The 60,948-nt window shown below is 46.1% G+C and overlaps 2 protein-coding genes across 4 annotated transcripts; one reads left to right on the top strand and one right to left on the bottom strand.

Annotated features, from left to right (window-relative positions):
- Window positions 1–3,453: 3,453 nt before the first annotated feature.
- SGPP2 (sphingosine-1-phosphate phosphatase 2) lies at window positions 3,454–38,229 on the bottom strand. 3 transcript variants are annotated; one of them, XM_066326247.1, is made up of 5 exons: window positions 38,011–38,229; window positions 23,940–24,098; window positions 14,617–14,796; window positions 12,351–12,440; window positions 3,454–6,909 (listed from the first exon to the last, which is right to left on the bottom strand). In XM_066326247.1, the coding sequence occupies exons 1-5, from the start codon at window positions 38,227–38,229 to the stop codon at window positions 6,373–6,375; spliced, it is 1,185 nt and encodes a 394-aa protein (XP_066182344.1). In that variant the 3' UTR covers window positions 3,454–6,372. The 3 variants fall into 3 exon arrangements, with proteins under 3 accessions (XP_066182344.1, XP_066182346.1, XP_066182345.1); XM_066326249.1 differs by lacking the exon at window positions 38,011–38,229 and adding an exon at window positions 24,242–24,322; XM_066326248.1 differs by lacking the exons at window positions 23,940–24,098; window positions 38,011–38,229 and adding an exon at window positions 20,721–20,854.
- Window positions 38,230–54,854: 16,625 nt separating this feature from the next.
- On the top strand, window positions 54,855–55,802 carry RNF228 (ring finger protein 228). Its single transcript, XM_066326496.1, has one exon. The coding sequence runs from the start codon at window positions 54,855–54,857 to the stop codon at window positions 55,695–55,697; it is 843 nt and encodes a 280-aa protein (XP_066182593.1). The 3' UTR covers window positions 55,698–55,802.
- The last annotated feature ends 5,146 nt before the right edge of the window (window positions 55,803–60,948 follow it).

Here is a 60,948-nt window from a genome sequence, read left to right as displayed (position 1 = left end):
CACAGACCCCTCTCACTGGACCCACGAGGGCCTTTCAATGGCAGCCCCATCAGTAATCTCAACAGGTGGGAAGGCAACAGGCAAGGCTTTTTGGTGCAAGTGATAATCCAGTATGAAATATGCACTACAGTTACCCATCTGGAAACCCTACGGTTCCCCTCAGATGGAAGTGTAGATTTTAATTATCTCTGCATGACAGACGTGAAATGAGAATATAGCTCTTGCCATACATTGCACGACTGACTCCAGTGCCCACGGAGAGTGAGAAAACTGCAGCTCACATTTTTAAAGCTCCCAGGGGAGCAGGCAGCTTGGCGTTTGCAGGATCTCTCTCTCCACGATGCCTACACAACTGTAACCAGGCAGGCTCGCAGTGTGGGAAGCAATCTGTAACGCAGATGGAAGGTATTAACCCCCCCTTGTTTATTGGTGTGTCATGCACGGGGATTAGGACGACAATAAGGCAGATTTGCATTGCAGCAGAGTGGAGGCATATTTGCGTGCACTAAATATATTTCTCTACACGAGATTTTCTGACTCTTTGGGTGTCCCGATTCTCCTGTGAATTTAGCTGTCCTTTGAGTGTAAAGACTAGATTAAGCTGGGACTAAGGGCTTGAGCTGCAGTGGCATGTGTTATGAGGCTCTTAGGGATCACTTCTTTTTCATACCATTTTGTTCATGCATTGGCAGCTAAACGCTTCAAAACCAAAAGCTTTGTCCCAGGTGAGTACCATTACTTGTTTAAAGTAGAGGATGAGAATCGAGAGAAAGATTTAAAAAGCCTCTTCAGAGTCCCTGACCCTTCCAGTTCACTGTGGTGCCAACAGCCTTGCAATGAAATTCAAGCTCTGCTGTAGTGCTGTGCTCAGGATTAACTGTGATTCCTGATGAGTGGGACACTTCATATAAGTCTGGTGTATTTATTGCGAGGCTTTGTCTTTCATAGCTCCAAAGCAATTATCTGGTATTTACAGCCTGCTCATAGCTGGGTGCAGTACTCGAGGTAGTTATTACACAGCTTCGTGCTGGAGCCAGCCTCTGTGAGCACTGAAATTTGCTTTTCCCTTTGCTGTAGCCATGGGCTCTGGCAAAGGAAACCCTTGGTGGGGACTTCTGAGCAGTTTTTAAACGTATTTTGAACTAGGGTTTTCTTTTTAAGCAAGAGCTGGAAGTGGGATTTTTAACTACTGCTCCTCAATTATGGATTACTGTTGGCCGGCTCCTGTTCCCTGCGGGTACAGGGTCATCACTGGGGATCTGAACACAAGCAGATAAGGCTGAAGAGCTGCTGACAGAGAGCTCAGAGCTGGTTTGGTGTGCTGTCTGGGCGATTGCTGGGTTCCCTTCTGCTGGACACGAGCTCTGCGCTCTGGGTTTGTCCTTGCTGTGCTTTGGTGGTGATTTTCCAAAGAGCAGAAGGTGAGACAGGCCCCGCTGCCTGCAGGCACCGCCTTGCTATTGCACAAGGGTGTTTATGTAAAGGTGACGCTCGGGACTGTTGCCATCTCCAGGCTGGCACCGTGCTCGCTTGAAATTTAAATCAGCCTCGGCTTGGCAGGTGAGGATGGAGCAGGCTGGGCACAAGCGCTGCCAGGAGCTGCCAGGGGATCATGGCCTGGCACACGCGACACCTCTGACCGCCCAGTGACCTTGAAACCCGCCTGCCGCCAGGGCGGGGTGGCAGCAGGTGACAGCGGTGACAGCGGGGTGGCCGTGGGACAGTGGGCAGGCAGGAAGACAGGCAGAGTGCAGGGAAGCTCTGACAGGAGCAGGCAGCAAGCGGCCTCGCTTTACTCATGGCTCAGCAAACGGGATGGTCCCACCTACTGCCCAGCTGCACTTCTACCCTGTTCAGAGAGCTGCCTGTGTTTTCTAACTTCTCCTTGTAGCACAACTGAGAGGGGTCAAAACTGAAACTGAGACTTTTCTTCTGTTCCCTAAATTACATCAACTGCATCCAGAAAAGCAAGTCACGAGCTTGCTTGCGATTCTGCGTAGGAACTTGGATGGATTAGGAAACTGGGGTCACGACAAAGTTCCTGCTGGAAAATTAAAGCAGGGAAATTCAGTGCTTGTTGCTTTGGTTCTTAATCCCTGCCAAAAGGTGCAATATCCACTTGACTTCAGACCAGCTACTGGTTCTGACTTCTGAACCAGTAGCTGGTTCTGCACTGGGGCACCAGCACGCAGAGCTGCCCCAGACAGGAGGAAGCCTGGGTCAGCACTACGTGCCCAGAAAGCGATTTGCAAAGTAAGCAGGTCAGGAGAAGGCAGCCTCCAGGCAGGACAGAGTGGACTAAGCTATGGGTGAGGTGCCTGCTGCATCCCTCTTGCAGCATAACAAAGGCAACTTCGATTGTCTTGCATCACCCCTCCAGCTGTAGGCAGGCACAGGATGGAGCTGTAGCGCTGGACCAGAACACACAGCACAGACACTACTGAGAACACAACAGCCCGGCTGGGATACTCTGGAAGTTACCTCCCACTCCATTCGCATCAAAAGCAGTGTTTTACTCTAAAACACAAGTGTGCCCACTTGAGAGGATTCAGCCGGTGCCTTTGTCTTGCAGAGTAAAGGACATGGCCAGCAAACCCACTACAAAATCTCATTCTCTACAACTGCCCAGGAAATGCAGAGGCATCTGCACTGCAGGGATGAAGAGGTGGGGAGCATTTCCAGACTGCAAAGACACGGATTTGTGATGAGGAGCTAGCGCTTCACGTCAGTGAAATACAGAAAGGGTGATGTGTCCCACCTTGTCAGAAGACATGCCTCTCCAAGGCTGGCCCTGCAGGAGTGGCTCTGGTCCCCTGAGCATCCCAGGAGCACAGCCTCAGCACAGAGCCCAGCTGAACGCCCTGGCCGACCCAGCTGGCCCAGGGATGCTGAAACAATTGGGCTTATCCTGATCAGCCATGGGCACTTGGAGTGACACCACTTCCAGGCAGGATGTGCTGCTGAGAGGAGGATGAGGCCCTATCTGGTTTCAAATACACTTTTTGACCACAAAACCTTGTCAGGCTCCTCAACTAACGTAAAATATTCTGCAGTTCATGGGTTGTCATGCTGTCATTACATATGATAAACTGGCTTCCAGTTCACTGTTTCATCTATTAGAAGTAGATATTGCAGGTGAAGGAGATTCCAGTCCCTAAAAGTCTCTCAGCACTAATTAGATGCAACTCACTCGTTTACATTTGCAAATGTTGTAACGAATAGTCATCAGTAGACCAGTGATCTCTTTTTAAAATGTTTTTTTTAAAAAGCAGGATCCTTCTGGAGGAGCCAAAGCATGGAACTAGACTGAGCAGGAAACAAGAGGCAGGACAGCTTGGGAAGAGAGGTGGGTGCCTGCACTTGGGAAGCTCTTTTAGCTGGGACTCATTGCCTTTACATCAATCATTTACAAGTATCAATAGAGGATGCAAAACAAACAGGCAGACACCAAACTCTGCAAAATAGGTTTATTTTAAAATTCGAACCAAATAGAATTTGCCTTTGTTGCATGAATTACATGCAGGTGAATACTATAAAAATACCTGTGCAGCATTTATATATAATTTATAAAATCTTCATAGCATAAAATAGCTGTGAATCAGAACAGAAATTTTACACATAAAGCTGCATGAGTGTCCCTGTCAAACTATGCCCTTTCTTGGGAGCAATTCCAATCCCCAGCTCAGACACTCATCTTGCTGCCAAGTTTATTCCTAATTTTGTGTTGTGGCCCCTCCACAGGGCTCCAATTGTGCACTGCACCAGTGTGTCATGAAACACTCTTAACACAAGGGGGTTAAAGGTATTTTAAACCTGGTTGCAGTGCTGCTGAGGTGTATGGGAGGGAGAGGGGCTGAGGGTGGAACCCCACGGCTGTGGTGGCCTGTGGGCGAGCACTCACCCAGGGAGGGGCAGGTGTGAGTGGCCATGTGCCCTGCTGAAAGGCTCGCTGGAGCTGTGAGCATGCACGTGTAAAGTCCACACAACCTGATATAAAACAGCCTGAGCAAATCTAAAACTGGTTGAAATTGCTGCCTTCATTTCTTCTGGAGATTGGCAACCTGGGTTTAGAGTGGCACAGCTCTTTGATGTTATGCCTCTCACTCCTCAGACAGAACTCCCAGATACAGTTTTGGAATTTATTATGTTTATCCAGGCAGCCAATGGATGGCAAAGCACCTCCTTTACATTCTTCAGGTTCATTTTTCTCACAGCCAGGAAGACAAGTGGACACAGTTAGAAACCTGGCCCTCACTGTACATTGTGCCAGGCAAGGCACAGGGGCCATGCTTGAAGCTCCGCAGCAGTAGCACAGTACATTTTCCAAGCCAAGCAGACCACATTCAGTGCTGTATTTCTCAACAGCTCATTGGTCCAACAGATGAAATATATTGTTTTAAATAAGCATCCATTTTACAGGGATGACCTTTCTATGGACATGCCTCCCTGCTATTCTACAAGTGAACACACAGTGTTGCAGGATGCATGGAAGACCAACTGTGATGTTGTGCAGCAGCAGAAAATGATGGCATCTTATCATTGCCACACACTGTAGTCACCAGAGTCACTTCTCAGCTCCTTCCACAATGCAGTTTATAAACTCTACTTGTTATCCCTGCATGACAGGAAGGACTTTTTCCTTTCCCCAAGCCAAAGGAACTAAATCAGAGTTAAACAGTTCGAACTCAAGCCTCAGTGCTGTGACAATAACTCTGCTCAGTTGTTTGTAAGCAAAGGATCTTTTGGTGGAGGCTTTCTTATTAATATCCAAGGTAAATTTGTTGCAAATCACAATAAACATAGCTTTTCCTTCTCTTTTAAATTTTGAGTTTGGTTTTTTTTTTTAAGACTGTAATAGTGAATAAAACCATCCACACAGAACTAGCCTGCTCTGGCAGTGCCATCAGAAGACACTATGAGCTCTGCCCAATGATGGCACTTCGTTCTTGGCTGGTCACCTCTCCCCCCACCACTTTTTCCCTGTTGCCCCAAACCTGAGCCCTGCCTTTGTTTGCTCTGCTTCTTCAGCCCCACAGCCAGAGGCACAGCTCTGCTCTCCCAGCAACCCCAACCCCACACCAAAACAGCCATTGCTACTGCTCTGGCAGGGATTTTGGCTGTGTGCTTGTCATATTTAGTTGCATGGGCAAGGGGTGTCTAATTCTGGGACACAGTGGGGACACAGTGGGGTCAGTGATATCCAGCCCAAAGTTATCTGTGCACAGCAATTCCCAAGACTCCTCCAAGTCAGATATTTTAGGCCAGTTGCTTTGTCTTTGTGTGGCAAGGGCATGGTAGTGGTGGGGGGTGGCTTATAAGGGTGACTTCTCTCAGAAGGTGCCAGAAGCTCGTCCTGTATCCAACAGGACCGATGCCAGCTGGCTTCCAGACAGATCCAGTGCTGGCCAAGGCTGAGACCATCAGTAACAGCAGCAGCTCTTCTGGGATAACACAGTTGAGAAGGGAGGAAAAACTTGCACAACTGCAGGAAGACAGAGGAGTGAAAATATGGGAGAGAAACAACTCTGCAGACATCAAGATCACAAAAGGAAGAGGAAGAGGTGCTCTGGTGCCAGAGCAGAGACTCCTCTGCAGCCTGTGGTGCAGCTCATGGTGAGGCCCTGGAGCCCATGGAGGTCCATGGAGAGCAGAGATCCACCTGCAATGAGTCGAGGACCCCACTCTGGAGCAGGGTGATGCCCTAAGAAGGGTTTGAAGACCACACTGAAACAGGCTCCTGGCATGACTTTTGATCCCTCAGGGGAGCTGTGCTGGATGAAGAAGCGCAGCCCATGGAGAAATTCACACTGGGGAAGTTTCTGGTGAGCTGTCTTCTGTGGGAGGGACCCCATGCTGGAGCAGGGGAGGAGTGTGAGGGCTCATATCCCTGAGGAGGAAGGAGCAGCAGCAGCAACATGTGATGAACTGACTGACCTCCATTCCCATCTCCCTGTGATGGTGGGTAGGAGGAGGTAGAGACTTCAGGAGGGAAGCTGAGCCTAGAAAGGAGGGAGGGGTAGGTGGAAGGTGGTTGTAATGTTTGGTTTTATTTCTTATTATCCTACTCTAATTAGTTTGATAATAAATAAAACTTATTTCCCCAAGTCGAGTCTGTTTTGCCTGTGACAGTAAAACTGCTGAGTGATCTCTCCCTGCCTTTGTCTCCAGCCACGATCCTTTGGTTATATTTTCTCTCCCTGGAGAGAGGGGAGTGATAGAGCAGCTTTGCTGAGCACCTGGCATCCAGCCAGAGCCAGACCCACCACAGCTGTGCAGAAAGGCACAAAACATTTTTTGGTCAAGTCACCAGCTTGGATTACCAGGTCTCCGAAGCTGTGGTGCTGCGGGTGGTTTGGTGAGGGGGAGCTGTGCTCACATCAGTCCCAGCAGCTCGTGCAGCAGCGGCACAATCACAGTGGCCGTGAAGCCAACAGAGGAGTAGGTCACAAACTTGTAGGGCACCTCAACTTCCAGGCGTCTCCGGGCCTCCAGGTCACGGATGGGGAACTTGTAGTGATAGCCCAGCACACCAAGGACCACGCTCTTCATGAGCCAGCGTGTCAGCAGGACAACCAGGATCCCCACGAAGAACCTGGCCAGCACAGACACCACTGTGATCAGAGGAAACCCAGGCTGAACACTTCTGCTGGTGTAGGCTGAGGCAGCGTACTGGTTGTTTAACCAAAATCCCACAGATGCTCCAGCTGCTGCTCCTAAGATCGTAGTGGTGTCTCCCCTGGTAGGGCTGTAATAGTCTAGTTTGGGGTAGTTGTAACACAAGACAAGAGGCACAACTATGGAAAACAGTGGGCAGAAGGGGCTGGTTAGCAGCAAGTGATCTATTGTGTCCCACGCAGGATACAAGAGCACAAGCAACACAGCTGAAATCAGTGCACCTCCAATCACATCCTGTAAAGAAATCACATTTAGAAGGCTTTGTGACACATGGAAGGTAAACCAGGTGTTTGGGTGATGATAAAAGACCAGCATTTACATTGGTGGAGCCCAGCAGTGAAGGAACACCCTGAATCCAGTGATGCCATTATCCACGTGCAGGGACGACCTGAAGCCTGTGCTAAACAAAACATGACAACCCACGAACCCAACCTTAGCTTATGCATATGCATGTGTCTGTGGACACACATTCTCCTCCTCACCTGCTCTCATGTTTGGAGGGCATTCTCCACCTGTGACCTTGGAAAAGGCACATGCACAACTCCATGTCAGGGCCAACATTGCAGTGAGCTGCCTTCATACAACCCTTTCCCTCCTGTAATCCTACAAGCAATTTCATCACATCAGTGTGATTATCCCTTGCTTGCTTTGCATAAAGGGGGAGATGCTGTCCTTTGTCAGAGACAGGCTCCCATCCCAGAAACACAGGCTCCAGGGATGGAAAATGCAGAGCTGAGGGATGTGGTGGGTGTGCCATGGTTTCTGCCAGCAGTGTGAGGGAGGCACCTGCGGGCAGGGATACAGCAAGGAGAAATTTGTTGCCCAAGTCTCTGAAATCTGGCTTTCACTTTAGCGCCTGAAGCAAGCATATAGTTAAACCCTAATTTATTAACAGAGGCAAATAAGGTGCTTTCAGAACTTGATTGTTGTCAGCCACAAAGCTGAGAAAGGAAGCAGCCCCTAACAAAAGCCATCTGTATGAGAGCAGCCAGGTAAAAAGCAACAAAACAAGTTTCCCTGTGCTGCCCTTCCAGTGTCACAGAGAGGCAGCAGTGTTACTACAGCCACGAAATGCTCTGCAAGAGCTAAAGTTAGTCACAGACAGAAATGTCCTCTTCTAAGATTGTATCTTTTTCACGAGTCATGACAGCTGACTACTACCATGCTTTGTCACAGTCTGAAAATTATTTATGTAAGCTTCACTTCGAGTTAGGCAGGAATGAGGGGACTTCTTCGCTACAGAAATATTTAATGACATTTTGGTAAATGCATTACTCCTTATGGCTAAACTTCAGCTGTTTACAACTTCCATTATATTCACAGCACATTTGGTTTTAAACAACTCCTACAGCCATTCTGCCTATTCCTAATACAAATTTCCATTTATTCTCTCATCCAAAACATGAGGCTAGCCATGGAAATACACAAACTTGGTCACAGATGTCCAGTATGTAAAACACCATTCTACTATATACCCTTAATTCACAGTAATTCATGCTCTGATGCCAATTCTTAGATGATACCTTTACACACAAAGTAAGTTTTGGCCCAACACTAAGCAACTGCCTCAACACAAAAGAGCTGGAGGATGCTCAGAAATCCCATCCCCACTCTGTACATCCATTTCTCACATAGATGTTTGTCCACCTCATATTAGAAGAAAAAACCCTCAATACCCCTCTATGAGTGATCGAGGAGCAAAACTCAAAAGCTGTTCACATGCTTTTCTGTTCCAATTAAAGAAATGTAACCAAACATGAACATTTCCTCACAGAAGTTTTGTTCAGATTTACCCAGCCGACTCTAGCAGTTTCCAATTTGGTTGCAAACAGTCCCTATTTACAAACCTGATTAAAGTTTCCTGCCTTTTGTTATCCTCCCGTTTAGCCCCAGTGCAGTAATGTGGCTCTTGGAAGTTTCAAGCAGGACCCAGACCATCAGCTCTGCCCCTGGCCAGTGGCATTGTAGCCGTGGTCTCCAAACTGGGTGCACAAAGCAACCCATGGGGCTGGTGGGGGGAGAACATATTTTTTGCACTGCTCATAAGTAAAATAAAATGTGCATTTCTAAAAAGTAGCGCTTATTTCATCGTTACCTTATACTCGTTAATTTTGTGTGGTTTATAATGTATCAGTACAGTAGTACACATTTACAATTCGTAAGTGTATATATATATATATATATATATATATATATATAGGAGGCCAGTGGTTTATTCTGGTTTTTTCCCCCTATCCACCAATATCCTGGCTTCTCAATTTGAAAACTCCTCCCTAGAAGCTGCTGGAGAGCTCAGGACATGCCGTGGTGGCTCCCTTCAGTCCTGGTGTATATGGGCAGGTTTGATTTTTTGCACACCCAGCGGACGTAGGGCAAAATCCAGACCACCACTTCCATTTTGCAGCGCAGAATGAATGATTTCCCCTCTTGCCTGCTAAACTAAGGAGAAGATGGGAAGAGGAGGGATGGCTCCGACGTCTGCGAGAGCAGGTGCTTCGCGGGCTCTCCCTGCTGCGGCCCCGGAGCCACAGGAGTTTTCCCCGGGGGTGGAGCTGCTCTTAGCACGCCCAGGAAGCACATTCTTGTCTGTCTGCCTGTGTAAACAGATTAGGCTCTCGCCAAGCCCGCAATTATAAAGGAATTTTTAAATAAGGGCAGACAGGGATTTTGCTCAAAGTGCAGTACTACCTGCAAAATCTAAAACCTCCGGTTGCCCTGCTGGGATGCTCCAACTCCCTGGACAGAGACAAGTCCTCCCCAGGCTCCATCTACCTCCCCTCGTGCCCCTCCACTGCCATGCAGCTCAGCCCTGCTTCCACACAGTGCCAAAGGTCTGCCCTGCTTCCCTGATATTGCCAAGCCAAGCAAAAAGAACACTCTTCCTATTCTGGCTGGTGCATGGTCGCTTCTGCCCGAGTTCCCTTCCATTTCCATTTACTGTGAGACACTACTCACGCTCCTAAACTCCACTCCTAAGGACTGTACTACACAGTGTGTAAAGTACTGAGAATATGTTGTGTGTTTATCAGCTTTAAAATATTTAAGATAATTTCAGGGTTAATGGTAGTAAGAAAAAACCCAAAATACGGCCCAGCAAAGGGGCAGGGTGGGAGCTTCAGAACACCTCCCACCTTGGGAGGTGAAACCAGAAATAAATGCACCAGCACTAGATGGGTATATCTCAGGGGGGGAAAACCCTTCAGGGTTTTTTGGTTATAAAAAGTGACCATGCTGGTCAGCACAGCACATTATTGCCTGTAACTCAGGGCAGCTGCAGTGCCAGCAAGGTTCTCACCACATCAGCTGAGGCTCTGGAGGGAATGAATGGCTTCAGCAGATGTGAGACAGGAAAACTTGTTCGCTGCATTGAGGCAGGGACCAAAAATTGGGCCAGTGTTTTAAGATGAAAAGCAAAGTAATATTTTCTAAAATACCACTCTCTGGAGAAAAAAGGCAAACAACAACAATTACCAGTTATATAATCTCCAATTGCTTTTTGCTTCTCAAAAATAACTCCTAAAAACTTACAGATTCACTGCTTCAAAATGTGTCCAAATTTTTACTTTTTTTTTACTTTGCCTATTCCAGGTAACTCCAGATCCCCTCTTTTCCAGGTCCTTAGACTCCATAATTTAGGACCCACAAGAAAAGACCCTGCATTTCTCCTCTTTTACCACATACACAGGACACTCTGATGTTGAGGTGGTGGAGAGGGGTGGTTGTAACTAAATTACCACTCAGCAGTGCCAGTGCATTGCTGCCACCCCATTCTCTTGCTGGGTGATGCTCTCCTGGTAGCAGCCCAGGCCATGGGTGTTTGTTCCCTTTTCCCTGAGCATAGCAGTCATTCTGGTACAGCTGGAAGGGTGCAGATAGCTCCCATACCAGCTGACTGCCTCTCCAGGAGGGCTTTATTGGTCATATCTCTTCTAATGACATCACTGTGCTTTCTGATACCACTCCTCATTCAAAGGCAAAGCCAGCAGTGCTGAAACACAGAGATTTGTAGAGCGGAAACTACAGAAGATGAGATTCTGCATTGGAGCTGCAGCAAAGCACAATGCAACTGCCTTTGTCATTCCTCCTCTGGTTCCTCAAACAGGAAAAATTCACCTACACCAAATCCAAGGACATTTGTTACCCGTTCCATTGCTTTACTAAAATGCAATGTCCACTTAATCCATTATTACATCCCTTCTATTAAGGCCTCAGTTAAAAACCCAGAGGCTCTTTCAGCTGATGGCTTGGCTGGGCACTGCTGTGCCTCAGCCCTGTAAGATCACAGCTCAGGGCAGGAGCTGTCCCACCCAGGGTCAGAAACAGCTCTGAACTGCACTTCCCCAAAGAACCATCCCTGCAGGTGGGACAGCAGAGCCAGTCATTGTGGGTGACAAGCTGCTGAAAACAGGGGTTGCATGTGGGATCTGTGATCACTGGGCCTTTCCCCAGCTCCATCCCCACCATGACACACACAGGATAAAGACCCCAGCCAAGCACATTTGCCCTTTTGAAAGGCAGCATTGCTCACACTTCAGCTAAGAAGCTTTTTTTAAAACTTTATTTTACAGCCCTTTTCTATCATGTTAAAAGCACAAAGGGCTTTTTCTTCTTTACGCTAAAATCCATCTAAATTTAGAGGGGTCTTTCATTATGATGGGCCAACAAGAGAAGTATGCAAAGAATTTTTACTGATTGACTTAAGGTCAGTATCCCAGAAAGGGTGTCTGCAGCTTCGATGGGAGATATTGTTTTGATCCACTGGGCCTGAAAGGGAAGGTCAAGCTATATTTTATAGCTAATCTTGATCTCATGAGGGCTCCTTTTCTTACAGTCATCAAGTCTCATTGCAAACATAATTATTACTTGGTAAAAAAGATTCAATTACTTATGCATATGCAACCAACAGCGCCTAGCAAACTCCTGTGAGGAAATAGCCAGAAGTTCTTACCCACATTTTGGAAGCTGGACCTCCCCTCTGACCACTATATATAAGAGATCAACAGAGTTTCCTCTTGTCAGGAAAGAACCAGCTATCACAGGCACTCGGAAATTTGTTCCTAAAGCAGCACTGATGTCTCTAAGCAACTGTGCCCAGCAAGTCTGTCACGAATATTTCACAATTATTTTCAGACATAACATTTGGGCACCTCGGTCCCTTAAGAATCAATTTCCTTGAGGTGCAAACAGGAAGCCTGTCATTTTGGGGTGCCTTGTGCCTGTGTGCTGACAGGAGAGCTGCTGCTGTTGCCCTCCAGGGCAGCCGCCTTGCCTGGCTTTACCCCGGTGACTCAGCGAGCTGAATTCCTGCCCGGCACTCCCAGGCCGAACCAGCCCGGCTCTCTCCCGCTGAAAACACTGATACTATTGCAACAAAGGGCTCAGCCGAGGAGCCGCGGCTCTTGCCCAAGCGCATTCCTCGCAATTACGCTTTGGCAATGGGAGATGCCGCCCTGACCTCAGCCGGCTCCCGGACCCTCCCCGCGCTGTAAATACCGCCCGCGGAGCCAAACAGCAGTGGCCCCAGGCTTCCCTCACGGCTCCTGGGAATGCACAGCCCCGGGTTCATGCACAGCTCCCCCCGTCCCGTGGGGCACGGCCAAGGCAGGGCATACAGCCCGGGAAAGGTGGCAGATGGGAGCTGCCGCAGGACAGCAGAGCTGGAGGCGCATCCTTACCAGGACTGTGTGCATCCCTGTGTAGAGCCTGCTCAGACACACCAACGTGGAAAACACGAACGCTGCTGCCAGGCCCAGCTCAAAGGGATACTGTGAGAAGGGGAAAAAAAAGAATAAATACACCCGTTAAACCAAGCAGCTGGACTGACACAAGGATCTTGTGCTGGGAAGAGCTGTACCTTCTCATGTACCTTGATGTGACCCGAGGCAAGGGCCCTCCTCCATCAACACACAGCCCTGCTATATCATTTCATTACCTGTGCTGCCTGCTTCTGGAAGATCTGGTCTCACTGCAGACAGCTCTGAGAAATAGATGGTATTTGCAGAATTGTTCCCCACAATATCTATCTGCAGAAACCATGTTAGTGTTGAAGAGACTCAGAAAAAAGGCACAGAATGTTGTACAAGCCATGCCTGAGGTAGCACTGTAGTCTCAGCTCAGCCAAAGGGATTGTGACAGCTGCAGGGTCTGACCAGAAGTGTGATCAATAGTCCTCGAGCAGTGGGCTGAGTGGGGAGAATCAATGTCTGGGCTGAAACCACAATCCAGCTATCAGAGCAGTCAGGATCATTCCTCCCCATGACACTTACAGGTTTAATTATCTTCTTATGAAGCTGTTTTTGCTTAATACCCTCTCTGCATAGCCTAAAAACATGGAAAGTATTTAAATAAATCAACATCTTAAAATTAAAAACCCACATTTGGTAAAGAATAAGCTTAACATATTAGCCCTTAATCCACTCATTCAAACCTTGAAACTGAGTGGGCTGCTGGGCTCCTTTCAATCCATAAGCGAGATTTTTCTCTAAAAAAATAAACCAACTCAAAATAAAAATAAATGCAATTAATTCATACAATTTGACACAAAGTCTCCATCTTCTGCCAGAGGCTGACAACTGACCAGGGTGGTCGCAGGTCAGCACAAAAATGCTTCTGTGGAAATTCTAAGCATAACAGCTCTCTTCTGACCCTTTCCCCTGGCGTACTCCAGCCCCCTGAATATAGAGCTCAAACCCAGCTGCAGATGTCACTCCCAGTTCATAAAACACTATTTTTCCTCATTTCTCTAAGCCTTTGGAGCATTTACACCCACCTGACTCCTCCCTCAGCAGGCAGCCTGGGAGCTAGTCCAGACCAGTAACTGATGATTAGGGCATCTTGAGGAGATAGCAGCATAATGTACTGGGACATTTTCCCATCCTAATAGAGGCAATTAAACCATTTAATTATTTGACAGCAGCTTTATTGTTTCATGGCAGTTTCCAAGAAGCACAAGACAGCCTGTGAAGAGCTGCGTGTCCCACTGGCCACTTGTGAATTGAGGAGGAGGTGGTGCTGACCAGGTCTTTTTGGCAACTCTGACACATGGGATGGATCTGGCCTTCGAGGGCTGACAAATATTCCCTCTTATGGCTCCTTGTCCCCATCCCACTGTCTAGCTGCTCTGATCAAGTGCCACAGAGAGAGCAGGAGCCCTCTTGGTTACATGGGTTTATCCCCTGAGGGGGCTGAGAAACAGTCTTAAATACAATGCAGCCAGGAAGTCATTATTGCTAGAGTACAGGAAACACAGGCTTGGATTCCTTAAATGGAATGAAAATAATCATCATAGAGAAATGAGTTTCCAGGAAATAAACCTTTTAGGAAGATGATGAGGAAAAATGATGAGACTTCCCCAAGCAGCCCACAGCTCCAGTGCAGTGAAGTTGCTCTGAAAAGCAGGCTTTCCAATCATGTTGTGTGCTGTCAGTCTAACACAGGTTAGAGCCAGAGGATTTCCAAGGATGCTTTTCCTTTCATACACAGCCAACAGTGACACAGAGTTCCTATGTTTTCCCTGGGAGCCAGCATGTCCCTATGTGCAGCACTGACTGGGTGGACATGGGGTGAGCACAAAATGCTGGCACCAGGCACCTTCCCTCCGTGGGCACCCCACGTGCAAAAACCCAGTGAGCCCACCAAACCACAGTGTACCCACCAAACCACTCTAAGGCAGGGCAGCCTGCCAGCAGCTCTGAGAGGAATCCGTGAAAAAAAAAAAAAAAAAGACACTTCCACTAAATTTCTTCTTGTGTCTATTATTGACCAGCTACAGGTAAGCACAGGGAAGAATACACATCTATGAAAATAAATACAGAACTCCTCTGGAAGTAGCAACATCTTTGGCCTTGCAAGCTTTATGCGGCTTGCTGGAAGCAGACACAGGCTTTTCTTTTTTAAATGTATTTTCTTTTTCTTCTTCTGTTTTCTTTTTTCTACCCTTACCTTGTACAGGTTCATGGTTGCAATGAAAAAGGAGAAGGAGATGGCTGTAGCTGCCATGGCGTGGGTGGATGGCATCCCATACTCTGCATTTGTCCTCATCTCCAGCTTCACGACAGGTGGTGACAGGGGCCGAGGCCACTTCAGGATGTCCTTGGAGACCTGGCCTATGTACATCACTATCTGGGGACAGGAAAGGCCACAGGGCTGTCAGTCAGCACAGGCAATCCCCATGCAGCCCACCCAAGAACCACCTGTATTTCTGTGCTTTTTCCTGCAGAATCTAGCCCTCCAAGTGGAGAATTTATCCCCTGAATTATTAAAGGGGTTTCCATTAGCTCAGCCAGAGGGGGAAGTGGTGGTTTTGCTGCACTGTGCGGTAACCTGAGCAGAAGTGGGACCAAAAGGAGGGTTGGCTGAGGAGATTCAGCAATACGGGACGGTGTGAGACAGACAGCTGGCTCCCACCCCATGCCAGGGAAGTTTAAGTTTCCTCCCTCTCCCTTACAACCCCTCTCCTGCAAAGAAAACAGCCATAAGAGAATTTTTTCTGCCCCCACCTCTGAATCAGTGCCCTGCCCAGCCGTGTCCAGCACCAGCTCCCACCCCACCCAGGGCAGCTGGTGCTGCAGGAGCCCTGCTGGGATGGTACCTCTGTGAAGTACCAGTTCTCCTGCCTAACTCCCCAGTAAAAGGCTTTTATTCCCTACTTGGGGCAGCAGAGACTTGTGTGAGGGCTGCATTAATTAGCTCCCGAGCACAGCAACACAGTATTTTTAGGGGAAATGTCACATTCAGCAAGGGAAGCAGAGGCAAGGGGCAATGCTATCCAATATCCCTGAGAGGTGCTGCCCATCCAGCCATGCCCATGGCCCCTTAACACCCTCTTCCCAAAGGCAGCAGGTTCTCAGCACCCACAGTGAGGACATCTGAGAAAAATTAACCAGGCTGTCCCTGTAGGATGCATTTATCCTCCATTGTAGCCCTCCTCCCTTTAGAGAATTTAGCTACACATGGGCAGAGGAGGCTCTTTAAAACAAAGCCAGGCAAACCTTCTTTCTTTTTTTTAATTAAAAAATCAGGTTAACCGGTGTCTACTATAGAAGCTCAGTTGCTGTGTGAGACAGCTTGCTCTTCTGCTTCTCATGCTTCCACCACCAAAGGAGGGGGCTTAAAATAACATCCTTCCCTTGGTACTGGTGTTGGCCATATGCTGGAACACAATCACCCGCTGCCACATTTGTCACCAGGCACATTGCATCCCTCTCTCTCCCATCAGCCATTTAAAAAATGGTTTCACATTAAAAGAAAGATGGCAGGATTCACAAGTCAGGACCAGGTAAATCCAGTCACATTCCTTCATCCTTCTCTCTACAGTAAAGCGCACGCCAGAGAGTGCTAGACTTACAGCCAGCACCAGGGCCTGGAGAAGTGACTGCTGCTGCCTTGGCAGCCTTTATCCCTCATCATGTGAATCATGTTTCTGCTTTATTATCAGCAGCAGGTGGGACACACCTGGCTGCTCCTACAGGGAAGAGTGAATGCCCTGCCCCAGACTGTTCACAGTAAACAAAGGCTCAAGGAAGAAACGTCTTTTAAAAACCTACCGTGTGGGTTTATTTAGTTAATGCCATCAGTTTCCAAATGGATGCGGGCACATGTTTGGAAGTTAATTAAATTCCAGGGTTGAAAGAAAAATTACTCTCTTGGGCAGAACATAAAACACTGAGGCTGCCATTTGTGATAACATCTGAGAGGCAAGGTAGGATGAGCCAGTTTATCAGTAGTCCTCTATAATAATGATTTCCACTTGTGGAAGTATTATTAGCACTAGAACGTAAGAGCATTGCAGAAAAGGAAATGAGTCATCTCAAAAATGAAGGCTATGCTAGGACTCCTGTGATGGTGAAAAACAGACTGAATGCTGGAGGTGGAATGGGTAAGCGAAAATACCAGGCATCCTCACAACACCCTCCCCTTCCTGGCATCCCAGATTCAATTCTGACCCTTCTACTTTTTAGAAACGCATGGTATAGACGGTAAGGAGAGGTGAGACGACCTTCATAAAACATGCAGGGGACTCCAGAATATGCTCAGACTAAGCCTTGATCTCTGAAGCACCTGGCATTTGCCTTTGGCTTATCTGGATACCGTGCATGTGGCTTTACATTGTGCTGGATTATGTGGCAGAAGCAGCAGTTGTGGGTGGGGTAGAACACCTCCCAGCAGCTGAACTGGCAGGCTTCCCGACAGAATGACAGCAGGTGCACATTGCTAAAGGCCAGCCTGCACAGGTGCTGCGTCAGCTGTGTCACCTCTGTGTCACCTGCACTCCATGGGCTGCACACAGCAGCTGGAGGAGCACAGCAGTGCCCAGGCTGCAGGGGCTGGAGGGGCATGACACTGCCCAGGCACTGCCCAGGCTCTTTGCTCAGAGCATGCCTAAGCAAACAGAGCTCCTGCCAGACCTGCCTGCCCTGGGCAGTGGAGTGCCCTCCCTGTGGCACAGAGCAGGGCAGGAGCAGCACGAGTGGGACCTATCCAGCAGTGCCCACCCCTGCCCTTGTCTCATGCACATCCATGTTTTCCCGATGCAATGAAAATTACTTTGGGCTCTTCCAGGTTAAATCCTTGCAACAAATGTAAGCAGCAATAAAACAAATAACAAAAAAAACCAAAAAAACTCTAAGCAACTTAAACCCATGACCTTCCTCAAACTCTGGTGCTGTTTGGCTGGCCTGTGCTGAGGGCAATAGACAATAAGAACCCTTTACAGTAAGCCAGGGCTTCAGGTGAAGGAAAGGCAAGGCTTTATTGCCACTTTGGGTGAACAGCATTACATTTTACTACAACAAGGCAATTGGCAGTTGCTATAGCAGCGAGACAGCCTCTGTAATTTTTTTCTGAGAGCTTCCTCTGAATTTGCTCTGAGTCATATATCTGGTCTATCTCCAAAAATACTTCTTCACCTGAGCTTTTGCATTAGGATAAACAAGACAAATATGTCTTTGTATTTTAAAAGACCTTGCTTTAGTGAACAACTACAGAACCAAATTTGAGGCATTATCACCCACACAGGTGTGGATACCGATCCATTTGTTCCAATATCTGCAGGAGGTCCCTCTGGGATGAGAGGCTGCTCCTCTCCTTCTGAGCATCTGTGTGCCATGAAGTGACCTGTTTCCCTGACATTCCCATACCTCTGGTGTGTAAGTCAACCATCTAAGAGGAGGCTTTTTCTCACCTGCAGGTGTTGTCTGGCATTTGCACTCCTCACATGCATCACTCCCATGACAGGTACCAAGAGCTCTGGAAGCACATTTACCACCTCATGGAGCAGACAGACACAACTAAGCCAGTTCCCTGTGCAGAGGCATGGCAGCACTGCCACAGAGCTGGAACATTCCTGTGGCAGCTGCCCAGACCCTGAGCCTGGCAGGACTGAGGAAACATGCTCAGTGCTGCAGGTGTGCTGTGTGGGCACATCCTCCTTCATCCCTGCCCTGCTACCAGCTCTGCACAGGATGGACACACCTGCCCCTCCCACTGGCATATGAAGGTCAGGAGGAGCAATTCTTTTGGTATTCTGTAATTTTTCAGCTAACAAATGAGAACCAGGTCATATTTGTTTTTAACTTCTGATTTTGCAGCTGTCCTTATCTTCATTATTGATCTATTAAAAGGACAAGACAAAATTCTAGAGAAGACACACCATCAAATAGCATTGGCAACTTCTTCCCTGAGACTCAGTGTGGCAGCCTGACTTTGAATCTGCTGGTTTAGCTCCAAAATAGAAACTCTATAACCTGGCTTTAGAAACCCTGGCCTGCAGTAGTATATGTCATCTTCCCAGAAAAGCAATTCACCGTTTGAAAATGATGCTACTTTGTGTTTCTTTCACAAGCACTGATAGGAGTGACCAAGCATATTGAAGAAAGAAAAAGAAGGATGCACTATTAATAAACATTTGCAGATTAGTCAAGCAGAAGTAAAGGCTGTTGTGGTTGCTGAGGCAGGCGTGACTTTGATTTACCATACAGAAATTAAACCAAGCACCCAGCCTGCACTGATCTGTTCTCAGCATCCCTCGGGTAAGTGACCAGATAAACACTGCAGCAGATACCAGCTGTGACTGTGTCCCTGGAGCATCACTTGCTTCAGAGTGAAAGAGGAACAGGGCAGGGAAGAGCATGTTCTTGTGGAGGTACTCCTCCTGCCCCCAAGTCAATGCCAAGAACTAAGGCTTGGCTTCAGGAAGCACATCATGAAAGTCACGGTGCAGCACTGCTGGCCCCTTGCCCTGGCCCAGCCCAGGTGGAGGAAGCCCTGCAGAGCAGAGGAGCCCCAGACACTGCCTGCCTGGGGCCCTGAGCCACCCTCAGATTGTGCCCTGATCCCCATCCCCTCCTGAAGCACCGGGCTGCTCCCCTGTGCCAACACCAGCAGCAGGGCTGGGATCCTCCTCGGGGCACACACACCTGGTGGAAGGGGCACCTGGCTCTCCTAGAGCTCCAGGACCTGCCATTTCCAGCATGGGTATTGCTCCCCAGAAGAAACAGCAACCTTGTGCTGGCTGCACAGGAACTTTCCAGGTTTACCAAGGGTTTGGCCAGGGGTCAGTATGACATTCAAGGTTACATTCAGCTGGTGGGATGCTCAAACCCTGGAGGCTGTCCCAGCCACCATGGCAGGAGCAAAGCCAACAGGCAGGTCTCCAGCCCACCACATGCAGCACAGCATTCACATCACAGCAAAGGGCAGCAGGAGGCAGGGGAACAGGGAAGACACAGCTTGGGCAGCTTCCTAAAAATGTTTTTGTATATGTATGTGTGTGTGCATGTAAAAGGAAAGAGGACTTTATCTCAATTCAGGCTTCAAAAACACAAAACCAGAACAAGATTAGTAGAAACCCAAGCCTCCAGAAGCACAACCAGCCAACACCCTAACACATTCACTCCATCTTTAAAGAAGCCTTTGGACAAAATCTATAAGGTAGCTGACTATCTTATAATGGGCTTAGAGAAGGAAATTTGGCTCCTGGTAGCAGGGAAAAGTCCTGTCACATTGATCTGATTTGTCATCTAATATCTAAAACTGGCAAACTATTACATCTAGAAGTTCTATTGAAATACAAAAGGTTTCTAGTTTAAACTTCACCTTAAATGATTCACAGCCCATCTCAGTTATGAAAGCCTTACTGGCACTTTTTCTTCAAGGGTGGAGTACAGCTACCAGCTCTTTCAAAATTCCCTTTCAATCAACACTTTATCAACTTGCACACACCATTTATTTTTGTATTCTGACATGTACTTATGTGCCTGAATACAGTTTTACATGTTCTTGTGCAGTGCAACATTTGGTGCTTTAAAGAGCTTGGCTTTCAAGTGACTGTGTTTGTCAGCAGTTCCAGGCTTGTTTCAGTGAAGTGTTGCGAAGGCACTAAAACTAATAAGCACATAAGGATTGTTAAACCCAAAGTTTGCTTCCAAGTGTGTTTTTAATCACTGCACAGCAATATCAGTGGCATCACAACTGCAGGTAAACTCCTGCTCGTGAGGAAACTCCCGGTTACCCTGAGAGGGTGTTCAGAGCTCATCATTGCTGAGTAACTAAGGGCTGACAGCCTTTAGTAAACTATTCCTCTCAAATGCAAGATGGAAAACTAAGCTGCTACAGATTTGGACCGAGGACCTTCTCAGGCTTGCTAAAGATGTCCCCACCCAGTGCTGCTCAGGGAGCCCTGAGGGGCACACACAGCCTGGCATCACCAGACACCCAAACTCTGCCTTCCTTCAGAGGTGCCACCTACCCCTGAGTCAGCAGCTTATCACTGCCACATGCCAAAAGCTTCCACACCTGCCCCAACAAAGTCTGTGCTGGTCAGCTCTTATGTACATTGCATGAATTAAAGTTTATAGCCTATAAAGAGGTGTCGCCTGAGGAAAAAACCAGAAAAAGAGATTTTCGGGCATGCTGAATAGCAAATTGAAACAGTAAATATTTTTCTCCAGGTCTCTGCTTTTGAAATTCCACAACAAAATAAAGATTTCAAACCTGAAGCAGTGCAAAAGGTAAAAACCAAACAAACAGAAACAAAGAGCTCTCACCTCTCAAGCTGAGATGTGAAGTAAATTTAAAGTACATTTGGGGATTGTGTGAAGCTATTTTTCATCTCTGCACTTCCTGGCTGAAATTGCAAGAGTCGCAGGCATCAAAGCCTTGCCTGTGCAGTTTCAAGAGTGTTTACTTCAAATTGCTGGAGAAAAAGAAGCAAAGACACCAGGCTACCCTCATTACTGACTCGGCATCTTGCTCAGAGGTTTCATACAGTTATTTCCTCCACCTGTCCACAAAGGTAAAGGTAAAGCCTGCATATATACTCTGAATCCTCAGAGGGAAGGCCTCATGGAAGCACAACGTGCTGCGTTAAGCTGCCAAAGCATCTGGATACAACAACAGTCAGCATTTCACACAGCTGTCCATCTGAACAGAACAGCACAAGCAGCTGGCTCTGGGGACCCAGGGCTGGGGAAGACATTCCAGGGTTCCAAGTCCACTCCTCTGCTGCTGCTGAAATAAACTCTTTATAATTTTTCTTTCTGCCCTTCACCCTTCTAGAGCTATTTCACAACCTTTGGCTTCAACTGAAATTATTTATGACTGCCTTATGCATGTTTCTTCTTGTGACTGTAGTTTTATTTTAAGAAGCTCCTTCCTTCCCATGGTTTTTGCAGTCAGCCCCATTCTCTCTCCAACTTCATTTTGCTAGGGATTTATCTAAGCTCTCAGTCTCTGCTCAGAAAATAGCCTGTTCTTTAATCATCCCTGGCCCTGCTCCAGTTTGAAATTATCTTTCTCAAATGGGGGTGACTGGCTCTGCATAAACTATTACAGATAAGATGGCAGGAAGTCTTTGTAAACAGCATTAATGCCATTTTAATTTTTAAGGGAAGAAACTCCCCTGATTCATCCTGGGACACCAACATTGTCATTTCCAACCTGCAGCAGAAACTTTCAGGTTAAAGTGGAAAACAGCACAAAAAATGCCAGCCTCAGCACCACTTCTACTTCTCCAGAGCCACTTCTCCTGGCCAGTGGTGTCACCCTCTGTGTCACAAACATCCCTCCCAACCATGTTCCCAACAAATCCATGTGCTTTGCCCCAAACCCTTGAAAAAGTCATTGCTGGTCCACTCTCTCTTCCTGCTCAAGAGCTTCACTAACAATCTCTCCTCATCCTGGGCATCCCCTTTAAAGGGGGACTGCTCCTACCTTTTCCTTAGGGCTCTCCCTTTGACACCAGCTCCTTTCCCCAGATGGATAAGAGCCTTCTGCAGAACGTGCCTGGGTCCTGCAGTTATCCCTTCATGCTCTCCCCAGCCCTCCACTCACAGCTGTTGGCAGAGACTATCAGGCTGCCTGGACTTTTCCTGTCGCCTACCACAGTTCTTCTTAGCCTCACATCATCATCATGCATTGAGAAGCATTTCTTCAAAACTCCATCACCAAACCCCTCCAATGCAGTTAAAAGCTCTGTCCCACTGACACCTTGGTGTTTCCCCTGCAGGCAAGCCAAATGTCACATCCATGGCATGAGGCCAGGCTGGACAGGGCTTGGAGGAACCTGCTCTAGTGGAAGGTCCCTAACCACAGCAGGGGGGGATGGAAGTAGGGCATTTTTAAGGTCCCTTCCAACCCAAGCCATTGTATGATTTTATGACTCTGTTAGACAGACCAACACCAGCACCATGAGTGTCAGTCCCTGCTCACCAGCAAGAGACCCTGGCAGCTGAGCATGCCACAACATTAACACAGACATTGCCACAACATGGCCTGCACAGACATTTTTAGCCGTTTCATGATTACATATAATTAATGTTTTAAAAATAAAGATTGTCACAAGCTCATGCATTTAAAACAGTTTCCCCTTTTCAGTGTAAAGGGCAATTCCATAACTCAGTAAGTGAAAAATAGTATTTATTATCATAATATCAGATGCTTGAATACTCTAGTTAAGTCAGACTAGATCTGGCCAATACTCAGATGATCTCCTTGCAAGGAAAAGGCAAGGCAAGTCTACGGAAATGCATGTAAAGAACTCCAAAGGCTCATTTTTTTGAGCAATATGCAAACCCAGAAGGCAATGACTACCAATTTTCATCTTCTGTGGCACTTTTCCAGAAGCTGTAGGTGTACTCCTGGCCAAAACCCAGCTCTAGTTATACTGTGTCCACCTACTTCTAAATTTCATCTGCAAGTTATTTTTCATGTTGTCTTTAAAAATGTATTGACTAAGGTTACTGGCACAGAGCAACTAATGTCTTCTGTCCAAGACCAGGTATATTTGAAGTGTATGACCCAATACAAGTTGGTTTTATTCTTTCTTATCATATTATTTGGTCAAAAGACAAAATATTATAAACCAGAATTTACCAGATCATAGAGAAGCTTCACTGTACAGAAATAAACTTGGCTATCATATTAAAGTTTTTACCAAGCTTCAGTTTCTTAAATTAGTGTAGATTGATCACTAAACCTCCAGGCTCTGCCACCTGGCAGAGGTGTTCCCTACCTCCCATCTCTGTTCTAAAATGGTTTTATTTGGGCAGAAATATCTGACCAATACCAAGATGAGCAATGGCAGCGACAAAACAGCCAGTCCTGGCCTGGAGTCCTGCTTATCTCCTGTTTTTTCAGAGCTACAATGGAAATACATTATTCTGGATATCCCAAATCCATGGTGAAACAATGCTGAAAGTCAGTTAATTTCTGAATACTCTCATGTTAATAAAAATCAATGCTTTCAAGTTTTTGCCTTCAACAGACAATCTAATCTTCCCCCCTCAAGTGACTGCAGAAACACTCTGTTTATTCCACTGCAGCCTGCATATCCCCTTACTATGAGGTTTATAGTAATTTCAGCCAAGCCAGAACTACATGAAATTACATAGAAGAAATGAGAATAAGAGAAAGATTTCCTAAAGTGATGGAAAACCCTCCCTGAAATACTATGATGCGTTGGGAAGTAAGTGTTTTCCCAACTGCTCTGTGCAAACTGTATCAAAAACAGCTCAGTCAGCAATTGTGCTGAAAAAAAGTCAGTCCAAGATGTGGCAGAGATGAAGAAACCCTGAGTCAGATGATGCCTCTCGCCTCCTCCCTCAGTATTGCAATGCCTTTTCTTTCTAAACACAAGCTACACAACTCGTGTTGATGCTTCTTTTGTTTGAAGGGATTTCGTTTCTTTGAAGGGTTGTTCTTGTTCTTAAATATTAATTTGCTATGGATGCAGAATTAAAGTTTAAATTAATCATAGAAATACTTACAGACCAAACAATTATCATTCTTCTAGACACAGAGTGATCTATATTCCAGTAGGTAAATGGAAGAAAAGTGATATAAAAAATCTCTTCACCCAAAGCAGCTGAAAACTTGAACAAGTAGTAGTAGAAGTAGTTCTTCACAATATACTTCTGTGTGCAACCCTGGAAATGAGAGAATTTTATCATTTTAGTGAAGTAGAAAAATATAACAAACACTTAAAATATTATAAATGCTACAGTTCCCAGTCCTTAAACCCAAAAATTTGTTGTAAGAAGTGTCAAGAAATGAAGTTCAAATTTTATACTAGAATTAAGATTGTAGTGATAGCACAGCCACATTTCCTGCCGAGCAGAAATCTATTCAGACTAAGGTAGCAGTCACATGGACAAAGACTTTCAGGAGATGGGATCAGCCTTTCCTCCAGGGTAATCAGGTGTATTCCATTAAAGGTGTTGGTGTGCTATCTTTAAAATTTCTACATCAGTAGAGAAAGCCGCCATTGTCACTGGAAATGCATTTTGAACTGAAAAAACCTTAGACTGCAATTACTGAACTACTTCATTTAAAATTTGCCTCATTGTAGTCCCCAAAATTTGCTGCCAGGTGCTGCTGACAGCAGCCCTCAACACTGAGATCTTCCATGGGCATCCAGCCCCGAGCTCCTGGTGGCAGGATCTCTTGGGATCACCCCACACAGAGGTGCCACAGCTGGAGAATTCAGCTCCTGCGTGGGACTGAGCTCAGTAACCACAGCTGCACCAGCAGGTCCAGGGGAACACAAGGCTCTGAGTGGGCAGAGAAAAGAGCTGCACCTGTCACCATCAGATTTTCACTCCAGCATTTCTAAGTAACAACCATAAGGTTGTCTTTTTAAGCATTACCAGTAGATACATTGAAAACAGTGACTTTAGTCCGTTTTTAATTCATTTTACTTAGCATGAAATTTCATTCAGTCTCTGGATTTGGCAGCCAGATGATTTCATTAGATGGACCCCACCTAACATGCTTGTTTTCCCTCTTCCAAAAGGTGACACCCAGCCCTCCAGAGCTGGGAAGCCACACAGCAGCACACAATGCTTAGGCCATGACTTTGGGCACTTGTTCAGTGTGTCTAGAAAAGGTTTGTTGCTGCTGCTGCTGCTGCTGCCATTTGAGACTAGGACACCACTAAGAAGCCTCACTCTGTTTGCAGGAGCAACAGGCAAGTGAATCACATTTTGTAGGCACACCTATCACTTCAGGAAATAATGAGATAGAGAGAGAGACAGGGAGAGAGACAGAGAGAGAGAGGAGTTTGGATTCAGGGGAGCAGCAAAGGAGCCAATCTAGTCTCACACCATCTTCCCCCCAAAAAATTAAACCTATGTATGTTGCCTATGTAAATACAAGATGAAAGAACTTCCTAAAGATGAGAACTGAGAAGGGATCATGATGGTCTCAGCACAGACACACTAAGTTAAAATACAGCTTTGGCATAAGCTTGTAAAACGCTACAAAGAGGAAAACTGTTATGCTTGGAGCTGGCTGTGTAACTAGTTTACTAAAGAGAAACTCTCATCCTGCATGCTAGTGAGAAAGCAAAAATTGTCTAAGGAGTCTAGATATGCACTGTGATTCATTGCAAAAACCATTAGAAGTTTCAGTCTCTTCATCTGCTTTTAATGCAGAGATGAGGCAAACTGCATGGGGATGACAAAAACAAGATGGAAAGAACTTGCATCCATTCAACTATTATAAAAAACCCCACAACTTGAATTGATTTTTGCACCAAAACCAGAAAAGATGAGTCAACATTTTTTGAAATGCCAGGGTCAGAGGAGTGGTCCCCCATCTATCAGTCACAGAGGTCACAGATGAGTTCCTGGCATCCCTCTAGGACAACAGCTCTGTGCTGTGGCTGGCTGTGTGACAGAGCAATCAGTCTGAGTGCTTCAGGTCTCATCTGCCACTTAGAAAACACCCCCAGTGCAATTAGCAACTCCAATGCTTCTATCTGAGCTCCTGGAGCTGCATCTGGTGACACTTAACACGGCCCCACAGAAAGCCCTCTGCTGGCACCACTGACTCCTCACTTAAGAATTAATCTCCAAGGTATTGGGAATTATGTGCTTGTGTGCTTTAGCTCAGAGAGGATCAGACACATCCCTAATGCTTTTATACTTGCAGCCTCACGGGATGAGGGATAAAACTTTCTAATTCCAGTAAGTGTTTTATGGGGAAAAAATATGGTTTATCAGGTTCTAAAATAAATGTCAAGCTAAAAAATAAGTATTTCCAGGCTGAAGACAGGTCCAAGTCCTTCCACATGATTCTTAAAACCCTTCTTTTATTATCTTCCATTCTTTTTCTATCAGAAATCACACACACACATTTGGTTGGGGTTTTAGCACATTTATGTTTTTTTACCCTACACCAGCAGTAGAGCAGAGGCAATGTGTGGCAGGGGACAAACAGAGCCTGTCTGTGATACGGTGCTGGCCACATGTCAGGCACACAGAGTGCCACAGAATCACTCCACTTGATGCCTGGAAGTGCATGGTAATAAAGTGGTGTTTGCACTTATTGTGATCCCAAAGCACTGTAAGTACAGCAAGCCTCCTCCATGCACCTTCAGACTGCAGTTAGCTCACATTTACTACCTACACCCACCATTTCTGCAGAAAGCAGAGTGCAGTGCTTTGTGAAGTGTCTTCCTTTTTTTTTCTCATTCTAACCCCAGTGCAGAAAAATCCATGATTTGTGTTAACATCTTCTAACATTCCCAGAAATTTATTCAATCTCTAATTTTAAGTAACTCCTCTCTTTAGACTTGATTATTCTTAATGTACTGGAGTGATCTGGAGCCTTCCACAATGCCTGAAGCCCTTTCAGCAAATCAGCCCTTCCACCCATCTCCATTGCTATTCAGTCTGGATCAGAGAGGTTCTAATGGGCAGCAATTAAGGCTGTAGATAAAGTCGGAATTTTTGGAGCATTTCAGAAGGAAGATGTAATAAGCCTCAACATTCACAGACACAGAAGACAGGTAATTTCACCAAAATGACCCTTCTCATCAACTGTAGAATATCTATTTTGAAAAACCCCAGCTGCTCAGACTACAAGAAACTCTCATGGATGTATGAGTCTCCATAAATAAACTGCCCAGCTGTTGGCCCAGAAAATGGCTATTGCAGGTCATCCTACATTTGCAATCTCTGCACAGGGGTGGGTGACCCACACCAGGTGCTGCCACAGCACCCACCCAACCTCCCTGGAGCATGAGAGCATCCCCAAAATGTTCCTACAGGGCCAGCAGGGCAGGGAAAACCAACACCCTGGTGGCTCTGGGGATTCAATAGCACACAATGACACAGCATAGGAGGAATCCATCATTTTAGAAATGATGTGTATATGTAGTGTTTAGCCTTCAAAGCTGAAGCAAAGGAACAGCAGCTGAGCCACTAACATAATAGATTAAAAATATATTTTTAGGGAAAAAGAAAAAAGCAGCTGTGCAAAGACACTACTCCTTGCAATTCCTCTGCGAGATCTCTTGTCAGAGAGCAAAACAGGCCCCAGCTTTTCCTGCCCTGTCTCTAGAGACAAGCTGTGCAGCATCAGACTTCCAAGGCTCAGAGTCTGACCCAGAGATCCCATTAACCAACACTCTGTTCTCAGCTCTCAATTACTTTGGATCTTTCAGAAGATGTACATGTTTAATTGAAGTTCTTGAAGTCCCTTTACTCCCCTTCCAACAGAATTGCCTTGCAAAAGATTAGGAGTTTCCCTCCCAAAGTCCCTAATTAAGACATTACATACTTTTTACTTTAAGGTTTTTTAATGTGGTTAAAAAAAAAAAAAAAGGGTTCTAAGTTTAGAGAAGCCACCAAAAATCAGGCACAAAAGAAAAAAAAATTCCACTCTAGATGTTGCTGTACAAAAAGACAATATAAATCAGACAATTCACCCCCACAGGGCTGTACTGTTTAGAGTAAAACCAGTGGGGAAAAGCCTTCTGTGCTGGGGTACTCTGCATAAGCACTCAGTTTTACATCACTTTATGTTTATTAACTGTACCATGGTTAAAAAAGGAACCTATCAAGTCACAACAACAACAAAAAAATTAGATACTGGTAATTAGATTTTGGGAAATAAGAAAAAGCAAACCCCATGGTTATCAAAGGCTTCTTCCATCCAGCTGCACATCAAACACACTGAATTTCCTGAAGATCCAACGAGCAGCCAAGGACAGCAAATAACCCTCCAGCACCTATGTCCTGGGAGCACCAACACTGCAACCCATTGCTCCATGAGGAAGGAATGGGCTGGCCAGGGAGCAGGGGCTGTGCCCAGAGGGTGATCCTGGTGTGGCCATGGGCCCTTCTCTGGGTGCACAGCACCCTTGGTAGGGTGCAGGAGCAATACAGAGTCATGGAAGGAATTGCAGAGCTGTCAGGAGACAGCAGGGGCAGGACAACAGCACATGGAGCCCACAAAGTACACACAAGGAGCCCCAAGGCATCAAAAATACACCTGACCAAGCTCATACATATGTGCAGCTTCCCACTCTGCTTGAATACTTTAAAACAAGTAATTAATTTTTTAGCCTCTGCAGAGCATGAGGCAGCCAGTTTTCAATAGCTGTCCAGGTTTGCAGAGTGTTGTTGGAGGGACACCTAGAGCCAACCAAAACCTCAGAAGTGTGGAGATGGAGACAAACAGAAATCACAAGAAAATCCTCCTTAAATGTCATAAAATTTTGTCCAGCTCTGCTGCTGGACCTGCAGCAGGTCCTTGTTGACCAGCACAGAGAGGACACACCAGCTCCCAGCTGTTGTGCAAGCAGAGACAGCAGCAGGCACTGCTGGCCTAAGAGCAGGGATGTGCCTGGAACCATCAGCTGATGCACAGGCAAGAGAGTCATTGCATGAGACCTAACAATGCTCAAGCTTCAAGCCAGAGTCACAGCACTCTGAGTGGTCTCAGGTAAAGGACCAGTGGGGAGCCTAAAAATCAGGCAGAATCCTGGCAGCATTTCAGCAATTTCTTAACTCATTCCAAAAGGCCATTAGATAAAACTCTCAGCAAGGTTAAATAGAAAAGCTGCACAGCCAACAGCACCAGGGATGGCTGGGAGCAGTCAGGCTGAGAGGGGCTGTGCTTTGCCAGTCCAGAGGCTGAGACCACCCAGACAGACAATGGGAAAGGTCTCCCAGCAATGGTGTCAGCCTGGGCACAATGCTCCTCCAGTCACCACATCTTACATCAGTATGTGTTCAGCCAAAGTCTCCCCTTCAGCCTGTAAAGGATGGTCAGCTGAGACACACTCATCTGCACATCAACACACACCCAGCACACTGAAGCTGGAGTGGACTCAGAACACAGTTAAGACATTTCAGTTTATGTGTAAAGATTTAATTTTTTAATCTTTGTATTATTTCCCTTCCACTCTGGTTAGTAGCTGGGAGACAGACTGAATTACAGATTTTTTTTCTGTACCTTGGTCTAGAAGTAACATCACAGCCTCCTTCCTCATGCTGGAGGAACACACATAGAAGTAACAGAATCTGCCAAGTCATTTAAATATAAAGTGGAATAACATAAGACTAGAGTTGACAGAGCATTTTTTAGGCAATTAATAGGAAGAATAAAGGAAGGAAAAATTGATTAGGTTGTCTTCCTTAAAGAAAGCTGTCTTAAAGAAACGAAAGTAAGTCTCTTTCAGATAGAAAGGGGAGGCTGCTGAGGAGGCTGCGGTTGCTGTGAAGGACCATGCCTGCAGTCACTGGAAAGGACAGCCTCACATTTCCTGACAGACACCCTAAACCAAGGCTGGTCCAGCTTGTCCACCAAGGATGGATGGCTTCTCACTTCCCTGGTGGAAGTTTGTCTAACCTGTCCTTACCAAACCACAGGTGGAAACTCCACTGCTTGCTCCAGGCAACCTCCAAGTGCTTTGCTCTCCTGCCACCTAGCCTGAAGCTTTCTTGCTGACATTGAAACCTATGGCTATTTTCTTATCTACAGCAGACAAGGAACAAATTGTTTCCTTCCTGTGAAGGCTGACACAGAAGGCTGCAATAAGCATTCAAAAATGACGTAACTGTCCTCTCTTCCACTCCCTAATCACCTGGTAATTCTTACACGGGGTACTGAGCATTTTCCAGACACAGCTCTGATAGGCCTGTCTTGAATTACAGAGCCCAAAGATCAGATGTGACACTTCAGCAATGGTGAAGGAACAGACTCACACTATGTCATTCATTTTGTGGGCAGCTTTCAGAGGTTTGTCACCATTGAACCATGTCAAACCTGTGATTTGAAGCAACTTTTTTTCTTCATGAAATCTCTACCACATCTACTGTTCCATTCTACAGTTGAGGCTACACCTGCTTCTTCAATAGGTATCTGCACCTATTGAATAGAAGTCAATCTTCAACCATACCTGCAGCTTGACAAGACTGACTTCTGTTCTCACTGTCCAGCCTAACTGCACCTTCTTCTAAATCCATCTCACAGGCATCATGCCTCTCACACCTACATTTCCAGCTATGAAACCTGTTCTGAAAAGACTCTCTTCACTTTCCATCAAATGTCCATTGTGGCACTCAAACTCTCTGGCCATTTAACTTCCTATATTCCTTTCTTAGCAGATGCCTGGAGAGTTGACATCTACGATTCAGAGAATCATAGAATAGATTGGGTTGGAAGGGGACCTTTAAAGATCTAGTCAAACCTGCCAGCTCCTATACTTTGGAGCTTTTGCTCATTGCTATTAAAAAGGCAAGATGGTCTGGCCTTCCTCCACACAGTGGTGTCATGGGATCAGAATTAAGTTTCACCTCTTTTCTTGCAGTTTAATTTTGAGGTCTACCTTCCACCATGATCTTCAGACTTTTGAGCACACACCTGAAAGCACCTTTCCGATATGGATGGTAACACCTGTGCATTTATTCCTTTGCCTTCTCTTTGTGGAAAGCTGTTCCTCTCATGGTCATTCCAGTTACTGGAGTAACTCCCCAGAAGCCCAGTTCTGATACTTCTGTTATGAATCACTGAAGTGTGTAGGCAGCATTTTTTTGCCAAGAAAGCTGCACAACACCAGCATAAAGAGGGCTGTGCACTTCTCCTCCGTGATGACTTCACCTCCTTCATTCCCTGAGCCCTCTTTTGCCAGGCAGAGGTTGGGCAGGTTGGACACGGCTGTTTCAGCTGCCCTGACAGATGTGGTGGGTGAGCTTCTCATGCACTTCAGCATCCTCCCACATTCCAGGAAGAACTGGCCAATTTGTGCAATATGACAACAACAGGGCAAGAGAGGCAGGTGAGGGAAGGGCAGAAGGAAAAGGCTTCCTTCCTCCCCATTTTACAGTGGAAGAACAGGTTTATTTAATTGCATTTTAATTTGTGAGAATTAGACTGCAATTTTGTGGGGTGCAACGCAGAGCCTGCACCTGAAATGTCTGAGGAAGGTGTTTTAAGGATTAGATAGCACCAGTGTCTGTGGACAGAGGGAGGAAAAGGCAAGTTAAGAAACAGAGAAAGGAAATTTTAGGCAGTTCAGAAAGACGGGGATTCCAGCTTCAAAACAGATATCAGATTCCTCTGAAACTTACTGTACTTCATATTTCCAGAAGTACAGTGTTACTAAAGCTGTTTATGGGTAGAAGGATGTGCCACAAGACAGCAGTTTTCCAGCAGCACAGCATTAGATGGTCACCCTGCCCACATCCCCACCCTTCTCCCTCAAGCACCACCATCTCTTAGTTTTGACTTGCTGCCAAAACCAAAGGAGTCAGTGTTACCACGGCTGCTGGGTACCCAAGGTGTTCTGCAGAGATCCTGGGGAGGAGGAATGGGAAGACTCTCACACACTTTTGCCCCAGCACACCAGGCCTGAGGAGATCCTCAAGAGAAGCTTTAAGTTAACCTAACCTAATCCAGCCCAACAGAAGCTTGCAGGAATGGCCAATGACCACAGAAAACCAGGACTTCCCTGTTACATTTCTTTTCTGAGTAAAACCCTTGTTATCACGTTAAGATTTTATTTTAGAAATTTACTATAGCCTGGAAGTTTGACACCATAGTTTAATTACTTATTTCTATACAGCAGCATCATTAATCCAGTCAGCTAATTTTGCACAAAGATTAGTTCCATGGCAGAGGTCTGTTCTGAGAGACACAGAGCAGCAGGGCTTCTGGAACCGAGTGACACCATACTGTTTTCAAACAACTGAACTATTTGCTTTAATCTCTTACAACCAGGCACCAGCACAGGGTGAAGTGACTCCTTTGCCAGCAGACAGTTCCAGGATTCAAGTCAAAGAGCAGTTTCCTAAGGCAGTGCTGAATAGAGCTTTGGGTTAAGTACCATCACAAATATACAAGTGCCATGTGCCTTGTCCATGTGCTTCCAAAAGGCACAGATCCCTGCAGGGTGGGAGGGATGTGTTCAAACTTCAGCTGTGGCTGTGGAGAGGCACATGGGAGGACACCTCAGCAGCCAGCCCACCCCTGGGAGGAGAGCTGCAGATAAGATCTTCTTAATTCACTTGCTGCCTCATTATTAGTTGCAATTAGTGCTGGCCCTGCCGATGTCAGCTCTGTTTCTGATGGAGACACTCTCAAGGAGACCAACACGTAACCTGATGTTGCCAAGTGCTGCTCCAAGGCCTGGATCTCTGACCCCACTGAATGAGCCACTGTGTGGCTGCAGCCCCCTTGGCACTGCCCCAGCCAGCAGGGTCTGGCACAGCCCTGGTGGCACCTTTTGGCAGGTGGTAGCAAGCTTTAACACTTCACTCAGTGCCAGTTCAAATTCACCCTGGCACCTCACACCTGCAGGTGACATGGGTGTCAGCTGCCCTTCTGTAAAGACTCCCTTCTCCTCTCTAAAGCTTTCTTTCAGTCTTTTGCTTGCTCTGCTCTCTGCTGCACGCCACACATCCTGGTGAGTAGGCTCTATATTTGTCAGGGAACAGGTTCCTCACTGCTAATGCCTCTGGGCCCTTTCCACTGCAAGCATCCAGGCTTTGCTCTTGTGACACAGCTGAGGGGTCTGACACTGACTCCTCCTGTAAAATAAAGTAGCCCAACACTCTCACTTTGCAAAGGGAAATGGCAGTGGGGAACACTAAAGGGACTACACCTCATAAACTGGCAAGCAGTTATAATTCCATCCAGTGGAACAAGCTGCAAAGGGGATAAAAATGACCTGGCCTGGGGTGATAGTAACCACTTCCCGTGTGCCAGAACCCACAGGCTCAGGGAACCCTATTAACAGTGGTTTGCAACTGCCAGCTGTCTTCAAAAGGAAGGATTAAACATATTTTTATTTTTTTACATCTAGCAATAAATATTTCAAAATTTAGTAATAAAATAAATAAATCAGCAATTTAACTCCATATTAAAGCATTCACAGTCTTCTACATCTAGACCAATAGAAGTTTACCTCAGGAAAGTAAGTTACAGGTGCTAACCAAACTGGACTGGTATGAAACCCTTTAAAGCAGGAAAGTGAACAAACATTTTAAATAAAAATTTCATGGTTTAGACAAAACTACCTGTACCCTCTAGACCTCAGATTTACTTGCCATAGCAGTCATTATTCACCTTCCACTGCCCAGATGACCCATTCACATTCCCTGCAGGGCATAAAAACAAGATAAATTGAAAGAACTGGATGTCCAAAGGAGTTTTCCAGAACACATTTTCTCTGGCTTCTTGTCTGTTAAATCTACTCCTGCTCTCCAGAGACCCAAACAAGAAAAATAACAGCAGATTACCTTTTATTATTCTGGTTGATATCTGAACTAATGGCCCAAGACACTCAGCAGAATTATAAAGCAGTAAGTGGCTCACCTCCAAGCACTGGAATTAATCCTAGGATCCTGACAGCTCCTCATTATGAGGTGCAGTGGCCTCCAAAAAGATGAGTCAGGCTGTGAGCCAGGAAGCACTGAGTCATGAAGCACATCATCATCATCAGTGTAAGGACCCAGGCTGCCAGCATGGCCCCTTGTGTGCCCCTGTGCCAGCACCCACCACCCAGGGTACCTATTGCAATCAGCAAAGCTTCACAAACTTCTGCTAGCTCCAGGCGTCTCTGCAGCAAGATCCTGAAGAGGAGATGGTAACAAAGAGCACACACCTGTCTCTGCAGCCTGTTCTGCAGAGGAGATGCAAGGCTGCTCCCTGAGGAGAGGCAAACCCAGTGCTAACGCATCCTCCCAGGGCTGCCACACACTACCTGAACCTTGGATGTGACTCCCCTGTCATCTTCCAAAGGACTGTCACTCAGGGCTGGCCAAAACCCTCCAATGAAACCATCTCGTTCATCTGGATTAACACTATCCCTTCCTGGCTGCTTTAAGCTCAAACCAAGACGTGGACACGTGCAGGATGGCCAAGCTCCCTGGGCAGCCACACCAGGTGGGGAGATCCAAACACGGAGCACCAGAGCACGGGAGCAGTGCTGGGGAATGTGAGCCCTGTGCTCAGCCCATTGAAACAAGACACTGGATCTCACGTTTCCCCAGCTGCAGCTCCAGACTGAGGAGCTTCCAAAAGTTCAGCTGTATTCTCTAGGGGGACAAAGTGTTAGCACTTGAGGCAGAAATGCCTTGCTGCCTCTTCTCCTAGCAGTGCTCACAGGCTTTTTTCACAAGGGTTTGCCTCTCCTGCTGGACCTACCTCAGCTACCGCCAACTTACTGCTGCAGGGAAAAGTGAAACAAAGTAAGCCTGCAAAGTGATTTTGAAAGAAAAAGCAAGACTCTGAGACTGGCATAAAAATCTATTGCAAGGGACTACCACAGAAGAGAGACCTTGACTCAGGCTCTAGAGCAAGCATGCTTCAAGTGATCAGCCATCCCATCAAATCAAAAACAGTGTTTTCATCTATATATTGCAAGTAATTGACCACATTTTTGGGGACTGTAATACATCTGAGATGCATGTGCAGTTTGTACCTACCTTCTCTGTTTCTGTTACCATCACTTGGCTGTTATGCTGGTTATTTTCCTCCTCATCTACGGCATGAGCGAGAACCATACAATCACTGAACATCATCAGGCAGTTTGTAAACACTGTGCCAGTTGGGAGCAGTTCTGACAGTTAAGGAATAACTACAGTGTAAACATGAACTGTACTCTCTCAAAGGCAGGAAGACAGATCTCAAGATGATAAAGCATCTGGGAAAGGAAGAGTGGAGAAAGACAAACAAATCTCTACAAAGAACTTTGACTAGAAGGTTGCTTTCTTCCTTTGTACTCTTTCATTCAGGCTATCAATTTCAGGAGCAAAAGTCCACCAGATTAGAGATAAACAAAGCTCCACTTTTAAAATAGATGTGGCCTTTATTTGGCCCCTCACAGAACAGCTTACTACCTGAAGTTGGTGCTTTTAAGAGCGCGGCTTGAGGGTTTCCTACAAAGTCCCAGGGAAATATTCCTTTTAGCTGTTCCAGAAATAAATTCCTTGTGAAACAAACTAATAATAGAAAGCGGTACAGATAAGAAACTAGTATTAGCCAGAGACAGGATAATTACAAGAAGGTGCTCTCTTGTCTTCTCTAGTAATAAACCCGGCTTCTCCACTAAAAGCCCATAGATTCAGTATCTAGTCCAAGCCAGGATGTCAACCCAGTTAGAGTGTTGGACTAGCACCACTCTGCATCATCCACAGATGCCAGAGTTTCCATTTGAGGTATTAAAAAGTGATTCTAAATGATCTGGTAACCAAAGAACATCAAGAACATGGGCTAGGAGACTGATTCAATATTTAAGAAACACATGCACCCACAGCTGTCACATCTAAGGATTGCATTCCTTGTCTCACCTCATGGCAACTCTCGTGGGGCAGGTAGGACTGATTTACAAAGATTTAGAAACACAGCCACTCATGCTGCTGCTGGCCACTGTAATGAGGTCTTGTGGCTTTGTTTTAAACACATATTTAAACTCCAGTTTATGGGTAAATGAAGATGATGTTGAATTGTGAGCAGCATTCCTGGCACAAATACATCCAATAATTAAAAGCCTCCTTCTTCCAGAGGAAGAGCTGTTCTGTCTTTTTACCCCTTTGAGACATCCTCTCTACTCTCCACGCAGGATGGCATCTTCCCCTTCACACCTACCAGGTGTGTCCATCTCCTCCCAAAATGCCAGCAGCTACCAGCCCTCAGCTCCCTCTCCCCAGAGTCTCTCCAGCTGGGCCAGCCTGGCACAGGATCCAGCCCATGTCAGATACAGGGGCCTGAGAGCTGGCACTAAAGAAAGGGGGGATGTCCTGGAGACATGGAGCTGTGGCAGTCCCATTGTCCAGTAAACCGTTCACATCTTCCTCACTGCATGCAGCATGCTCTGTTTTCACAGGTATAACCTAGTAGTTGTCCAAGAACTTACACAGGAAAACCTGAGAACCTTTAAGACACTTGTGACAGTAAAGACAAAGCACTGTGAAAGCTACTACCTTATAGAAATCAACTGTCCTGATGACAAGGACTTTGAAACTGCCAGGGAGGGATGGATGAGCACAGAGCTACACAAGGCTCCAGGAGAGTGGTGCAGGAGCAGCACTTCAGCACCTTTCTGCAAACACCTGCAGCTAGCAGCAAGAAAATGTCACTGTCCATAGAGAATTCATGGCCAAAGAATTTGCTATGTAAATGAGACTCCTAAACCTGCTTATTTGCAGATACATCAGGGTAACCCCAGGTCATGTAGCAACAAAGCAGGGAGTCTGAGAGCCTTAGCCTAAGGGAGATCCAAATTCAGTTTTCACGTTTTTTGTCAGGTTGCAGAAGAGCCCCCCCTTGTAAAAATGGACTTTTAATTTCCAGTTTGAACCAAAAGGAACAGAGAGAGCCTATCCTTATAATTCTAGCACTTCACTGTTCAATCTATTTCTTACTCCCATCTCAGTTTTGGAGGTGTTTGAGCCCAACTTTCATGTTTCAGAAGTGAGTGTCATAATTCGGTGGAAACAAACCCTTCTGCTTCTCTGTCCAAGTTTCATGGAGTCTAACCCAGAACACATTCACCCTTCACATAAAGTTAATTGTGCCTTACTTCATGAAACCCAGAACGATTGCTCAAGGTGAACAGCTGCATTCATGGAGCATTAACTTGGCCAGGATTTTAGTATCAACACTGCTACATCAACTACGTCACTGTTCAAAAGAAAGCAGTGAATATAAATCTTTTAGTGAATTATCTGCATAGTTTACCCAAAATAGAGCTTACTGTAGTTCAGAAGTGAACAGACTGAACTATATTTAATTGAGAAAGACTCAAGAAGCAGCAGCTAAGGAAGCATTTTAGATGCTTGAAATGGGAATCTGAGCACTGGCTGTGGAAGAGGGAAGAATAAAACAGTGAGGAAGGGAAGGAGTGGTAGAGTTGTGACATTCACGGCTGGCCCACGTTTATGTTGCAGGTAGAGTTTGGAAGCCCATTATCACACCTGCTTTCCAAAAGGCACCACAAAACGATCTGCTAATGAATTCAAGTCATTACAGTACGAGAAAAAGCAGGTCGTCCGACCTGTACGCATGGGTTGCATCATACCCCTTCCCTGTTCCCTTCTGATACACGGGAATTACAGACCGTGCCGGGAAACGCCGCGACCTGCCCGGCCAGCGGGGAGCCGAGCCCGTCCCCATGGGCCCCGGGCTGCGGTCAGCAGGGCTGAGGCTCTCGGAGCGCCGGGGCCGGCTGCGGGCACAGCGCCCCGCGGGGCGAGGGCAGGGGCGCCCCTCACGGAGAGACCCGCGGGGCCCGGAGCTGCTCCCTCCCGCCGCACCCCGGCCCGCGGCTGCGCTGCCGCCCAGGCCCCCTGCGGGCACCTCCCGCCCCAGCCCGGGGCCGTCAGCGCTGGCAGAGCGCGGAGAGCCCCCGGACGCCTCCCCGGCGGGGCCGGGATGCAGCCGGGCTGCGGCAGCGCGCAGCTCTCCCCGCCCGCAGCCCGAAGCCTCTCTCCCTCCTGCCGGCCCGGGCAGGCGGCGGGATGCGGGGGGACCCTCCCGGGGCGTCCCTGCGCGCACAGCGCCGGGGGCGGCTCTGCTGAGTCACAGGCGGGCCCCCGCCGCACTCACCTGAGGGCCGCGGCCGCTCCGCACCCCGCCGTGGGCAGCGCGGCCGGCGCCGGTCGGGCAGCGCAGCGCGGCCGCTCCATTGCAGGCGCCGCGCTCCCGGGGCCCCTCCGCGGGGTCGCCGCTGCCGCCGCCCTCCTCACCGGCGGGGAAGAGCCCGCAGGAGCGCTGGAAGCGCGCCACGGGCTGGGAGCTGCGCAGGGTGCCCAGCAGGCGGGCCATGCTGCCGCCAGCCTCCGCGCAGCGCGGCCCCAGCGCGCCCCGCCGGCCGCGGGGCCGCGGGCAGGTGCGCCCGCCCCGCCCCGCCCCGGCCCGCCCCGGCCGCACAGGTGCGATGCCCCGCCCCTCCCGCACAGGTGAGGTGCCTCTCCTGCATAGGTGAGATATCCCTCCCGCACAGGTGAGGTGCCCCTCCCGCACAGGTGAGGTGTCCCTCCCGCACAGGTGAGATGTCCCGCCCCGCCCGCACAGGTGAGGTGCCCCGCCGCAGAGCGCCCCTTGCCGGCCGGCTCCAGCGTTTTCCCCGCCCGGCTCCCAACCCCGCCGTCCCTCCCAGCGAGGACAGGACATTCAGCGTGTTCCTTTTCTCTGGTGGTTTTCCTGCCATGATATTTTTCCCGCTATCTTCTTAACGTAAAGATAGAATGCTCTGAATCACACCAAGATCTTTGGGAAAAACACTTAGGCTTGGATACCAGGCTACGTGGGTTCATCTTCCATCAATTTATCTCATGGGTGTAAAATACACTCTGAGCTGTCCCTGGTTTCATTTTGTCTGGTTTTCGAACCAGCTTTTATTTCTTCTCCTTTCTTTTTCTTTGCACATCTACATTGTATACATGTACACATACACCTATAAGGATGCATCTCTAAATATTTTCTCCCTTAGATACAGCCCTGGAGTTTCCTACAGAAAAAAAGGAGTTATCATTTGGGTGATGCCCCTCAAGTTCTGGGGCTGCAAAAGCTTGCCACAAGTGATCCCTGCTGATTCCTACTTTTGAAACATTCAGCACCTTAGACGTATCAATGCATTTTTTTTCTTTTTAGAACAGCCCATTTCTATTCCCAGAAATATATTTTGTACAAGGATTGCACAATCATAATTTACTCAACATACTCGTTTAAAGTTTGTTGCTTTTTTTCATACTCAAAACCCCTAAATTATGCACAATTGCATCATGGCTGTTTTTTTGTTTTTTTTTTTTTTTTTTTTTTTTTTTTTTTTTTTTTTTTCCCAGAGCACTTGGAAACCAAAGCCACATTCCTTCACTTTTTAGCAAGTCAGTGTGTCCCTGTGCCACAGTTTGGGCTGCCTGTAAGAGATGCTCACCAGGCCCCATGAGTGCCACTGCTCTCCAGATGGCAGAGTCACCTCATCCCCCAGCCTGGGCTGGCCACAGGCCACAGGCCACACTACCTCTGTGAGGAATGCCAGGGACAGGTCTTCATCACCCCCATCCACAATCCAGGGCAGACTTCATGGCTCTCATCTAATTGTTTCTGTGATTCATTTTCTTTTATCTTCTCCAAACCCGATCTTCTATCAGGGAGGTTTGCCCGACCTCCAGGTGATGTCACATGTCAGGTGCCTTCCTCACTGCTGGGGTGTGCACACACAGCCCTGGCCATGATGACAGGGCTCCCCTGCCAGCAGAACCAGCTCACAGGGACTGAGGAGGGAGGCAGGCAGCCTGTGCAGGTTATGTGTTTGTACTCTCTTACTTGGGGAAATTACTGATTGTTTACTCCTGGGTATGTTTTTTAATAGCTGTAAAATTTGCTAGGTGCACTCCTCAGTATCTGGGAAACATTTATCTTCTTTTTCCTGTTCCTTGGATATGTGAAAAATCCACAGGCCTGGAATTTTAATTAAGAATTGCATTCATATTGCTTAATTCCTTCTACACAGACTGACTTCAGCAAAGCTGGATGCATTCAGGTCATAGTCCCTTCATGGTTATTTGCACTGTGTTGCAGAAAGAGTCTTCAAAACTATTTCATTCTTATTTTGTCCACCTATATGTCAGCATGCACAAAAAATTTGTACCGTGGTAATTTGAAGAGTAAAATTACAGCCCTGCTGGTGCAGCTGGGAGCCTTGATGCCAGTGGATAGGATCTCATCCAGGGACACAGTGGAAAGCAGGAAAACAGGAATGAAGGTGCATGGCTGAAGCCAGCACTTGGTGGGTATTTTAAAACATCTCTTTGTCAACCACAAGTCAATATTTATCTGATCTGCCTGCATAGTCATGTCATTATAATACTTCCCAGGTATTAAAATAGAAATAAGCATTCATAGCCAGCTTCTCCCTAATTCCTCTTCAGGTGCACACTTAGGTTAGTGGGAGTGTGTCTCAGTGGGAATGTCAGCATCCAGCTGATGAGAATTCAGGTTATATTACTCAAACTTATTCTAAACTTAATTGAGAGAAAAAATAAGGGAGAAATTTCTGCTTATTGTTAATTTTAATATGCCTTGTCCATGTCTTGTAATCAACATGAGTAATTACAAGTACTACGTAAGCTGATAATGATGAAAGCCTGTGACCCTTTTATTTTGCTGTGGAAAGTGAAGGGATTCATGGGAATTATGTTCCTAATATAAACTGATTTCTGGAATGAAGGAAACTTTTCAGGTCCAGTTTCATAGAATTATAGAATATCCTGACTTGGAAGGGAGCTCCTGGTCCTGCACAGGACAGCCCCAAGAGTCACACCAGGTCTCTGAGAGCAATGTCCAAAGGCTTTTTGAGCTCTGCCAGGCTGGTGCTGTGCCCACTGCCCTGGGGAGCCTGTTCAGTGCCCAACCCAGAAGGTGAGACACCTTTTCCTAATATGGCACCTAACTCAGCCTCCTGCTGTTCCTTCAGGTCCTGTCACTGGGCACCAGAGGAAGAGATCAGAGTCTGCCCTCTCCTTCCCCTGGTGAGGAAGCTGCAGACTGTGATGAGGCCTCCCCTCAGTCTCCTCCAGGCTGAATAAACCAAGTGACCTCAGCTGTTTCTCACATGGCTTCCCTGCTGGACCATTCACCATCTTTGTAGGTTTAGGACACAAAGAAAACTCATTAGTGGCTTTTGGACATTTTCTTAGGAAGATAATGATCAATCTAATCAAACTGCCCCTAACACATCCCCTCAGCCAATTTTTTTTTACCAACTAGCAAATACAAATCACATTCATCACAGGAGCACACTTGTGCTCCTGTGATTTTAGGGAAAAATTATAGAGAAGCAGAGACACAGCTTGAGCTGCCTGATGACTCCAGTCAGAATACACTTATTTCCAGGCAATTCTGCCTCTTATCTATCCAGTACTGAGCAGATATGGACACAGCTGCAGGATACAGCAGCTTGGCTGGGGGGGACCAGGAAGAGGAAGAGAGAGATGCTTCCAGGCTGGAACAGAGGGCTGTAGGAAGGACCACAGCACAGGAGTGGGAAGAGTTTGGGCCATGCAGAAGATGGAGGATTTGAGGACAGAAGCATGGCCAGAAGACTGAAAATATCTAGTAATGTGAAAATGTAAAAATCTATAGGATTTTTATGAAAAATATGAATTTTTATGAGAAATGGCTATTTTACCATTTCTACTGCTCACAGAATGAGTTGTTTACTCTTGCTCAAAGCAAGGCTATGAATCAATCATCTTCTCTTCCCTTTACAAAACAATCTTCTAATGGGCTTTTCCTCAGACTTACCTTCCATTACTCTTGATGGGCAAGAAAAATTCTCAGGATTTGGCTTCTTGAAAGATTTGCTGTAGAAAAAACTCCTTAATTTAACAATTAATAAAATTCAAGAACTGTCCCACAATTTGTGTGGCCCCATATGGATGTCCAGAGATTTAGAAAAGCAACTTCATATAAAACCAGTGGAATCTATGTCACTGCAAAAGACTAGATGAATAGGACTCTGATAGTGTTTAGAAGAAGTTATTTATAAACTGTTGAGTAGGGGAAAAAAAAAAAAGGCTTTTAAAGCTTTATCTAGTGAAACTGGCTCATCCAGAGAGCCAAAATATCTCACTAATAGCTGGTCAGTATTTAGCTACATTTTCACAAGGGAAGAAAATCATCCCTGGGCTGAGGAAAAGCATGAAAGATGAGAATACAAAGGATAACTTTTGAGAAAGCTGAGAATAGTGCCTTGTGCTGAAGGCATTTCCTTAACAACAACGGGTGTCATTGTCATGATGGTGGATAATTTTGCCTTCAGCATCAACAAAGTTAGAAGTGAAGTACAAATTCCAGGGCTGGGGGTGGATGATGATGCTAGGAGAGCACAGCTCAGTTTTCAGATATCAGCCTGAGTTTACAATCCTGACAGCCAGACAAGTCTTGTTTTCCCTCATAAGCTGAGGGAATGGGGCTGGAGGAGCAAAATACGAGCAGAACTTTTACTGTCACTCTACAGACAGCAACCACATTTCACAGTGGAAGATCACACTCGGAATAACTTGAGCAGAGATCCCTCTGAGGAGGCTGTGTTACAAACACAAGTGTCAGAACTGTAGTTTTCCAAACAAAAACACACTGAAGCGACAGGAACATGAACAAATTGAAGCCCCTGCTGAAACTGCAGCAGTAGGTAGAGAGGCACTTCATGATGAGATGTCTCTGGTGGCAGGGAGAGGTCTTAGCTGTACCTCTGATACCTGGAGGGGTGGTGAGGATTTGGCAGCCACAAACATCAGCACACGGGGACCTGGCACCACTGGACTTGGCAGTGAGATGTGGGCTGTGCCAGAGGGAGGGGTGGCACTCAGAAATCCTAGACACAGAGATCCTTTGGCCATGAAGTGAAGACAGAAATCCCACCAACTCATCGACTACCACAGCATTGTATTTAAACGGGTTGGAACAAATTTTCAGTTTCATCCCACGTGTTTTCATTTCCTCAGTCATTTTCTTAACATACTTATAGCCCAACTCTTACTTTCATCTTCCTTCACCATTTTTTTGGCAATTTGCATTTTTTACTCTTTATACTGAGAAAGAAACCATTAAAAATGTGTATGCTTTAATACCACAAGTTACAAGTGCTCTTTTTATAAGACTTTTGCTTTTTCATTATATTTAGTTGACAAGCTACTGAACACATTATTTTGGATCTGAGACTTTCAGTACTGAATGTCAGACCCAACCACCCACTAACCTTGCAGGCAACAAAATGGAACTTTCTCAGATCAGCTGGAAGAACTGTAGATTTTGAAATACGGTGAAGAGATGAAAAAAAATCTGTAGAAAGTGCCCTTGGAAACCAACACATGAGAGACTATGGTTTCCACAGCATTTGAGTTCTTTTGCTTTTGATTTAATGCCTATCAAGGGTCAAATAAAATCCAGTTTCAAGAAATGTTTTTAGAAAAAAAACTTGCAGGAAAGGTCAATAAAGAAAGAATTTCAACAAGAGTCTGCACAGCTGTAATGAGTCTCAAGTCTGCACATTTTGTAGGCCTTTTCTGATTAAGAGAAAATGTTCTCTATGCCAATATCTTCATTAGTTTAGCTGAGTGATACAGAAAGATTGGAACCTGTGATACCTCTGCAGCCTTCAGTGCACTGAGCACAGGGCAATTGTCATTGCACAGATGGTGGGAAAATGTAAAGCTCCAGCACAGAGTGTGTGTTAAATACATCACTCCTTTGGGCTCCAAACTGCTCACCAAGTCCTCCAACTTTAGACATGGAGGAAAATGGATCTGTAGACCCATTTGTTAATAATTCTCATATAATTTTATTATAATATCCTTATTTTATATATATGGGGTTGTATTTTCAGTTTTAGAGAACTTAAGTACAAAAGTAAAGCAAAGTCTAGAACTTGGGAAGATGAAAGCATCTCCAAAAACAGCAAGAAAGGGAATGTGCTGATGCTGTGGCTGCTGTCTTGGGTAGAAATAATTAACTTTTCTGTTTGCAATGTAAGTAACCAGATAATTCCATGTAATTGCTTATGATTTGCATTGCTTGAAATGGTATTGCTAATTTCCAGTGAAGATTAGCATGTTATTTAAGTAATTACTCTGCACCATATCACTTGGACACTTCAATTGCATGTATATCTACTGTGAAATTCCTAGAAGTGTTCACAATGTTTCTGGTTATTTGTAGGCTATGCCAGACCTTTGCTATTGCAGTGTTTTAGGAAACAAGAGCAGAATTATTAAAAATGCTGTATTGAAATGTTGAACTTAACCCCTAAGATTTTTTGAAAGCTTAACTATCATAAGAATAGACCTGTCTGATTATCTTATTTAAAATACCATATACCAACTGTCTGGGGAAAAAAATCTGATTTTATCAACAGTCTAAGCTTAAAATGGTAAAGTCTTCTCTTTCTCTGGGCTGAGTGTTGCCTCAGTGTAGTTGAAACTGTGGAAAGGCATTTTAGTGGGTTTTTTTGCAGCAGCTGCCATGTTGCTGTCTGGTGATCTCTGTTTGCAGCACTGAAGAGATGGCACAAAGAAAAGGGAATTCAGCAGGTTCTGTAAATCATTCCTGTAAAAGGGCCTGAGAGGGTCTTTGCTAAGGATGACCAGCTCCAGATCCTCACAACCAGCTCCCCTGGAAATGGTCTGGCTGGTAGTACACCTTTGCTGAAGAGACAAGAGCACTGCTGGAAGGGCACAGCTGAGCAAACACCCTTTCCCTTTGCTTGCTTTATTCTGAGACATCTCCTTCCATGAGCCTTTTAATGAATCCTCATCCAGCAAGTGTAAAAATGGAGACAAGATTACAGTTCTCGAGTAATGATTATCAAATACAGAGTAATAGCCTACTTTTTAGAACTGTCTTTTCCTTCAAGAAAGCCATTATTCTGGAAAAGTCAGTTTTGCTCTGAGCCCACATGCACAGCAGGAAGCCTGAGCTCAGCGTGCTGCCTTTGAGCACTCAGCTGCTGATGGGCAGCTCACAGCCAGCACATATAAAACTGAACAAAACTATGGGAAAGGAGCTGCTGGTTTTAATCTTGTACCTTTTCTGGGGCACAAGTAATTGATACTCACCGGTGCTGGGGAGCAGTGGTTTGTCTTGCCCTGTCAGAGACCACTTCCAAATGCCCTCTGTACACAGCATGTTCTCCACGGATCTTGCTCCTGTTCAGAGCAGAGGATGGATCTGAAAATCAGCTATCTCCCTGTCCTGCTCCTTGATGGCTCCTCCTTTGTGGCACCTTGCATGCACCAAACTTCCTGCCATCATCCCTAAAGCTGCAGCTTTATGTCTTCCAAATGTTTATCCCTGCATTATGGCAGCGTGAGTCACTGCTGCCAAACACTTGTTTGGAGTGCAAGAGACTGAAGGCTCTTCTCTTTCATCTAAAATCTATTTGCAGTATGGAGCTGGGCACGGCCAGGGCAGGTCAGCCTGGCCATCAGGACTGCTTGGTCTCTGCAGAGCCTCAGCCAACAAAAGGCATCCTGTGAAGGGCAACACAGGCTTTTGCTGGGAGCTGTCGACCTCTTCAATTATTTTTTTCAGGCAGTTTATGAGTTTCAGCAAAAAGTCTGTTCAGGAGTGAACAGTCCAGAGGAAAAAAAGGTGGGAGTGGAAAATGAGGAAATAAATGGATTGAGATTTATGCAGCCAGTTCATAGGTTTATCTTTAGTTCATGTATTTATTTTGTTTGCATGCATGAGCTTTGCATAACTAATGCCTTTTAAACCGCTAAAAAATATATGCTCAGTCAATTCATTCAACTATGAACAGCTTTGAAATTTTCTACTTTTCATTCTATGCCACCCACATTACAGATGTCATCCTAAAAAAAACATAAATAGCTCTTGGGTTTTTCTGCTTTATTTCTACTATTTACATGACAAACCTTAATGTCATTGATCCTATTTTAAAGACAGCAAAAAATCCCACATCCATCTGTCAGCGCTTTAGCATTGATTGATTGGCAGTAAACCAAGAAGGATACATATGTACATTTTTTAAGGTATAGTAGATAGAAACAACTATTAGGAGGTCTGACAGCATCTACCTTGATTCATTAAAAATAATACAACTTATCCACTTCAGATAGTGGAACCAATGAAATTAACTGTACAGGGCAGTGGGAAAAACCTCTAATAAGGGAAAAACCTGTGAATTCGCCCTGATTCTAGAAACTACTACTCAGGTCCTGATGAAGCAGGGGCCCTGCTATTCTTACATGTGGATAAAGGAGGCTGACTATTTCTTTCAGGTGTGACCAGTGCGTTTCCAGAGCTAAGCCTGTCCTGCTCTTCCTTTCTGAAGCAGTTTGCAAACCCTTAAAAATGTGACCATCTTTGGACCAGTGGAAGGAAAAAAGGAAAAGGAGCCCATATGGAAGACAGAAATACAGGGCTAAGCTCCATTTTGAGACCTCCTTGTGGAGACATCACTGAACTGGGGGCAGCCAGATGGAGCAGGGTCATGCCTGGGCAGCTTCCTCATCCCTCCTCAGAATAGAATCATAAATGATCCTTCACCTCTAATAACTTAGAGTAGGAGAGATTTTCTACTATCCCTCATTCCAGACCAAACATTTCACTGTTGAAATGTATTTTAATATCACCAAATGACAGGCTGGCGGGGGCAGTGGGATGGGGGGGAGGCCGAACATATTTTTTTTGCAGGGGAGAAATATGGCCATACTTTGTTATCTCCCTTTAATGCAAACTCTATCAACTGCATGTAAGGTTATTTTAGTATTATTTTAAACTATTTTAGTAAAATATTTCCTCTGCATCAAGCTTTTGAACATCAAATATAATTTGAGAAATGTTCAGCCACACCTGATGCTGCACCCTCTGACCAGGAGGGTGGATGTTAGTGCAGCATTTACTGTGGCTCCTGCACACACACTGTGCAAGCCAACATGACTCGAGATATCCAGTGATTGTTTTAGAGAAGACATCCATGCCCACCCCATTAGCTCTCTATTTATTTGTGCTCTTTTGGGGAATATGCAGTTTTGAAAAGCAATGGCAGCACACAGAACTTTCAACTACGATTGTGGACCATCCACCATGGACCATCCATCTGGCTGGCAGCTTTCCTGGCAATGGCTGAAGAGAAAATTGGGGTTTAACTCCCTTCCCTGGTGGTTATCTCTTGCAGTGCAAGAGTTGAGAGAAGTTGCATTCCTTGGGAGCTTTCTTGCATTAGCATCTACAAATCCAAACCACAAGTCTTATAACTCAATGTTCAAGCTTCCTGCAGAATCAATACAGAAACTTGGGATAAACTTCTAAAATCTTATTTGAAGCCTTAGGCAGTCAAAAAGACAAGACAACATTAATAAATAAACCAAAAATATTGATCTAAATACACTGGGTAAAAATGTTTGTCTGAGATTAGGGGAGAAGGTTTTTTGAGGGCAGAAGTGTTTACAGAGACCTGAAGTAGTCCTAAGAAAAATTCTCTCAAATATGGTATTTTTCTCTCTGCACAAAAAAACTCAGTTAGTATATATCACATCTCCTAAAATGAGACACATGTTGATTTCTAGCATGAAGAACGAATTGCCTCTTCTGAGTTGATAAAATCATCCAAAGGTCTCTTTTGAAGTCCCTGCCAAACTAAGCTTGTTTTTTAGTGATTTTATAATCTGTATATGAAAGATTTGATCTGGAGTGGGACCTCAGCCTGGATCCTGATTATATTCCCTCAGGTCTAAAAGTAGATAACTTGTGCATGCAGGGCCTGATTCTATACTCACTAAGGAAGGTGAAACTAGAATAAATGCAATGAACCCAGTGGAGTTCTTCCAAACTGGCATTTACTACTGGGTCTACAAATCTAGTCCACATTTTTGTGGGGAAAACAATTGTGAATAAGAAATGGCAATTTAATCAATTTTCAGTTTTTCTTACTCATACAACTCAGGAACCATACACTCTTCAATTAATGTAATTTAAATTTTAAATTAGGATGAAGGAATTTCTTTCTTGACTCAGCTGGGACCACTTTTTTAGCTAACTGAAGAGTTTTCTCCCCAAAGGTTACATCCTGAGTTCTCATCCCTATCCCAGTGGTTAGTTGGTTTTGTTACAAAATATTTCATATCTAATCAGCCCATTAGAATCAAGCTTCTCGACTTCCCTCCCCATGCTATGGCAATGAGTGGGCCAGCAGCAGGGACAATGCAGCAGGAGAATGCCAAGGAACAAATCAGAGCTCGCTCTCCTTCTAGAGTTACGGTCACCCCTGGCAGGGCTCAGGAGCTGGCACATCCCCCTTGGCATCTCCCTCCCCTGTGAGGCTGAAGATCTCCTCACTGTGTCTGAGTGCCTTGGCTTGTTCAGCAGAGCCAATTTGCCTGCTCTTGTTCCCCCCTAAGCCCCCTCTTGCAGAGGCTGTGGGCCCTGCTCTGTCAGGTTTCCTTCATGCACAAGAGCTTCCCACTCCTGCTCCTTCTTGGTCTCCCCTGAGCATTTCCTTCCTACAGGAAAGGCACCAAAGTGCTCACAGTACATGGTTGATACAGCAACAAAACAATGCTTTCTATTGTCATCTAGAATTGTTCCTAATTCCCCCCTAACACTTGTTTTTCGATTTTCTGATGAATACCTCTTTTAAAAGCAGAGGCTGGGCTTCTCCAGGGTTGCAAAGACCCAGATGGGTTTTAGGCTCGTGTCAAGTGATGTTTAAATTTGCTGTGGTGAGAAGATGTTAAAGTTTACTTTAAAACCACAAAAAAAACCCAACAAACCAGCTTCCATGTGTTCACTTCTGCTCAAAACAAACAATTTATAATTTTAATATCTACATATATGTAATAGTATGAATGCAAAAATTCCCAAATTCTTAATCTGTTTCTCATTCTGAATTGACTCAAGCACATATACATAATACTGTAGTCTGAGTAATAGTCGTTGTTTCCAAGCTGTCTTTTAAAAAAGATAAAATATGTCCCTGTCATTATCAAGGACAAAAACTTGGCCACTTTGAAGCTGATGACAAAAATTCTTAACCAGCTTCACTGGCTCAGGATTTCACTTCAGAGATAACCATCCGTATTTAAACTCAAGGTTACAAATGATATTCTGAAGTAAAATCAGTAACTGGAATGTGTACTGTGTCTTGTAAACAGAGCTCCCAAAGGACTAAGTAATCTTTTAAAGTGATTCCATAGACTGTGTCATTGCAATGCAAGGACAATTTGAGTAGCAAAAAGTAACTGCCCGGGAGCTAATAGCCATGCTGGCACTCACTAATTACACTAATGACAGTTAATAATAATTATTAATCTTGTTTTTATAAATTTTCCTACCCAGCTGCTTTACTGTGGCCAACATAACCATAATTTTGAGGCCCTAGAATCCAGAGACGCAGCAGTTCCACATCTGAAATGCCCTGCTCCACAGAAATCTCTCTCCTTGCAGAGGCTGCTGCTCCAAGCAAGCCCAAACAGGCTCTGCCAGCCCCACACTGGCACCTAATTCAGCACCCAGTGTCGGACTAAATTCTCACTATTACTCTGAAGTGCAGAAAACACAGCGCTGGCTAAAACAAAAGACTTCTCTGAAGTTTTCCCTCTTTTTCTCTTTTTAGCTTGGTCTTTTTTGAAACTAACTCAACAGTGAAATCCAAGAATGAAATTCCTGGATTCTCGATTCAGTTATATCATCACCACAGGTTTGAAGAAGTGCCATTAGCTTAGGAGAAGGTAAATTTTATACAAATACATCTGTTCCAAAAGCTGCAGACAACTTGGAAGACTGCACCAATTTCAATACTGTTTTCTAAAAGATTAATAAAATCCCTGCAAACAGCCAGGGCAGATCTGCCCTAACACAGTTACTGCTCCAAGGAGCCATTAATAACACACCACAAGAGATGGGGACTCCTTTGGTGTTTGGCACTGCTCTGCAGCCCCAGGGACCAAGGGGTGCACATCTCTGGAGCCCAAACGATCCAACCTGATATTCCCAAGGGCTGGATCACGCCTAGGTGTGTGCAGGGAACTCAAACTGCAGAGGCAGCCCATATCTGCCATCAGCTTCAACATTTCTGAGCTGGGTTTCCTATGGATAGCACATCTGTGGGGATCTCTGTGGTGTTCAAACTCAGCTATTTGAGAAGGAGATGCCCCTCCAGAACATGCCCTAACAATATCAAATGGTTCCTCATCTTTTCTTAACAAAAGCTGGTAATGCAGTTACTACTTGGGATGTGCTGAAAACACATTATGGAAGAGAAATGGATGGGAACAACGAGAAATTATTCCCATTAGAAATTATGCATCACTCCCAGGTTTCAGCCCTCACCCTTTTATTGCCAATAAACCTGCTGCACCATTTGCCATCAGACTGATACCAGTGAGGGTGTATCTGTGCTTGGGGCTGCAGGTCAACACTGTGTGAGAAACAGAAGCTTAAAGCTTTGCCTAGGAGAAAAGAGAAAGCAGACACCTCACAAGCAGAGGTGAGTCCATCACACATTTCTCATTTCCTGAGGCAACAGAAATAGCACAGTATTCAGCAGATACAACACAAGAAAGGGTTTTCTGGGAGGAGAGTGGTGTCAAAGGTATTCCTGCATCTGCTTCTGCATCTTTCCTATTATATACATTGAGAGATTATTGTATTTTTATATGGCTGTGACTGATGTAGGATTGCTCATAATTGTAATCCATTTTCTCTTTTTCAGCTCTCTGAAATGGCCTGCAAATATTATTGAAAATGAACGTTCCTTTCAGTACTGAATGCAATAGACCAACATGTAATAGCTTTTACACAAGTTCCAATACAGAAAAGGTAAAAAAGCACTTTAATTATAAATTATTCAGAAATACTTTATATGAAATAAAATGTCAACATGAAGAAAGTGGAAGATGATGCAGCATCCAATTATGCAATGATAGGGCATAAAAATAAGACATATCTTTTCCCACCCATCAAAAGTGGAAATCATACCTTTTGTATAAGCACACAGACTTTCTGGGGAATTAAACTAGCTTAACGTGACATTATTGCTGCAGGGGTGTATGCCAATATGTCCCTTTTGAAAAACAGGAGGATTCTTCTATGAGGTTTTGGGTTTGACTCATTGATGAGTTAATTTCTAAGAAGAGTAACCACTCTTCTTAGACCAAGTCCTGCAGCAGCATGAAACAGGATAAATCAGGCCCAATATTTAACACACTAAAAATCAATTCTTACCAGCTGCAGAATGATTAAGTGAAATGTGTATTTTGTAAGGGTTGTTTGTCACTTTGGCTCTGAATCTCTAACAAACTTCTGCTGAATAACATCCAAAGTCTCCTCTAGTGTTTCAGACAAAAGTCATCCCTCAGAATCAGCTCAGATATATTCTGGAGTTTTCTCACAATAGCTAATACATGTTTCCCACTAAAAGCTGACAATCCAAATAATAAACACTCATTAAAGTGACTAAAAGAGAGAATACATCTGGATCTCCAGAAATACGGTAACTTTTCCAAAAATCTGAAGAAATATTTTACGTCTTCGGTCCCTGCTTAGGAAGTCTTTAAATTCAGCATAGAAGTGTTTTCCAGTACTTATGGTCAAGTACCTCTGCTTGTGAAGAATCACAGGGTCAGTCACCAGAAGGATTCAGGTAAGAAGACACCTTTAATTCCATGTTGGGCACCCTCCCTGCCCAAGTGACTGAGGAGCCAGGGCAGCACCACATCACAGGGAGCATATGTGGCACAAACCCCCACCTGGTGAACCCACAGCCTCCCAGAGAGCCACAGTGGGACACTGTCCTGCAGAGAGAAGGACTGGGCTGCCAGGGGTACAGCTGATCCTTCAGCTTGTCACAGCAGGCGTTCAAGCCTGGCTCTGGACTGTACCATCCCATGACACAACTGTAATACACACGTGACAGGATGCTGGACATGACAGAAGGGCTGAAATCATTGATGGCTTTGTTCCATGGTAAGGTAAATGTACATAAATCAATCACACTGTGGTCCCACCTCATTTCCTCTCCTGACCACACAGCCTCTGGAATTTTCCCTTGCACTGGCTGCAGACCTCATGCACCAGGCAACAACTTGCTTCCCTGAGCTGTTCCTGAGCAGCAAAAAAACTCATTTAAAAAGTAAAAAGTGTCCAGCTGGATTGTCTCCAAGAACTGACTGGCCGTGCCACCACACGAGTTCCTCTGCTGGCAGAAGGGAAAGGACAGGACCTGCAAATGCCACTAGAGACACAAAGAGGTGAAGAGGAGTTGTGCTGTTCCAGAACAAAGCAGCATCTCACCAGCAGTGAGGCCCATGCACCTTACATGTTGAACTAAATAATGTTCTCTAGGGACTGCACAGCACAGGATAACCTTGCCTGTGTGGCACCAAGTTATCCAGCACTCTGTTCACAGGGTAACTGTGAACAAGGAGGTTTCTGAGACTACTCACCAGTTTTTCTCCTTCTTAGTTTTAGCAAAGAAAAGAGTGAATTTAACCCCAATTTTGCATTTAGCTGTTTTTAATGATTATTATTTTTTCAGTTACGCTCAACTTCCCCATGTATTCTGGGTAGTTTTCATGCCAGAATTACAGGAAGCTTCCCCAATGCTGACTTTCATATACTTATTAGATGGAGTTTCAGTTGACCCCAAGGCAGATACACATCAGATAAGAAAACTCAGAACACAAAAGGCAGGGGTGAAGCAGTTTGACCCAGAAATGTAGCTGATGTATCTGGACCTCATTAAAGCATTTGATACAGTGCCTCAAAGAAAATGTACTTGAAATATTAATTCATATTTGTGTGGATCTGAGGACTTTCACATGTTTTGAAAATTGTTGGAAGTTGCAGGGTTATTAAAGTGGCAGTAATATTAAAGAAAAGGAAGGTGCCTGGGATAATCTGACATCTTTTAACAGTGAACTGATTAAATAGGAAGATGATGCTAACTGGGAAAGAGTAGCAAGGAAAAAACTCAAACCAAATCAAACCAAACCAAAATAAAAACCCCCACAAAAACCCAAAACCAAAATAGACAAATTACTAGGAATGTACATTTTAGAATATAAGAATGTCTGAGTAAATACAATGATATTTATTTTTTAATCTATTTTTACCAGAGTTAGATGAAAATTCACAGGCAGATTAGCTGAGGTTGTAAACCAGTGGGCTTTTTAAAAAGTAATTTTTGACTCCACAGGCTGAGTAGCTGTGCACTATGGACAGTGACAGCAAAAGTCACCTTTTTTCTTTTCTTTTAGAGACATAACCAAATTTTCCAAAGGATTTAAACACATCTCTTAGAATAAATTATAAAAACAATGCCTCTCTGTACAGAGAACATTCTCACTTTTTGCTGTTTGACTTTAACTCATGATTTCAGTTTATGCTAATCTATATTCCCTCTTTTGCTAGGACAATCATCAGATCTGTCATCACGGCTCATGGATATGTTGCTTTTCATCTTTCCAGCAAGTCAGTCTTTCTAAACAATGATTCCCCCACTTTATTTGGCCCTTCAAAAATGCTCAGAGCTCCAGAAAAAAGTCCTAGCATAGACAGCACTGAGAAGGAGTGAGCTTTCCTCAACATTTAGAGTGAAGCACACTGATCCAGCAGGTCCCATGGCAGAGCAGGGGAGAAGGCATCCAAGATGACACAGCTCTCAGTACAGAGCTGATATGCCTGAGATGCAGCTTTAGCAAAGACAGCAAGGCAATGCTATGTACCTCAAACATGGGCCTTGCTTGCCTAAAACTATCCTCAGAACTACAGAGAGAAATAATCCCTGTTATGGCCTCTGTTACACCTGAAGATAAAGGAGTTTCTCCAGAGAGTTCCCTGATGAGAGAGTGCAGACTTTGATGTAGTGAAATCTACCCGGTTGTTTAATATATGACATTTCCAGCTATGGACATCGCACTGTTTGGATGGTTTTTCATTAAACTGGGCAAAAGCTCTCAATGTATACCGATGTCAGGATGTAAATAACAACATCACCAGCTCCTTCTGCCTCCAGCTTCCAGAATAAAATACCTCTTATTTTCCAGTGTGCACAATGAACAAGAATCACAGTGCACAAAATGTTCTTTCCGAAAAGCAGTAAAATATCAGTTAGCCTGTGAGCTGCGGCGGATGAAAGAGATGTCACCCTGCTTCCCATATTAACCCCTCATCTGCCGTGTTCGTGCCTAACGAGCGTCATGTCATCGTAACTGTTGGTCCCAAAGCCTACTGGCAGTGGGGAGTCTTCGCCAACTGTTAAAACCAACAGTGCCCTTTAAAAGAATGCACTCCAGGATTAAAAGGCTGCCCGGCACCCAGGCGCGTTCCCCGCAGCGCTGCAGGGCGGAGGGACTGCGGGAGAGCACCGAGCCCCGCCGGGTCGTGCTGCGGGGGCGGCTCCCGCCGGCGAGCCAGCAGCGAGGCGCTGGCCACCGGCACCGCGGCGCTCCGGAGGGCCGCGCCGGTCCGTGCCGAGCCGAGCCGAGCCGAGCCGTGCCGTGCCGTGCCGTGCCGTGCCGTGCCGTGCCGTGCCGTGCCGTGCCGTGCCGAGCCGTGCCGTGCCGTGCCGAGCCGTGCCGTGCCGTGCCGGCCACACGCCGGGCGGCCAGGGGAGAGGCCCCGCAGCCGCCGCCGCGCACCGGCGGCCGCTCCCGGGGGCGGGCGGCGCCGATCCCGCCCCCCGCCCGCGGCAGCCGCCAGCGGCCCCCGGCAGCCGCCAGCGCGGCGGGCGACGCAGGCAGGCGGCCGGCGGCCCTGCCTCCATCCCCCGCCCTCCCCGCCGGGCCCCGCCGCAGCCCGCGGGCGCGGCCAGGAGGCGGCGGGGTCGCGGCTGCCCCGGCTGCTCCCGCCCGGCTCCGCGGCGCGGGGCGGCCCGGCACTCCCCGCCTTTCCGCGGCTCTCCGTCCCCCCTCCGGCGAGATGTTATGGCCGAGCCGGCGCAGACGGGCGGCGTAGGGCAGGGCGGGCGGCGGGAGGATGAGGCGGCGGCGGTGGCGGCGCCGCCGGCGGCCGCCGCCCCCAGCTCGGAGGACTACGAGTGCAAGATCTGCTACAACTACTTCGACCTGGAGCGGCGGGCGCCCAAGCTGCTGGAGTGCCTGCACACCTTCTGCCAGGAGTGCCTGAGCCAGCTGCACCTGCGCGCCGCGCAGCATCCCCCCGCCGCCGGCGCCGAGGCGGGCCCGGGGCGCTCTCCCGGCGGCTCCCTGGCCTGCCCGCTCTGCCGCCACCGCACGGCGCTGCCCGACCACCGCGTCCACGGCCTCCCGGTCAACACCAAGCTGGCCGCCGCCTGCCCGCCGCAGCTGCGGGCCCGCGACCCGGTGCCGCAGGACCGCCTGCCGCCGCTGCCGCCCCGCCGCCCGCCCCGCGCCCGGGAGGCGGCGGCCGCCCTGGCCCCGCCGCCCCCCGCCCCCGCCGGGCCGCGCTCCTCGGGCGGCGGCTACGAGAGCTGCCAGAGCTGCAAGCGGGCGGCGCTGAGCGCCGGCTGCGTGTGCGTCGTCGTCTCCTTCCTCTCCATGGTGGTGCTGCTCTTCACCGGGCTCATCTTCGTCAACCAGTACGGCGGGGACGCCGCGCCCGGCGCCGCGGCGTCGCCGTCGCCGGTGGGGCCCATCTGCCTGTCGGTCGCCAGCATCCTCGCCCTCTTCTCCGTCGTCGTCACGTGGCTCATCTGCTGGCTCAAGTACCGGCCCGAGGCGGCCACCGGCGGGGCCGCGGCCAACGGCTCTGCTCGGGGCCGGGCCGCCCGCAGGAGCGACACGTAGCCCCGGCGGAGCGCAGCGGGGCCGGGCCGGGCCGGGCCGGGCCGGGCCGGGCCGAGCGCGGCCGCTGCTCCGGGAGCCCCGGGCGGGGGCTGAGCCCCGGGCGGCCGCGGGGCGGGCGGGCTGCGGCGGGGGAGCGCACGGGCGGGCCGGGGTGACAGGTGCCAGCCCTGCCCAGAGCCCGGCCTCTGCGGCACCGCCACGGCCCCAGGCGGCGGGGACGGGCTGCGGGGTGACCCGGCCAGGGGTCCCGGAGGGTCCGGCCGCTCGGGAGGGAGGCCGGGGATGGCTGGAAGGGCTTCCCTGGGGAGCTGGAGCCGGGGAGGTGCGCGGTGCCCGCCCCTGCGGGAGCGCGTCCCGGGTGCTGAGCTCCTGGTGCAGAAGGACACAATCGCGATTAAAGAAAACTGGCTTACTGTTGCCCCCACCTGGAAGATAATTGGAGAGGTTCGCTGTGGTTAGGAGCAGAACAGGAACACGATGTTAAATGCGCTTTGTTTTCTCCCTTTTATGACGTTAACAAGTTAACATATAGAAGAAGCTGTACCAGAAGTGTATTATCTTGAAAGAGACTTGAGTCAAAGTTTCCTACAGTGTATTGAGTATGGTTTCATTATAATTTTATTAGAAGGCTGTTGAGCCCTCTGATGGTTGCTTAAAATAAGCTGTATTATTTAATTCTTTGAAATTCTGATTTAATGTGGGAGACTGAAACACTACATTGAACACTTAAAACAATTTATGGAAGATTATTTAATTAATGGAGCTCTAAAATAGAGCTAAGAGACTCCTGTCATAATGATTAATGTTTCACTGGCCACTGATTTCAATTTTTATGCAGTGAGAGGAGCCCACATTAAAGTATGGACTTTCAGCATCACTGTAAAAGTGGAATGCAGTAGTGTAATTTGTGATTGAAAACTCGGTCGAGACAGTGGCGGTAAGACAGTGGTTTTCCCTTTTGGTGAGTTTATCTTCTGTCTTGGAAGTTTCTGTAACGGACAGTAGAAAACGGTTTTGTCTGTCAGGGTGGAACATCAAAGGTCTCTTTGAAATGTGACAAGATGTTCTTGATATGAAATGGAAAAACATTGCCATACAGCTGGTTTTGTAGTATATTAAGGAGAGCACTCTATATAGATACTGTTCTATGTTGCAGGATAATTCATTTGGTGCCTGAATTTTTTAAACTTAATTAGTTGTTATAATCTATTCTATTGGGAATAAGATAATGCTGCTTATTCCGTGTTTCTACACAGTACTGTAATGGAATGAGGTAATTATTTTCGTGCTTAACAATTCAAGAATTTTAAAAGTGATCTTTTAGTATGTGTATTTTGCAAGCTGTCTGCATGATATTCTGACAAGTATCCTCTTAATAGACCTTTACTTGACCACTTCTGTTTATCACAAGTGCAAAGAAATTGACTCTGTAGAATTGTAAAGACAGCAGGTGAAGGTGTGTGATGTGTTTTATGACTGCACAAGTGATGTGTGCTGTGCAATGTCTTGATTACCACAAATGTGTGAAAAACAACCCCCTGACACACAAGAAGCCCCACAAACCAAGCAGTGTTTGTATAGACTCTGATGATGGACGCAGTTTGTGGAAACAGCAGACGATTTCTGTGTCACTTATGTCTATTGAAAAAGATCTGCACCAGCCTTTTAAAGTTGTATATCATAATATAAAGGCCCTGAGGAGATAAATTACTGGGATCAACTGTGGCTCTGATTGAGATGTGTGTATTTAGACCAGTGTTTTCCAGCTTGGAGTTGCTTGTTAGCTGTCTAAAAGGTTATGCCTCCTAAAATCAGGCCTGACCATTAGCCCCTGTTGACTTCAGCAGTAGTTGTAGATGTTCTGCACCAAAGAAAATCACAAGACTTTTATTTAGGCATCTAAATAAGAATTTAGGTGCTTGACTTCAGGTACAAATATTTGAAAATTTGGGCCTTAACCTCTCTGTTCTTCAGTTAATGCATCTGTAAAGTTTGATAATAGCCTTGACCTACCTCACAGGCAAGATGTGAGGCTTTATTTATTAATGTTTTTAAGCAATTGGAGATCCTTGAAGAGGAGGTGCTATAGAAGTGAAAGTATTATTGTAAATGATACTGTAGTAGGAATAAATATATGTAAATTAATGGACATAAACAGCAGCAATGTTTTCTAAGAAAAATAAATATATAAAATATGTACATGTGTACATCATATACACCACTACATGATTTATCTTTTTGTGCTTCTCCTGCAAATGCAGTGTGTGCATCTGCATTTCTGTTCAGCCAGGTAAGCTCCAGGACCCTGCAGTTCAGGTGAGCCCAGCCAGCTGTTGACACTCTGTCCCAGAGACATTTAGAGGTAACTGGGAATGCTCCTGGAGCTCCCTGCAGAGTTCTTTTCTTTCCTTTGCCTTAGTCCTGCAGGCCTTGGCTGCAGGGAGCTGCTGAGGTGTGCCAGGGGTGCTGCCAGCACTCTGGGCACTCCAGTGAGCTCCCTCCCATGTGGGAATGGCTGTAGGAGCTGCTGTCCCACGGAAGCTGTTATGGAGCTGAAATACTGGTTACAGTAAGAAATGTATACCCTTTTCCTTTACTTGCCACGTCATAGTTTCATTCTTGCCTTTTCTCTGTAAACAGTATTTGCCATTTTGACTAAACCAATGGTTTCAACTGGGATCCATGGACTACTAAAAGAGCTGTGAAAGGTAAGTAAAGAAAAGCAAACTGATCATCAGAAACTTAAATCTGTTGCGTGAGGGTCAACTTGAAAGCATTTAAAGGTTTGCACATTACAAAATATTGAAGATCACTGGCCTAAACAGGATTTTCAGGTTTATTGTCATTGAAGGATCATATTACATATCAGATTCTTACCCATATATTTGAAATTATATCAGAGCCAAATTAAAATGGACAGTCTGATGTTATGCCAAATCCTTCTCTGTTTAACACAAATTTTGGGAAACTCCACTGGCTTCAGGAGCGTTAGTCTGGATCCACATCACAGTACCAGTCAGAAAAAATCATGCATTGTATACATCTCTGGCTACTGTAGAATCCCAGTATTATATTTGTATTTTGGGTTCCTTTGAATGTACAGATTGCTTGTCCAAAGCCAAACTTTGCTCAAATTTCAGTAAAAAAAAAAAGTTAAGTAAAAATACCGAAAGATAAAATCTGCGAGGCTGGTGGTGTTTTATTATTGTAGCTATTTCAGTCACAACACTTGTGTGTTCTGGTTGTTTAAAACCACACAGAGATATGCAGCAGAAGGTCACACAATCCACACATCTTGCAGAAGTGTCACTTTGGGGCACTCTGTGGGAAAGCAGGGAAGACAGGATAATCCACAACACCGTGGGGGAAATCATGGGAAATACAAGCTGCTGGCTGGGGTTTTTTCTTGTGCTCAGCTTTTTGGTGGTTTTGGTTTTGTTTTTTTTTTTTTTTTCCTACTGTGCCATATTTTCCTGTGTTACCCAGTCTGGGGCACAAGGAATGGAAACACTGAGAAAAAATACAAAGGCCTGATGCTTTCTCCAAAAATTTTTGACCTCTCCACGATCACAGTCTGGGTGATCTGGAAGATCCATAGTTTCCTGTTGTGCCGAAAGATCTTAACATTTTTGTGGCAGTAATCCCCAGTTCCTCTGCCTAACTGGTGCGTACTGGACTCCAAATGGGAAGATCAAATGTGAAGTTTGAGATTTGGAACAGGCTGCCAGATGTCAGTCACGTTAGATCCAGAGAAGAAAAGAAAAACAGGAGGGAAAACCCAGATAATCAACACACAACCTGGGTGAGTAGTTGTGTGCTGCAACCTGGGCTTTTCTATCTCACCTGGGACAGATGGCAACTTCTGCTGGAGGAAAGTTCTCACCGGACCAAACAACAGCTGCAGGAGAAAGATCAGTATGTGCTATTTGTGGGCAGCTTCTGTCTTTGAAAATATGTGGAGATGCATTAGAGCAATCACTACCACAACTTCTTTATTGTTGCCCTTCTGTATAAATTATGCTCAAGAGTTCAATTTTTTTAAAAAATTATGCTTTTAATATTAATCCTGTATCTTCAGTGACACAGTTATTTGTGCTTTCTCCTTTGAAAGTGTCTCTAATAAATCCTGCAGTTGCAGAGAAGAAATTATATTCCCTTTCTTGCCACTAGCCCACATGTAGTAAAGAATAAGAGAATGTTCATTTATATAATGGTGGGTATTTATCTTGGAAAGGCAGGTTTGACAGAAAAACACTTAAGAATTTCATAAATGCATGAAAGAAATGTTATCTAGTTGGTTGGCTAATAGGCCTGCTTATGGATAGGATTTTCTGTTTTATCATGCAAAAAGCAACATAGCAGTTACACTATGATAATTTATAATTTAGCACAAAGCCAAATAATAAAAAAGTGGCTAACATTAGTGGGTACTGGATTATACATCCCTCCAGTTAGAGCAGTGACCTGTATTTCCTGAAGTGACTGGTAGTTTGCCTCCCATCTAGTTTTGTCTGGGCTGAGACAGCATTTTGGAAGCATATTTTGAAAATCATGATTAATCATAGTACTATGGGCTGAGAACCTCAACCATCTTATTCGGAAAAGTGAGTTTCTGCCTGCATTTATATTTCAAAGAACAGAAAAGAATAAATTTGTTATTTTTTCCTTGTACTATAAAAAGATATTTTTAAAATATGATGAAGGACAAGTACAATGAAAACATTGTTGCTTCTTACCTTAATGTTCTTTCTTTATAGCTCAAATCATCATTCACAGGATTTGTTTTCAAGGCTTGCATCACAAGGCAGCCCACTGTGGGGTGATACTTCGTATAAAACACCTCTTATGTGTGATGGGGGAGTGAGTTACTGCACACAGGCAGTCACCACGGGCTGAGGTGCAGGTATAATTACAGAGTTAATGTGGATTCCCTGTTTAAATCCTTGCTGAACGATTTCCCTGGAGTGGGAGAACTCTTCCAGCTGGCTGTCCTGGTTGTGCAAACAGACAGAACCCCACTGAGTGGGAATTTGAAGTGTGTGTGAAGTGCAGTTTCTCTGTAGGTGTGCTGTGTGTATTCACACCTGGGGCTGCCCAGCTTTGCTTAGGGCAGTGCTCCTGGTGGGTCCCAAGGGAAGCTGCTCTTGCAGTTCCCTTGCTCATGCTCATGACTGGTCCAATGCCATCTCTTTCCCATAGCAGAGTATTCTCTGCATCACTGAAAATTTTAACAGCTGCTGGAGAAGCCAAT

This window comes from Sylvia atricapilla, chromosome 10 (genome assembly GCF_009819655.1).
Source record: "Sylvia atricapilla isolate bSylAtr1 chromosome 10, bSylAtr1.pri, whole genome shotgun sequence".
Classification (NCBI taxonomy): domain Eukaryota; kingdom Metazoa; phylum Chordata; class Aves; order Passeriformes; family Sylviidae; genus Sylvia; species Sylvia atricapilla.
The sequence above is the reverse complement of the archived record's forward strand: the minus strand, read 5'-3'. Positions and strand labels throughout refer to the sequence as shown.

Excerpts from the sequence above, each read along its gene's own strand:
- SGPP2 (XM_066326247.1), bottom strand. The coding sequence starts at position 38,229 with ATGGCCCGCCTGCTGGGCACCCTGCGCAGCTCCCAGCCCGTGGCGCGC. Across the intron at positions 14,797-23,939 it reads GAATGATAATTGTTTGGTCT|ATAGTGATGTACATAGGCCA; the intron begins GTAAGTATTTCT and ends TCCTGTCCCCAG. Across the intron at positions 6,910-12,350 it reads CAGGGATGCACACAGTCCTG|GATGTGATTGGAGGTGCACT; the intron begins GTAAGGATGCGC and ends ATTTCTTTACAG.
- RNF228 (XM_066326496.1), top strand. The coding sequence starts at position 54,855 with ATGGCCGAGCCGGCGCAGACGGGCGGCGTAGGGCAGGGCGGGCGGCGG.